Below are 72,089 nucleotides of genomic sequence, written 5' to 3' on the forward strand. Positions count from 1 at the left end.
CATATAAGGTATCACTGAACCTGGCTCTGATAAACCTTTCACACATAAGCAGAACAAACAGCACCACAACTACTAGATTTAAAGACATAATTTTACTTGCAACATAAACAGGACATGTTGGCAAGACAGATATGTATCTCAGAGAATTCCCATTCTCATGTCAAAGAAAGCATCTCATTGGCATTCTTCAAGTGCAATCTGGATGATTGGATGGGTAACTGTAAATTCACCCCTGGGGTTTCACCTGTGTCTCTCTTGGACAGGGGCAATAGGTGTTAATCATGAAAACAAGGGTAGAACTTGGCTATTCTTGTAAGGGCCCTAGAGCCATTAGCCTAGTAACTTCCTATAACCCTATGGGATAAGCTCCCCATCCATGTAAAACAAACTCCCTCCCTAATCCTATTTAAGTGTGACTTGGACCACTGGATGGGAAAACGAAAATTCAGCCTCAGTCTGGTGCCTATCTCTCTGACAGACAGAGGCAGTCAGTAACTTATGTCATAACCAACAATCACCCCATCTATAAATGTCTAAAACATATAACTTGTGGAACATATCTGAGTTGCATGGCTAGGCTTATAAAGGCCATAGTTATTATTAGCCTAGTATACACCTATGAACCAATAATGTCCACAGACCCAGAAATATATTTGCATCTAAAGTTTTTCAAATAACTTCTCATATCCTGGAAAATATATAAACTGAACAAGTTATGTTACAGTTCTTCAGTTCAGCCAGATGTGAGCCTTCATATTACAGTAAGACATTTTTTCTGAGGAACTGCTCACTAAGATGTTTATTAGAATAAGAAAAAAGTAAGCTTGTCTATTAAATTAACAGCTTAACATCACATAGCTATCAAGAGGTACAGCTTACAGTGATATGTCAACTATAGTTTTCTGTAACATCATATAAGGTTTCACTGAATGTTATACAATAGTTTGTAAGTCTCTTGGTTTTGGAAATAATGCACATATGGAAATTTTGCATACATTCATAAATATTTGCAAACATTTTATTTATTTATTTTACATTTGATATCCAGGTAATGTCAGAATGGGCCAGAAGCCCATTTTCAATGGAGACCAGGGGAGAAAAGCTCTAGAAACTTTGAGATAGAAAGAATAGTGTAAATAACAGTAAAAAATAACAATTACAGCAAAATGCAGTACAATGGTATTTGCAGTTTTACAAATTGTGCAAAGATTGGATATATTATAATTACACACAAGAAATGCATTTCAAGTTCAATAGAATAATAAAAAATTAAAAATGTTGAAGGAAATGTTGAAAAGACAGGGGAGAGAGCACTCAGAAATGAGGTGGATTATCAATATCTCCAATATAGAATATTACATATGAACAGTGACAATGCAGTCTTCTCTCTTCCATCATGAATTTTCATACCATGGCACTCAATGACATGACACTTTCTCAATTAAGAAAGTATTAATGTAAAAATGTAAAATAGCAGTAATTAATATCTCCACTGACAGGCATCCTAGATAAACAATCATAATGCCTTTTTCTTACTTACAATTTGCATTTTTAATATATAATTGGTAAATCACTTAATTAAGAAAGTCATCCCCTCAAAAAGTCAGAACACTTTAAGGAGACATGCATGTTAATGGATGTATGCAAAAAGGACACTATATGCTTACATATGTTCAAAGCTGGATCTTGATCAAATGGCCCTCTAGGCAAGTTAATGGCTGCCCCCACTGTCTCTCCTCAAACAAAATAAAAATCAAGGGGTGAAACAGTTCTTACTATTCTTGTGCATTCTGTTCCTGACTTTTTGGGGGGGTGTTGTTGCTTTTGTGAAGTAATTTTTGTATATAGTGTGAGTTTTTGCTTTAAAAAAAAAAAAAGAAAGTAGACAGGAGTATAAGGAGATGAGGAGCATGGCAAAGAGAGAGGTGGCGAAGGCTAAGGGTAAGGCATATGGAGAGTTGTATGAAATGTTGGACACTAGAGAGGGAGAAAAGGATCGGTACTGATTGGCTAGACAGAGGGACCAAGCTGGGAAAGATGTGCAGCAAGTAAGGCTGATAAAGGATAGTGAAGGAAAGGTACTCACAAGCAAGGAGAGTGTGTTGAGCAGATGGAAGGAGTACTTTGAGGGGCTGTTGAATGAAGAGAATGAGAGAGAGAGAAGGCTGGATGATGTGGGGATAGTGAATCAGGAAGTAAAACCGATTAGCAAGGAGGAAGTATGGACAGCTATGAAGAGGATGAAGAATGGAAAGGCTGTTGGTTTAGATTACATACCAGTTGAAGCATGGAGGTGCTTAGGAGAAAAGGCAGTGGAGTTTTTAACCAGATTGTTTAATGAAATCTTGGAAAGTCAGAGGATGCCTGAGGAGTGGAGAAAAAGTGTTTTGGTACCTATTTTTAAAAATAAGGGTGATGTGCAAAGCCCTAGCAACTACAGAGGGATACAACTGATCAGTCACAGCTTGAAGTTATGGGAAAGAGTGGTAGAAGCTAGGTTAAGAAGGGAGGTAATGATTAGTGATCAGCGGTATGGTTTCATGCTGGAAAGAACTACAGATGCGATGTTTGCTCTGATAGTGTTGATGGAAAAATATAGAGAAGGTCAGAAGGAGTTGCACTGTGCCTTTGTGGACTTGGAGAAAGCATATGATAGGGTGCCTAGAGAGGAGTTGTGGTATTGTATGAGGAAGTCAGGAATGGCAGAAAAGTATGTTAGAGTGGTACAGGATATGTATGCGGGTAGTGTGACAGTGGTGAAGTCTGCAGTGGGAGTGACAGATGCATTTAAGGTGGAGGTGGGATTACATCAGGGATCACCTCTGAGCCATTTCTTATTTGCAATGGTGATGGACATGTTGACAGATGAGATCAGACAGGAGGCCCCATGGACTATGATGTTTGCAGATGACATTGTGATCTGTAGTGAGAGTAGGGACCAGGTTGAGGAGACCCTGGAGAGGTGGAGATATGCTCTAGAGAGGAGAGGAATGAAGGTCAGCAGGACTAAGACAGGAATATGTGTGTGTGAATGAGAGGGAGGATAGAAAAATGGTGAGGATGCAGGGAGTATAGTTGGCAAAGGTGGATGAGTTTAAATACTTGGGATCAACAGTTCAGAGTAATGGTGAGTGTGGAAGAGAGGTGAAGAAGAGAGTACAGGCAGGGTGGAATGGGTGGAGAAGAGTGTCAGGAGTGATTTGTGACAGGCGGGTAACAGTAAGAGTGAAAGAGAAAGTCTACAAGAGGGTAGTGAGACCAGCTATGTTGTATGGGTTGGAGATGGTGGCATTGACAAAAAGGCAGGAGTCAGAGCTGGAAGTGGCAGAGTTAAAAATGTTAAGACTGGCACTGGGTGTGACAAGGATGGACAGGATTAGGAATCGGTATATTAGAGGTTTGGACATGTGCTGAGGAGGGGTGCTGGGTATATTGGGAAAAGGATGCTAAGGATGGAGCTGCCAGGTAAGAGGAAAAGAGGAAGGCCTAAGATAAGGTTTATGGATGTGGTAAGAGAGGACATACAGGTGATTGGTGTGACATAGCAATATGCAGAGGACAGGAAGAAATTGAAACAGATGATTTGCTGTGGCGACTCCTAATGGGTACAGCCGGAAGAGAAGAAGAAGTGTGAGTTTTTGCTTTATCTTCATAATCAGTATGTATTTAATAACAGTGTAGATATTCAGAAACATGTAGCACATAACAAAGCACAATATACAATAAGAAAGTGTATTTTATCCTTAAACAGATTACTAGAATGTCGACAGATATGCATCTTAAGTAATTGTTTTTGCACCTAAGTACAAAATATTTATTTGCAGTACTCATCAAGCCATATTAGTCACATTCTGTTACAGCACGACTGAATAAAAAACACCGGGCTGCATTATGTAGCACTTTGCTATACACTACTTGTTTTAGAACACTCCAATATATGTCTTGCTGCTATATGATGTCCATATGTCCATCCTTGGCTTGTTATGTTGCTCTTGAATTAACAATGCTTTTTTCATATTCATTTTCCTAGTTATAACTGCTATTATGAGATATAGAATAGTTATTCCAGGGAGAAAAATAATTTCTGTTGCAGTTTTTTGTAACTGAATTTAAAATTGAAATTAGTGTGCAATTTTCATATGTATAAATCTAAATTTTTAAAAGGTGAAAATATTTTTTTTGAGGGGAGAGTGTAGTAATTTAAATTCAGCGTGCAAATCTTTAAAAAGAAAAAAATCTGATTTTTTAATTTTAATATTCTGTTAAAACATGGGTGATGGTTTAATAAACTTCTTGTAGGAATAATGGAAGGCCTATATGGAGTGTACCATGGCAGTGTCTGTGGCTCCCCCTCAGCAGCACGTCTTGTATATTAATGAAGGCACCCTACTGAGAGAGAACCATGTAACACGGTTACAGAATCAGTGTAGGTGGTGTATTACAGTGTCCAGAGATGAGTAACACAACCCCTGCACCTTTAAAGTGCAGCATGGCACTTAAATATTAAAGTTAATTATGTTTTTTTTGTATGTGTGTGTTTGCATGGCACTGTGCAGCACTTAACAATGTGACAGACTTCTAAAAATAGAAACCGCATACTTTTAATTTTCATACAAAGGTCAAGTTTAAGCATAGCTGAGCAGGTTTGTGTGGCGCGGTGTTCTGCAGTGCTTAAACATAGCTGAAAGCTACATAGAAAAGTATAGCAGCTCTCCACATATCCACATAGCTGAGAGGTTAGAGTCACTTCCCTGTGTGCAGTAGATGCATGGTTCGGATACACAGACAGTCCATTCAGCTTTTATATTTGATAGTAATATGTTATGAATTTTTTTGTTTTTAGTGATGTATATATTGACATTTTTTAACTGGGTTAGTCCAGCTGGGCCAGAAGCCCATTATCAGTGTAGACACAAGGAGAAAAGATCCAGTTACACACAAGTTTACAATACTTAAAATACACACTCCAAGATAAAGAAATTAAAATGCATAAGGTCAGGAAATATAGAAGTACAATACAAACACGTAGTAATAAATTAGTAGTAACAAACAAAGAATTTAATTTTTGTTATTTTCTTTTTTTTTTTTTTTAAAATTTGGTTTGCCCTTAGCTAAGCTCTACAAAGCACTGCTAAGCCAAGGACCCTTTTTAGCACTTCTTAGCAATATGCAGCTCTGCTTAGCTAATTTCGGCACTGCTAAGCAAACCCTGTTTAAGCAGTCCTCAGATCAGCTAAGCTGGTTTGCACACCGCTAAGCATTACTAAGCATTGACAGTTTAAGTATTGCTTATCTGAGCTCAGTGGGTTTGTGTGGTGCTAAGTGAATCACCACATTTTTTAAAATGGCCCAGTGACAGCAAAGGCTGGGAAAACAGCCTTATTTAAGTTGTATAGGCAGGAATACAGCCAGAACCTGCTGGAGTTTGATCTTGGCAAAGACTATAACAGGAGTTGGAGAGGGTGTGTGCTTCCGGGCACAGCGGTGGGGCATTCAGGAGTCCAGGGTCATGGTTGAACTCCTTCAAAAAGAACATAACATCCAGCTGCTCCAGGGCCTGTACCAGGGGTTAGAATGCAAACTGGAGGCCTGGGACCGGCTGGCACATGACCTCACCAGTGCAACTGGTATCTCCCGCACAGGTGAGTAGGTGCATCACCATTTTGATGACCTGAAGTGTAAGAAGGGGGACCTCTTGGCCACTTGGATCCAAGACGCTAGATATGGGAATGTCCCACCAGTTTGTAAGTATTGTTAGCATTGTTTTACCAATAACTAATCTGCATGTGTGTTAGACAGATAAGCATAATGGTGTTTTTCTCTACTCACAGCTGCAGAAGAGAGAGCTTGCAACCTGGAGACCCAGGCAGGGTGCCTGGCCAGGTTGCACCATGAGTGTGGTGAGTGCAGATATATCTTGCAATCTATAGTAATATAAATAAGAAAGAGTACAGTAGTAACTGCCGGTACGTACAGTATGTTTTGTTTTTAGTGTACTGCAAAGAATGTGGTCATAAACCTGAACTGATATAAGTGAGTAATGTCAGGTACAGTTCAATATAGATCAAAGCATGTAACTTGCTAATGTTAAGGAAAGAAAGTTACTACTGCATTAATAATGTTAAGGAAATAAAAGTTTATACTGTATTAATCATATTATTGTAATAAAGTACAACTGCATTCATAATGTTAAGGAAAAAAATTCAACTGCATTCATAATTTTAAGGAAATAAAGTTCAACTGCATTCACAATGTAAGGAAATAAAATTCAACTGCATTCAGAATTGTTAAGGAAATAAAGTTACTACTGCATAAATTGTGGAATAAAAACTGTCTTGCAACACCTGCATTATCTAAAGTGTTCATCAATAAGGAATGCTAAATGTATACCAATCCCTGTTTCATGTCACCCCAGATAAAGCAGTGTTGTGCAAAATGTGTGTATTTTTGGGCTGTTGGTCAAGAAATTGAGTATTACAAATGCTGTGAAGTAAAAACAGGAATAATACCATGAAGAGACTGAAGGTTAGCTGATAAAGAGCTGTTTTGTTAAAGTGCAGATGTGGAGCTATCCTACAAGATATAATGCATTATGATATTTGTTCTGCACTAAGATCTGAGCCTAGAATAGTAACACATATAATAGTGTGTTTATCTCAGGATTGTCTTGTATTAACCATTGCATTTCAGCTATATGCACTTAGTTATGGTGCTGCAGACAAGTATGAAACTATAATAACTGTAGACTGCAAATATACCATCTGCAATGCAACTGTATATGGGTCAGGTAGGCAACCCAGCACTCCAATATGGTCTGTTCACATCACACATATTCCCCTTCACTAGGGGTAAATGTGTACACCTGCATTCCAAGTATTACTACACAGTTCATCTACTATATCTCTCATGCAGGAATCTCATGCATGTGTGTTCAAGTGCAACTGCAGTCTTGTATGACACTCCTACCTCTATTACCAGGTCACAGTTTGTTACCATGTGAGTTCTAGGCATATATTAGTCAATCAATGCTTAGCAGTGGCTCAGTAGCAGAGTGTGATAAATGCTAGGTATGATATACATTTTGTCACACACAGTCCAGGTTTCAAATCCAGGGACAAGTACTATTAAATATTAATAGAAACTTTTATGTATTGTTAACAGATGTTCTCCCCATAGGAATTACAGGTAAATAAATGGCTCTAGTAGCTGTTCAGATAGGTCACTAATTTGTGTGTCCTGATGTAGCAGAGTGTTAACAGCATTGCTCAGCAAGGTGATACGACTGCAGTAAATAAAAAGTCAATAAGTACAATACTAATACAAGTTATTAAAACAAATAAAACTGTTTAGTCTTGGTATGGCTGTATGTCTGGTGTGTCTGTAAATGTCTGCTGATAGTCTAAACCCATGCCTGCTAAGGACGGCATGATAAGCATAAACTCTCTGTACTGTGCACAATACATGTTTCTCAGGTGTCATGCTGTCACAGACTGTGATCACTGTTGCCAAATCCCTGGGACACAGATTTAACAGCCACTTCATGTTTCTTAATAGCACAGTCACACTACATCAGTCCACAGTACACCTTGGTAGTCACATATGTTCCCCTTGTAATAGTCCCCTGTAGTTGTGTACCTATAGGTGTTACAGCTTGGCCCATATTGCCCTATGGGGATAGCTTGAGAGGTACGTAGGTGCTTCAGAAGCTATAGGGCACATTCATACATAAATCAAGGGTAGACATGTAGAGTATATAAGAGTTCTGTTGCTAACAATACAGCCTATAATGGTAGCAATGGCATGTATTACTTTCTCCCCCCACACCTTATCTGCATCATAATTTATTCTTATACATCGGTTGTGGTTTACTTTTAACAAATGTTGTTCTCAAAACGTTATGTTGGGGCTTGTATTTTATTATTGTTATGTATTACAGTGGCTGCATACTACCATACCTTGTTGAATTATCTATGTTGTTGGCCTTATGCTGTAACTATTACCGGCATGCTGTTACAATACTTACTGTTATCCTAATTATTGTTGTGTTCTATATGCTATGCAATGTTACATTATTGGGTTATGTGACTTGTTCTGGCATGCTGTTACATCTAACCACATGTTCTCTTCATTACTAATCTATACACTTTGAAAAACCTCAACACTATAGCTCAACTGGGTAGGCCGGTTCCTGGTGATCTGCCTACCCTACCTCAGCTGGCTGTGGCACCGGGTCCCAGCATGTTTATGGCCCAAACTGAAGTTCCCCCCTCTGCTGGTCCTACACCGCCTATGGGCGGAAACACCTCAGGGGATGAGGCACGTCCCCACCCATTGGAGCGGATGTGGAGACAGAGTGGTCACCCATCGACAACTACCAGGGATGGTACACAGGATCATCCAGCATGGATTGAGGGCAGACTGGCCAACCTGGAGGGACAGGCTGGCCCTGGTGCCCAACCCCCAGCACAGCCACCTTCAGGGCCACGAAGGATCAGTGGTGACTGCCAATGGGTGGAGAGCTCAGTCGCACTGCTGCCATCTGGAGACACATGGCTCTCCAATTCCACAACACCTTCCCTCTCCAAGGTGTTTACTCCCTCATGTGTCATACACCACCTCTGTCTGCTGTCTTGTCTATTTGCAAATGCTACCTGTCCTGCCCAACTTATCTCCCCACATGTACCAATATCCCTTCCCCAACATTCCACTCTCTCCTTAAAAAAAAAGGAGGCATCTGTCCCCACAAAAAAATCTCCCCAAACATAGCTCTCCATTATACTCCATGTACACTGCCCACAATCAATCATTGCAGCAATTAATCAACACAGTAATGCCATTCACACCCCTTCCTCTGGAATGTGAGGCTCCAAACTCCAAATTGTCCACAACCTGCACAGCTGTTGCTGTACAAGAAATGGTGAGTTATGGTCCTTTCCTACACCCATCCTGCGCATCCCTACCTGCATTTCACACTGTTTCCCCCCATTTCACCACTTTCCTATCACCCCTTTTTTCTTTCCTTTTTTTTGGAAATAGCATGGATTTAAGCAGAGCTAAGTGTCACACCTCATCACATCATGGCATATCGCACAAACCCGCTGATTTTGGACACCTACAGGGAAGATATCCCGCAGAAAGTTTGCAGTGCTGTCTGTCACTGGGTCAAACACATGTTGCTGAACTGTCCTCATACACTTGTAGTACCATTCACCTATTTGTCAGATGCTGCCTATATGCCATGGTACTGGGACATCATCCACAGGGGACACACCACAGTAGATGGCAGTGATGGGTGTAGAGACATGACAACACAGTCCATAACAGCACACAGGGCCATAACCGCTGTACCTAGGATCATAGGAGGTTGCTAGGCTATTGGCTCTAAGGCCCTCATAAGCCTAGCCCAGAGTTAAGGCCATGCCTATTTAAGTCAGCACCTGATACCCCAGTCCAATAGGGGCACAGGTGGTATCCCAAGGCTGTATGACTTGTTTACCATCCAGTTATCCAGGTTCATTTAAAAAGGGGTAAAGAGGTACTCTGCCTGATGGGGACAGGGTGTCCATTCTACAGCTGGGTGAATGTGTGGGACACACATCTGACCTGTTGATGTCACAAACCAAGTTGAGGGCATGTGTGTGGGTTACTTTACTGGAGCTTGAGTTGCAGATGTTCAGAGGTTCCATCAATGTGGAGTCTGTGATCACCTTGTATGCCACACAGAGGTCACCTCAGAGGAGTCTGTATGAAACTGGGTACAAGAATGGCCTTTTAGCCTATCTGTGTATGGTACATGTTTGAGGCCCTGGTATTCCCTGGTGAGGAATCTCTGTGACCTCCCCAGCTGCTGCATGTGCTTTGTGTGGTACATGATGAAAGGGGCATTATACTCTATAATGGGTCTTATTAGGGAGTGATACAGGGATGTTATGTCCCCCATGTCTCTAGATGAGATACCCTTACGTATGAGGTGGGCCATGTAGAAGGCTTTCCTTACAAAGGAAGTGACATGGTGGTCAGATGTCATGGTCCCATCAACCTGTCTGCCCAAATCCCTCATGACTAATTGTATGCTTAGGACGTTGTTAGTAATGTGATAATTTGTGGTGATGTTACTCTTCCCAAAGGAGATGATTCTACATTTTGTGGTATGCAGCCTGAAGCCATGTGTCTGGCACCACTCATGTATCTGTGTGAGACTCTATTGGTGGATATCCACATCACTAGTGGATTTGGTGACAGCACCAGCATCCAGTCTTCTGCAAACATGGTCGCCCATAGCCCACTGGTTGTGCCCTGCACCTCAGAAGAGTATATCATACATAGCAGGGGCCCCAAGACAGAACACTGGGTTACACCACTAGTTATGGGTCTACCACTTGAAGTGGCTTCCCCTGTATTGAGTAGGTGGGTTCTGTCAGTGTGCCACTGTGCTGCCCATCTGGTAACATATGGACTGATGCCTACTTGAGAGCATATATGTATTATGGCCAAGAGGGGAATACTGTGAAAGACTTTTCCCAGGTCAAGGTAGGCAGTGTGCACTGTTTTTCCCTTGTCCATGGCTTTGGTGACTCTGTCAAAGAACTCAACCAAATGTAACAGACATGATCCCCCCCTTGACTAAGCCAAACTGTGTGTGATCGAGTGTGTAGAGGTCACCAATGTCCTTGTTAATGAGGTTCATGATAATCTGTTCAATAGCCTTGCAGATCAAGCTAGCTAGGCTGACAAGTTTATAATGTGCCAAATTGGTGGACGCTCTACCTTAGTGTACAGGGATGACAGTGGGTGTTCTCCACTTGACTGGTACAAAAGTGGTATTCAGGCTTTGGTTGAATACAGTGCCTAATGGTGCTGTAGGGTCATGCATGAGGTCATGTAGGATGCATCATGCAATGTGACCGGGTCCCATGGAGGCTGTATTCCATGACTTTGAGATGCCAGTGATGACCTGTTTCCTAGATATAAGGAGAAAGGGCAGGTAGTGGGGATGTCCTGATGTACTGATGGGGGGCAGTGGGTGAAGCTTTCACTGACTCTGTTAGGCAGCAAGTTTGGTATATCAACAGCAGTTGTATATCTAGTGTCCCTGACCACCACATCTGAGCCGGTTTGGGTGCTTCCTATGAGGTTGCAAACATATGTGAAGATGGAGATATGACTGTCTGTAGTGGATGTTGCCAATATGGGCTCGGAGTTTGCTTTCCACAATTTCAGCAGTGCTGTTATTTACTTGTACAGGCTAAGGAGACACAGCTTCACATTAGGCACCTGCTCCTTCTTGGTCTTGGACAGCAATATTTCACTCCTTTTATAGAGTGTATTTATTGCAGATGTCCACCACACAGGATTACTTATCCTTGCAGAGGATGGTGTAGTCCTGTCAGGTATACCTGACTCCATACATGTATACAAAGGCGCGTATAGTTCTTTGGTGTATTTGTGAATATTGGTCACAGTTCCTACAGAGGGGGAGGGGGCTGTGAAGCTATTTATACCATCATTCAGGAAGCTGTAATCAACTTTGGAGATGCTTATATGTCTGACCCAAGCTAAATGGGTATTGTGGGTGATGGTGATTGCAAACATGACTACTTTATAGTTGGTTTTACCATGGAGGATGATACTTTAGGGATGCTGCAGTGGTTACCCATGTTGTCTATTATCAACTCCCAGAGATCTTTATCTCATGTGCTGGTAGCAACTGGCAGTTCCAATGTGTTTGCATTGCCAAATTCCATGAATCTCTGGGCATTAGTGTGCTGGCATGAGTTGTTCTTCCTGTTTATGTTTGGACACTTAAAGTCACCCATGATCAGAGTACAGAGTCGAATCCTGATTGAGTTGAATAGGTCCATATAGGCAGAATGGGCTTCCTGGTCACATGGGGCTGGTAGCTAACTATGATGTGAATAAGGGTCTTGGCAATGGTTAACTGCACCTGGAGTGTCTCCTGTGCATCTTACTGTTTGCCCAGCCTGGAAGTGTGTATGTCTGTTCTATATAGTGAAACCCCACGTCCCTTGGCTTTACTGCCCACACCTTGGGGTTTGATTGTATGATAGGATGGGTGATCATGTAAGACTGGCACGCTCTCTGCAGCTTTGAACCATGTGTCTGTCATTGCACAGATGTAAGCATTCTCCAGAGTTAACACTGATTGCAATGGGTGCAGATTCATGCTCAGACTCCTAATGTTTAGCAGCATGGCCTTCAATTTGTGATTTGTTGACAGTTTCATGTTAGTGTTAATGTCACCACTTTCCCTAATAAAGGCACTATGATGGTGACAAGATCCATGGCCAAAATCCTGAAAGCCAGGTGAGACAGACGGAGGCCATCTCTTGCAAAGCATCATGGTCTGTTGATCATATCATCTCAGGCTGTCAGATACTGGAGCCCCCTGGAATGGCACCAGAAACCAAGCCAATTGTTAAGGTCAATCATTTTCTGATTGTATTGCGGCATAATTCTGGGTGACAGCAGACTGCTGCTTAAGGCTATGGACATACCTGCCCGGGACACATACTCAGTGGGCTCAATGATGTGTCACATCATAAGGTCCAAGGAGATATGTCTCAGGTCAGGCATGCCAAAATGGACTATGACAGACTCATAACAGTAACTGTTGTTGAGAGACAACAGTGCGTATGTGATATGGCAGATTCTGGCACCTGACATACAAGTAACAGTAACCTTCTCCATATACAGCCTGGTGAGATTCACATCTGTGTGTCTCACAATGGAGTCTGCTATGACTAATATGTTAGATTTATAGTGACCCCTTAGTAGCTGTGGGACACAGGTGTATGGCTATGCATGGTATGTGGTCTGCAGGACTGTGGATTTTGCATGTGTTTTTGCCTCGAGGTCTCCTTTGTTTGGGGATGTTTATGTTGAAGACCCCAGCGTATGTGGGTACGTGTTGTGTAGGTGTGGGTGGTGTACTGATTGTGTTGACAACCTTCTCAGTGCCAAATAAGTGGGCTTGAGAGGGAGTGAGCATGGGCTGTAGGGCCCTAATGTCATTGCATCTCTAACAAATGTTGTTCTTTGGTGGTGTTTGTAGATGGTTGTCTGTGTACATGAGGCAGTTGCTACACTGTGTCAGGATGCCCATATCAACCAGACTGCCAGGGGAAACTGTAGGACATTGTCCAGCCATATTTCTCAGAATCTGAGGGAGGAAGGCCAGGGAGACCAAAGGGGTGGCCCTACAGCCTAGGTGCTTAAAAGAAACTTAGGAGGCTTACACTACCGCATACAATCTAGACAGACTATAAACAAGCAGTAATAGGTGCAACAGAAAAGATGCAGTAGAACACCTTAGAGAACATGCAGCAAGTAGCATGAAACAGCAGGATGAGGAGAGAAATGCATGATGTATTGCCACTATGTTGCTGATAGCCACATACATACTGTGGTGAGAGATGGCTGGGTATGATGAGGGAGTTAGCAGGAATATTGCTGGCAAATTTGGATGTGCAGGGTGTGTACATAATGAAGAGCAATGTATGTGGTCCTGTGACATATTCCCCTTTTCTTGTCTTTCAGGTGTGATGTACAGATGGAGGAACCCACCGTTTTCTGCAGCCAAGAATGAAGTCATAGTTGAAGGCCTCAGACTGCATCTTGATATCCTGCTGTCAAGGAGTTGCCATATATAAGAACAGTGTGCTGCACTGTGGGCAGACCTTGTTGCATCAGTAAATCACATCGGAGTACAGGACAGAAACTATGAGCAGGTCTGACACCGGGCCACCAATATGATAAATGCTGCACAGCAAAGGGCCACAGCTGTGGCAAGGGACCCTGCTGGCATGGCTGAACGACCTGGAACACAACAACCAGTCTCGGCCACAGAGGGGTTCCTTGCAAACCTGGGTTCAGCCACCAGCTCTCAAGCATCCATCACTCCATACATTGTGGTGGTGGGTGGCGCAGCTTCCACTGCAGAGGAGTGTCCAGGTAAGCCTCATGTGGTCATCACTTTAATACTGTAGTAGTCATAGTGGCAGCCCCTGCATACCTGTATACGGCTGTCAGGTCAATCTGCATTTGGGGGGGGTTGTAATGCACCTGTGTGGACACATACTCAGAATGTCAGCAATGTGGGCGTATCACAGCTTGTTACTGTACATGTTGGTATACCCACATATTATCCTGTACCAGTGCCACATTTCTGTTTGCTGACAATACCTCTCCCCCACAATTCCATAGGTACATGTGGTGTGGCTGGAGTCCAACATCCTGTAGCTGGTGGGTGTGAAACTATTTTGTTATAGCTCATCTATACCATAGGAATGTTAAGGGCTGCCAGTTTGTCATGGACACAACTGTTCAGCTTAGCCATAATACAATACTTGTATGTTCAGGTGTGGAGGGGCTCACTGCAGTACATTGAATTGGTAATCACAGTCACAGATTTGCAGGAGCTGTAACATATTTGCACATATTTCTGTGAAGGTGTATGCAGTCTACTATACAGGGGGCAATAGTATGGTGGAGACGGGAGCACTGTTTTTTAGGTGAAGGTCCAGCACATATACTGACATGTTGCTTATCTCACAGATGTACAGTACTGGCAACATTAACTGGGTGTAGCTGCACTGCATGTTGTTAAGGGCCTGTCTTGTTAGTGTCTGTTGTGGTATGCTTGTGTGTTGCACATGAGATCAGTAATAAGGTGTGGTATGTATCATGAGGTTGTGGCATCTCACCGTGTGTGTGTGTGTGTGTGTGTGTGTGTGTGTGTGTGTGTGTGTGTGTGTGTGTGTGTGTGTGTGGATCAACAGACATAATAGTGCATGTATTAATGTAGTCATGTTGTCTTCTTCCTCACAGGTGACCATGTTGGTTGGAGTGTGTCCCCCTCATAACCTGATATCAGTGTGTTATCGGACTCTGATGATGATGGTGGGCATAGTGAGGCACAGGTGGGGTTGTTAGGGGCTGAATCTGTCCCATGGGTTGACATCCCACTTCCTCCCCCAATGTCCCGGCACACAGTCAGTATGCCCACACATATCCAGTCCCCTGTGGCCACAGATATTGGATAATCAGAGGGTTGTGGCATTGAGCAGGAGAGTGTGGCGACTATGGAATCTATGACTGTAGACAATAGCCGTAACCAGAGAGCTGGTAAGGTCCCACACATGCAGATTGACAGGGGTGCTCGAAGGAGGACTGCTGCCCATCCACCACCTGTCACAGGTGTCATCATGAGTCACTCAATGCATGTTTCTGTCCAACATGAAGGCAAAGGCACATTCTGAACACAACACCAGATGGATGTTCAGGATCATTGATGCATCACTGTCTGACATCCATGACTCCATCCACAACACTGGTGATGCCATACATCATTTCGCTGATGTAGTGGACAGATGGTGAGGTGAGACATTGTCAATCCTTAACCACGCATTGTCTGTGCTGGAACATGTGATGGGAGTAGGGCATCGGACACATGGATGTAGGTCAGCACCACCATCAGCAGAGAGTCCACGTGGCTATGCACAGTCATGCTCCTGCAGTGGCAGTACCACCAGCACTACAGAAGGGAGGGTGCTGTCCACACCATGACATGGCAGGCCATGGGCACATGGTCCTGGGCAGTCCCATGAGGGAGATGGTCCCAGCAGGCACCAGTCACTGTCAGCGAGTAGTACTACATTTGACCCTGAGCATGGTGCTGCCAGTGCCAATTCTGACAGAGCCAGTTCCTGTGTTTATGGCCGGAGAGTGTGAACTGTACATTCTGCCATGTATGGTCCAGAGCTGTCCAACATCATCTCTTGTAGGGCTAATACATGGCCTGGCTGTGTACACGCGCACACTCACATATCACTGTCACATGCAGGTTACCAACAGATACACACAGCTCCTCTCCTTGCCTCAGCTGAGCAGCACCCCTACACACACACACACACACACACACACACACACACACACACACACACACGCACACACACGCACACACACACAATGTCAACTGTGTGACACAGCCTAGGCCTTTGGCAACCCCACACCACAGCCTGTGCATGTAATGATACCTGTGCCACATTCCTGTCATCCATACCATGAATGCAGGAATGTGCAAATATGTGTCTGATGCACAGTGTGACTATAGTACATTTAATGATAACTTGCAGTGCAGTAGTGTTATGCCCTGTAAGGTGCTGTCTGCTGGCATGTGTCATGAGTACACATCAAATTGTATGTACATTTGTTCCATGACGCTACATTGGTGGTAGTATTGCTGACTGACTGCTGGCTCCCACACATTTTTTGGTTTCTGTTCCAGAGGTCTGTGTGTCTATGCCATGGAGAGCTGGTGCCAATACAGCAGTGCAGGATGGCATGGTGGCAACACACAAATGTGACTTTGCCAAGATATGGCTGTATTTGTGCATGTTTACCTAGGTGTGTATGTGTAGAACAGTGTGTCAGGGACAATGGGGGCAGACAGCGTAATCTTGCATGCATACCACATGATGCTATATGCTACTCTTGATACATGTCACCTGGGAATTCGGAGGATCATAGGTTCATAGGATCATAGGAGGTTACTAGAGTAATGGACCTTGAACACTTACAAGGCTAGACATTATTTTATCCCCAAGAAGAAACATCAGTCAGCACCTGTTGCCCCTGTCAATGAGGGACTCAGATGGGACTCTGGGACAGAATGGTGGTTTCCCATCTACTCATCATGGTTGCGCTTGAAGAGGGTCATTGTGGTACTCTGACATGTATGGAAAGTGTATTCCTGAGACAGGGCAGCCTCTGGGAGACAAACCTGTCTCACCAGCAGGTTGTGTTGATGTTGCATATCAGATTCAGGCCTGTTGCACAGGTAATACGTGCCGAGTTAGACTTATGGATATGGGCAGTTGTAGTAGGGCAGGGTCCATCATTGCATTGTAGGCATGACACAGCCAACCTCTGAGCAACCTGTCCAATACCAAGTGGAGCAATAATAATTTGAGCCTGTCTGCATGGGACAAGTGTTAGAGGCCATGGATTACTTTTCTGATGTATTTCCATGGCCTTTCCATTTGGTGCAGATGTCTAGATAGGTACATACCAAACAGGGCATTGTAGTAAAATATTGGTGTATGAAATGAGGAGTATAGATAGGTAATGACCACCTTTTTTCTGTATGCAATCCCTTTACCTATGAGATGAACCACATACAAGGCTTTTCTGATCACTGATGCTACATGATGCTTGAATGTGAAATTGTTTACAACCTGAGTTCCCAGGAGTCTCAACACATGTTGTGTATTTAGGGTGTTACCACTGATGTGGTAAACAGCAGGGCTGTGTCTTTGCTGACTGGTATGATGATACATTTTTTGTGTTTAGCTTGAGTCCAGGACCTTGGCACCAGCCCATAGTTGATGTAAGACCCTCTTGCAGTATGCTAACAAGATATAGAGAGTCAATGACAGGCAGCACCAAACATACAGTCATCCACACATTTGGTCAGTACCTACAAATGTAGGTAGTGGCAGGTAGCATTCATGCCTGGATACATTGTGGGTTATTTAGGGGTAGCAGCTACTCACAGGGCCTCAAAATGTATAGATATTGCACACACACACACACACATAGGCAAGACAGACTACAGTTGCCACCTTATCAAACACTCAATGTGGGACACTTTTTTTGTAGTAATGTGAGAGACAGTGGGAGAACAAACTATACCCACAGTGAGTGCAATGGACAGAACCTCAATTTTTTTAAAATATAACAGCTTATTTTTGTAGCACTTGCATTGATTATGCTATTTCTCATAACATTTAGGTATTTGTGATGTAAAATAACTGTTTTATGCAACTATGACAATAATGTAGGAAATGTTTATTGTGCTACACTCTTGGGGATTTTGTATTGTTTTACTTATTTTTACAGGCTGCACCTGGCCAAAATGGACTGCAACTTTTACAGTGAGACAGATGGTAACCCTAACACACTCACACTACTGCAAAGGGATATATGCACGCACACACACACACACACACACACACACACACACACACACACACACACACACACACACACACACACACACACACACACACACACACACACACACACACACACACACACACACACACACACACACACACACACACACACATGCTGCCCTTGTTGGAGTAGAACCCCTACCTGTCTAGTCATACATACTACAGCACTACATATGTATCACATGTATCACGGAGCTTATGTGTTTTTGGAGTGTCTGCACACTACTATTCAGGTGGATGACATCTGCAGGCATTGTAAGGGTTGCCAATGGGGGGGGGTTAACAGGTTTGCATAGGCCCTTAAAATTGTATAACCATCAGACACAGGCAAGAGAGCTACACGGCTGCAAGGGAATATGCTTACACACACACATACATTCACAGAGTTGCCAATTTTTAGAGTAGAACCCCTACCTATCTAGTTATATATATTATAGTGCTACGTACTTATCACATGCGCCATGGAGCTAATGTGTTTAGACAGTGTCTAACTGTGCTTCTAAGGTGGATGACATCAGTAGGCCTTGAAAAGGTTGCCAATGGGGGGTTAACAGGCCCTTAAAATTGTATAACCATCTCACACACACAAGACAGCTACACTGCTGCAAGTGGATATGTTTACACACACACATACACTCACAGAGTTGCTGATTTTGAGAGTAGAACCTCTACCTATCTAGTTATATATACTATAGTGCTACATACTTATCACATGTGCCGCAGAGCTAATGTGCTTAGACACTGTCTAACTGTGCTTCTAAGGTGGATGACATCAGTAGGCCCTGAAACAGTTGTCAATGGGGGGATAACAGGCCCTTAAAATTGTATAACCATCACACACACGCAAGACAGCCACACTGCTGCAAGTTGATATGCTTACACACACACACATACACTGACAGAGTTGCCAGTTGTGAGAGTAGAACCCCTACCTATCTAGTTATATGCACTATAGCACTACAAACTTATTGCATGTGCCACAGAGCTATTGTGTCTAAAGTACGTTTCACTGTGCTTCTAAGGTTGATGACATCAGCAGGCCCTATAAAGTATGGCAATGTGGGGGTTAACAAGCCTTAAAATGCATTAGCATTGCACACACATAGGCAAGACAGGCACACTGCTGTAAGAGGATATACTTACACACATGCAGACAGTCTCCCAGAGTTGCTGTTGTTGGTATTAGAACCCCACCTATCTAGATGTATATACTATAGTGCTACATACTTGTCACATGCATCACTAAGCTTATGTGTTTGCAGAGTGTCTCAGTGTGTTTCTAAAGTGGATGACATCAGCAGGCCCTGTAAAGTAAGCCAATGTGGGGGTTAACAGGTAGGCACAGGACTTAAAATGTATTAGCATTGTGAACACGTAGGCATGACAAACACACTGCTGCAAGAGGATATACTTACGCATGCACACACAGTCACAGAGTTGCCATTGTTGGGATTATAACCACTACCTATCTAGTTGTATAGAGTATAGTACTACATACATATTGCATGCACCACGGAGCATATGTGTTTGGAAAGTGTCTGCCACTGCTTTGGGGTGGATGACATTAGCAGCTGTTGACAGGGAGGTCACTGTTATGGAAGATACTAATCACAGGGCCATAAAATGATTGACCATAGCACCGACATAGGCCTTGTTGGGCATGTGTATGCTGCTTTATGTGGGATACCTACACACTCACTCACACACACACACACACACACACACACACACACACACACACACACACACACACACACACACACACACACACACACACACAGTGGCTGATGTGAGATTAGAACCCCTACCTACCTACCTACAAAACAATCGGTGTTCAAGTGGCTGCAGCACTCAGCACTACATCACTCTATATCTTTCTGTCTATATATATATGTATATATATATATATATATATATATATATATATATATATATATATATATATATGTATATATTATATAAAGCTCTACAGATACATATATATCTTATATGTGCCACATACTGAAAGGTAAGGGTAATCATGCCTGATGGGGAGACAGTTAGGTATACATAGCTGTCTGTATGCACAGTTATATATTGACATCTCAGTTCTATAGGCAGATGAGGCTACAGACATGGACTGAAATTAGCTAAGTGTAGGAGCATGCCCCATGTGACTGTCAGTACTTACAAGGGTTCCAGTCTAGGATTTTGTGTGGTACAGCCAGTTGGCTGATGCAGCTGATTACACAGTCCAGCACCTCCCTGATATAATGCCCAAGGTATTCCCCAGCTGTATGCTGGCCATAATATCTAACTTATACCTAGGGTATGTACAGATTGTATTAGACTGAACAGGGTTTTTCATCATATGTCTGGTATGTTTTACATAACAATGTGATTTCCTGGTACATCAGTGGCAGATCATTATAAATTGACATGAGGAACTGCTGACAGACATTTGAGTTACTGACTCCATACACAGCAGGGAACCCAAGCTACTGCAGGACCTGTTCTACTCTGCATTTTCTACATTTGTCTGGCCAGTAGTTCATTCTTCTTATGTGTGGCCCTTTGTCCCACTCCTGTTCCTGGCTTTGTCCACAGTTGCAGCTCTATGTAGCTGTAGGTATGCTGTGACTGGGGTACAAGATGTAACACCACACACAGGGTTACAGACTTCACACTTCTGACTGTACCTGTTTTGTAGGATGTCCAGCATTCTGCCCCATATGTATGGTCTGGTCCTCAGACATTTTGTGTTGTATTGGTATTATAATGCTACATGGGGCCCATACCGCTCAACCTCTTACAGCAAGAAATCTGGACAAATGCATATATAACAGTAAGACACAGGCCCAAAAATAGAGACAATTTTGTAAAATTGCTCTTACAAACTTAGACAGTTGGTAGAATAACATGTTTCATATTAGCATGAATTGCCTGAAGGGTATGAAGTCTGCATCTCAAATGTCTGTGTTATTTTCTAATGTCAGCCTTTATTGATTTACTACTAGTTTGCCAGAAAACTGCAATCTTATGAAAAATGGACCAGAAATATGAGGCAAAACTGTGGATATTCTGTGAAAATCTGTACATTTGAGAGGTATGATAGTGCCCACTGACTTGTTGTAAGTACTGACACAGTTATGTGACAGCCTTGACATCCTGCAGCTACTTTGACTTGTTACAACCTGCTGTTCTACTAGCCACCATTTAGGATACTCAGAGCTCTGTACTGTCCGTATCTGTCGTCTCCTGTCCTTCCATTGTCTCTGGCTTTGTCCAGCTTTCCCCAAGTACTTATTATTAATGCCCACCCCTCCAGGCATGTCTAAAGGTCAGTTCTCTGCGCTTTCTCCTATTAACTTGGTGAGCTTGGGCATCCTGCAGAAATGTCGCAACTGCCTCATGTACAATGACAACCCTCTCCTCTTGCCTCCCAACACTCAGACATGTGAGAGATGCACTGATATATCCAAACTGGAAACCACACACTCTCCAGCCAAGACCAGAATAGCTAATAAAGAGGAAAAGGTCAATACGTGCACCACACCACATGGAACACATAGTCCTCCAGAACACACACCAGCACTGCCTTCACATAAAAACACAAACCACACACCCACCTTCGCAGAGGCCCTCAATAAAAATCTACCCAAACAGCAGAGACCTCCAAGGCAGAAATGCACTCGACCACCACAACACAACACTAATCACGAGACACATAACTCTCCTAAACAGTGTGCCATTCAACCAACCCCTAAAGCAAAATAGCATCCCCAACACACTAGTCATAGGTGACTCAATAGCAAGGAACACTGACGTCCCACTCACTAGGTTGAATAAGGAGAAAGTAACAGTCATCTGCCTGTCGGGTGCCAGGATCTGCCACATAACGCATGCACTCAGGTCCCTCAACAACAGGTACAAATATGACTCTGTCATTGTACATGTGGGTGTGAATGACCTGAGACACACCTCCCTGGACTACATGAAAAGAGACATGGAGGAGTTCTCAGATTATGTAGTCCAGGGGGGTATGACCCTAGCCCTGAGCAGCCTCCTGCCATCACCCAGAGCAGAAAATGATTGATTTCAACAATTGGCTATGTTTCTGGTGTCATTCTAAGGGGATCCAGTATCTGTCTGCCTGGGATGACATGATTGACAGACCTCGATGCTTTGCCAAAGATGGCCTGCATCTGTTACCCCTGGGCTTCTGGATACTAGCCAAGGCTCTTACCACCCCTATAGTGCCCTTTTTATGCAGTGTTCCAAAGACCAAATCACCACCATAACAGCTACAAAATATGAGGGTCATGCTGCTCAACACTAGAAGTCTTAATTTCAAAATGCACTCGCTCGAAGCACTCCTTAAAATGGAGAACATCGACATTTGTGCTGTAAAAGTGACGTGGTTCAAGGCAGCAGAAAGCACTCCTGCACTACAAGGTTATAACTCATTTCACATCTTTCAGCCCCAGATCTTGGACCGAAGCTCCAAAGGCGGTGGTGTTTCCATATTCATAAAGGATGCGCACACCTCCAGACTGGTAGCTCAACATAACGCATCAGAGATACATCAGGTGCAGCTAACATTGGGTAAGACAGTGATTCAGGTTGTTGCCTGCTATAGGCCCCCAACCATAACCCAAGACTCACACTCCACATTCATAAGGACCTTGGAGAAAATTAGGGTCCAACCTAACACTCATACTGGGTGACTTCAACTACCCCTCCATTAACTGGGAACACTACCCATGCACCAATACACTTGCCCAACGTTTCCTGGAATTCATTAATTCCAATGCCCTGGACCAGCTCATTCTTACCCCCACTAGAGGTAGCCACATCCTTGACCTGGTTATTACTAACATGGGTGACCGTTGCTCTATACCAATAGTCAACTCCTCCCTGGTTAGATCGTAACACAAACTAATCACATTGTAAATCCACATCCTCCTCCCCCCCCCCCACACACAAAGGTAACCACCATGAAAAACATCTCCAAAGCTAATTTTGGGCTCCTAAAACCAGAGGGGGCTAACTTCACAGCACCCATGCAATTGGAGAACAGCTGCATGACCACCAAATCATACACTAATGCCCTGTACAAACACATACACAAATGCATGGATCTCACCATACCCAATAGAACCAAGATGCTCTCCTCCAAAAAAATGAAGCCGATCTGGTGGTTCCCTGCCATAAACAAACTCTACAACAGAAGGAGGAAACTGATGTGAAATAAGGTGAAGTCCCAAGACTGGAAAAACTTCCTTATCAGCCTCAACAAAAAGTTGAGATCCCTCATCAAGTCCTCTAAAGCTAGCTATGAAAACAGAATTGCAGCAGATAGTAAAGACAACCGTAAGGCCTTCTATAGTTATGTAAAGAATCTCCACGGCAATACCCAGATTTTCTCAGAGCTGTTGCAGAATGGCACCTCCTATACCAAGCCAACAGATATTGCCAATATACTGGAAAACAGATTCAGCGCCAACTTTATCCCTCCCTCCAAAGGACCAATTACAGTACCAGTAGATTGCCAGGCACCCAGTATTACTGATGCACAGATTAAAATAGCACTGTCCAAGGCCAAGAATACAGCTTCTGTGGGACCTGACAATATCCCTGGCTGTGTTCTACATGGACTACAAAATGAACTGGCATCTCACCTGTGTGCCCTGTTCAATCACAGCCTCACCTTAGGCTTTGTTTGTACTGAATGGCCCACTGTTACAGTCATCCCTCTCCACAAAGAAGGAGCGACTAGGAACTATCACCCCATTAGCCTGACAAGTCTAATATGCAAAGGTATGGAACGCATCATCATGGATCTAATAAACAAGGATATAGGGAATCTCCAAACTCTTGATCCCACACACTTTGGTTTTGTGAAGGGTAGATCATGCTTGCTTAACCTTGTCAACTTCTTTGAGTCAGTCACCAGAGCTGTTGATGAAGGCAAGGTGGTTCATACAGCCTATCTTGATCTGGCCAAGGGCTTTGATACCATTCCCCACTCAGGAATCATAGAGAAACTCACTAAGCTAGGCATCAACCCCTATGTCACTAGATGAGCTGCAAAATGGCTCACAAATAATACCCACAGTTTGAAAGTTGCTAACTCCAAGTCAGACTGTCGACCAGTCACAAGTAGATCCCACAGGGTTCTGTCCTGGGTTCTCTCATGTTTGGTATCTACTTCTCTGAAGTCCAGGCCAATACGAAGGGACTCTGGCTGACAAAGTTCGCAGATGATTGCAAGTTGGGAGTAATTATTAACTCCCCAAGTGATGTTGACATCCTACAGGAAGGCCTCAGTGAGGCCAACAACTGGTGTCAGTACCATGGCCTTGAGCTCAATGCCAAAAAATGTATCATCATCCCCTTTGGGAAAAACCTGGTTCCCATGAATTACTACATCAATGGTAGTCCACTGAACACAAAAGGTGTTATGAGAGATCTGGGAAGACAGATTGACAGCAACCTCTATTTTGACCACCACATTGCCCCTGTGGTCAGAAAGTCCTTCTGTGTGGCACATCTCATTACTAAGGATTTTGCATCTGAGAAGAAAGAGGTCATTGTCTCTCTCTACTCTTCCCTCATTAGACCAATCATCGAGTACAATGGCCCATTTGGCATGTACCTCACTAGACACCTGCAACAACTGGAGAGGTCGCAAAAGTACCTCACAAAGAGGATCCTAGGCCTTAAACACTTGTCCTATATGGACAGACTCAAAAACTCTAACTATTCTCTGTCTCATATCGCCTACTTAGAGGCGATCTCTGCTTGACTTACAAAACCATATCTGACCCAGCTCTGTTAGAAATGCTACTTCTAAAGAAATCCCAATCCCTCCATACATCACATTCCAGAGACCTCAACCTCATTACCACAATCAACAGAACAAGCTGGAGGAACAGATTCATAATCCAGAGACTGCCCATGCTATGGAATAGACTTCCCATACATGTCCAGAGGAGTGACTCACTGGGCCTCTTCAACAGAAATCTTGATGAGTGGATGGGAAATAGAAAATTCACCCCAGGGATCCCTCCACTGGCTCTACTCAACAGAGGCACTAAGAACTAAGGTAGGGTGGCATGATGCCAGGATAATCCTATGGGCTAGGCTTGCAAAGGCTCAAGGGCTATTAGCTTACTACACACCTATGAACCTATGAACAAATAGTGACATATTGACAGTCTGTGGAACTCCTACTATAGATGTAGCTGACATGCAAAATAGTAGGTGCAGCCAGTCTCAAACTATGAGCACCATCAACCATAGTAATATACTTAGCCCACTAAGCCACAGCAGCCACCAGACAGTGTAGTTTAATTCCTGACAACTATCAACCACAGACATACATAGCATATTGACCCCTGCAGATTGTGGAAATGGATTGTGTGGTCTGCTGCTATTGCCTTGCAAACATAATGTTACTGCAGTTGTATGGGAACACAAGTATGTTAGGGGTAGGGGTCTCTAGCATTGACAGTCATGCATCTGTCCTATGACCCCACAGTTTGTCATTTTCCTCACATAGTGCAGTGGGTGTTGCTGCCTTGAGGCCTGCTGCATATTATGGGGTGGCCAGTATTGGGGAGGGAGCTCCTGTTGTCCCACATAGCTGTCAGTTGTCTGCAAGCTGGTCCTACATATGCTACCATAGTCTAGTACCCCATACATTTGTTGTAAAGAAGAGTGACTTAGTTTGTGTCTGCAGCAGTTGAGATCACAGTGCTTCAGGGATGACTCTGTCAGATGCACCCAGTACACAGTCAATACTTGGTAAGGAACAGGATGTGTGGTGTGGCTGGCATCCTTTTTACCGTGAGTGTGAGTCAGAGTGTGGTGTCAGTCCCTAGGTCCCTAGAATGTCAGTGCATATGCTATACAGTGCCTGTTTGCCAAGGCCAGACCATACTGGGCATGCCTACATCTGCCTACAGGCACAGGCTCAGGGTGTTCCTCTTCCGAGTCCCCCTGTGGCTGTGGGGACCTTGGCACTGGTGGGGGTTGTTTGTCCCTTCCCTGTGATGTTTCTGCCACAGCTGTTTCTGCAGGATCATATTCTGTAGCATGGCACATACTGTGAACATGTGGCTGGAAAGTACTGCATGGTTCCACCAGATATATTGAGGCAGTGGAACCATGACTTGAGCAGCCCAAACACATGCTCTATGATGTTCCTAGTTTGTGCATGTGCCTCATTATGGTGTTCTTTGGTAGGTGTGTGTGAATTTCTGATGGGTGTCATCATCCATGGCTCCAGGGCATAGCCAATATCCCCCAGTAGATGTCTGTATGGGATGTCCCCCAGCAAACATTTGGTACAGTTGTGATGCATGCCAGATGTGGGCATAGTGATAGCTGCCAGGGCTGCCAGCACATACATTCATGATAATGCCCTGGGCATTGCATATGACCTGGCAGTTGATGGAGTGATACCCACTGTAGTTGACGTAGACTCTACCCTCCTCACCAGGTGGTTCTTTGATGTGCACATGACTGCAGTCTATGGCACCCAGAACCTCAGGGTAGTGTGCCACATGGTGGAAGAGATGCATATTGCTGGCCCTCTCTTCAGGAGTGTGGGGTAAATATATGTGCTCACTGGCATGTGCTTTCATGGCATGTAGGAAATGGTGGAATACCCTGGATGCAGATGCCTGTGAGACCCCCATTTTGTCCCCAGTATGTCTTTGAAAAGTACCTGTAGTTAGTATTCTAAGGGTTACACATACCTTTTCTTTTCCACTGAGATGGGTTCTGCTCAGTTGGCTCTGGTCTGAGATGAGGGTGGCAAAGCTGAGTAAGTTCTTGTAGTATGTCCCTGCCCACCCTGTAGTGCTCTACTATCTCCAGCTCATGTAGCCCATAAAAGATTACCCTGGGCCTGAACACTCTTCTCCTTCTCAATCTAGTCCTGTTGTCAGCATCAGCACCAGCACTGACCTCAGCCTCCAGCACATACAAATGTAGAAGAACAGCAGCAGCTTCTATCATTTTGTCAGTTAAAATTCCCAAGTGTATACTCAAATGGTGCAGAGTATGTGGGGAAAATCAGATTGAAGGGTATATGCATACTTTATAGTGGTGTGTTGCAAATGCAGCCTGTGTCATTGGCTGACTGTGATGCATTCCACCTTGCAGGTCTATCATTACAGGTTTTGAATGCCCACTGTCAGTGAAACAGGGCTTGTAAGTCATTTATATTTGATTGGCTTCCCTAGGCTATTTCCTTACATTTCTTTTTTTTTTAATTTCTTTCACTGCTATGCACTGGGGCTCACCGTGCAAATCTGCGGCACTAGTGTAAACAGTGCTCGGCAGATAAGACATTCACCCCCATGCACAGGCATGCTCGGCATAGCTTAAACCACCTAAAACACATGCCCCACAGCTAAACAAAGTTTAGCAGCACTGGACACACACACACCCCTGCTTAGCTGTGCTTAGCTGTGTGCAAAATTCTGCCGCTGAGTGCCAATCCACTTAAACATAGTATGACGTACCCTCTTTTGTTGTCAGCTACCTGTTCTACTAACACCAACACAATTCTGGCCCTACACAGGTTTTATCTGTGGACACAGCTAACCCATTTTTGCTACTCGGTAACCCCAGCTCATTTGCATACAGATCCTTGCATATTCACTGCATACTTCACTACTCCAGAACCTGCCCCCTTAGCAACCACTGACACCTGCCATTGTACACTATGCATGCAGGCCACTATAATGCATTATTTTTGCAAATGTCTTATTTTCAGTTTTTCAACATTTTAATATTTTTTTCCATAAAGGCATGTTTGCGCATTGCTGTGTGTCGCACAAACGTAATATGTGTATTTTTAAAAAATTAAATATTGGCCATTTCCAGCTCTACATTACAATATCCAGCCTTCTTTTTGAGCTTTTACAGCCCTTGTTTAATTTTTTTCATTTCTGTACATGGTTACTTTCTGTGTACATTTCTGAAACCAGCACGGCACCTACACGGGTACCGTGCAGCTTATTGGATCAAAAATCACCATTATTTGCATGGATTTCACCTGCTTATGAGGTGATTTGCATTCCACGGACACCTTAGTGTCCGCACCCTCGTGCACGACCCTCTGCTGTGTTTACTGGATTGCTCAGCTGCCAGTTTCCGTATTGGTGCTGTGCCACTATGTCTACATGAGAAATCACTCTGTGTAGGCTTTATTGAATCCCCCTTACGTCTACTAATGTGCTCATGTGCTATTTGCTTACAACATATTTGCACAATACCACTCGCTGAAAAAGGCAAGTGCTCTAACTCTGACTAACTTGATCTTACTTAAAGATCATGTACAAAGTGACAAAATCAAAGTAGCTTTTTAAGCAAGATCTTTTCCAAAAAATGTCCTCCAGAACCATAACCTACTTCACCCCCATTGATTACACTGCAGGAAGTTTTGATTCCTTGGTGATGTGCTGACATCATTTAGAGGTCAGCAGAGTGCATTTCCTAGTCAGTGACAGGTGGAAAGGCCTATATAGAGAAAGAAGATTACTTGCATTTTTGTCCAATTGTCAATTTTAAGGTTAAGTTACATGGTGTTGGTCAATCGGTCGTCAAACACCCATTCATTCTACATTCCTTTTATGTAAAAACAATTGTGAAGGCTGCTTCTGTTTCATGTCATACATGCATATTAAATGTAACACGAAGTACATAACTCTTAATTGTTTCTGAATTTGCCTAATGTCACTGAATCTTACCTTTCATCTGTCCATGATTGTTGTAGAGCATTCCTGATTTTGTCTCATATTTTTAACCTGTCCATCCCTCAAAAAACTTTTGATTTTCTAATAAATCACTGAGGATTACAACGGGACACTAATGCTAGATATTAGATTTTCATAGTTTATAGTTCATTTTGTCCAGAAAATGCACGCTGATGCAAAACCTGTTCCATTAATCAATGGACATACTGTACTCAACCAATTTGCAGCATTAATATGATATTCTTGCTTGCAAAAAGAATAGAGAAAAAAGACCCGTTCTACAAATACAGAATGTGTAGGAAAGATCCAACATTGCATCATCAAAGTGATGATGCAAAGACAGGAAGTACTGTCCTCATAAGTCCATGGAGAACCAAAGTTTGTGAGCAAGAAATAACAATAAAATGAAACAGAAAATCGCATAAACTGGATTTGCAGAAGAAGGAAAGAGACTGCATGTAAGTGCAAAAAATAGCTGCATATGATCTTTAACTGTTTAGCAATCTAAACACCTGACCATCCTATACTACGTATCCCTACCAGGACTGTAACTGCAACCCTAAAACTCCTACATATCCATAAAACGAAAGCTCTCCCCCTCGATTACTGCCTAATCCTAAAACTTCAATGTACCCCTCCCTAAATCTAAATTCCCTGATTCCTCCCGAACCCTTTCAGCATATTTCCCTAAACCTAAATTCCCTAATCACTGCCTAACCCTAACCCTAAACTCCCTTCCCAATCCATAACCCTAAAGCTCCTCTCTTAATCCCTAGCTTAAAACTCCTCTCGGCTTCCAAATACTAAAATCCCCCTCCCACTACCTTTCTACAGCTATAGCACTTGTTTATTTAACATTTGTTGACCACGAAAGTCCAACTAGGACAGAGCCTATTTTCAGCAGAGGCCTGGGGAGAAATGCTCCAGATGCATGTCATTGGAATGTGGGAGGAAACCAGATTTATCTGGTGGAAACTCACTGGAATGCAGGGAGGGCATGCAGACTCACACAGAAGTTGCCCCAGCCAAGAATCAAACCGGAGAATCTCTTGCTGTGAGGCAACACTGTTGCACCACTGCACCACCCAGTTACCTTGTTCAAACTCAAAGAATGTGTCTGGATAAAGCGTGACAACTGCTTGTCTTAACTTATATTTATGTTTGAGCGAGCAGGACAGCCTATATCAGCTACAAGATGCTTGAGTCCCTGCCTTCAAGACAGTGGTCTTCAAGCACTTAGGACTCAAGAACTTGTAGCAGAAATAATAAAACATTTGTAAAACTAATTTGCTTTTCACTGTCTGAAGGCTTCGATTTATGTCTTGTGTAGTATATAGATTCATAAACTTTTAGATGATTGCTAGGATAATGATCCCAGAGGGCCTTTTTAAGCATACCCATGCTTCCCAAATGTATCTGTCAAGTTCTGATACCCTAGGGTTATTTCAATGGGTATATGCAGGTTTACGCAAGAGTGGGCAAGCATTTACCAGCTTCTTCTGTTTAATAGGGAAATAAGTGCTAAACCAGGGGTAAATTTCTGATTCCCCATACACTGATCCAAGTTAGATTTGAATTGGGTTATGGAACAATGTTCCAGAGAAGAGGCAGTCTCTCAGAATTCTACCTCTCCCCCAACATAACCTGTTTATATTGCAGATGAGGTTTAAGTCACTAGATCAGGAGATTTTGATCCTATTTGTTTTGTAGATGTGCAACAGGTTCATCAGAGTGGGATAAGATGATGCTTTGTAGGCCAGGAATAGAACCCCTCTCAGAAGTCTGCAGGAGCCTGAATACAGTGACAGGGCTGTCAGGTAGTCTACTTAGAACATGTTGTTTACACCCTATATTCATTTTGTGAGAAACCTCTATAGACACTTCAGTAATTGCATATGTCTAGTCAAGTACATACTAAAGGGGGCTTATACTCAGTAATTTGTCTGTGAGGGCTTAGTTCAGGAATATTGGCATTAGTTAAGGGAATATTGACATCCTTGGACCTAGATGCCATAACCTTGCTTATAAGTTGTGCAACATAACAGGATTTTCCTGTTAACATAGACACATGATGGTCACAGGCCAGGTTATTGTCTACATGCATTCCCAAATCTGTGACCACTGGGACTACTCGTAGGTGTGCATTATCAATGTGATAGTTTGCAGAAGTGGCTGCTTTCCCAAAGGTTGCTATTATACATTTGATTATATTCTTGACTTCAGAGATATACTGTAGATGCTAGTGACTGGCCTTTTTGTGGAGTTAGAGTCCACTATCCTAACTTCTTCGTTCCTATCTTTGAGCCAGCTGGCTATCTAGCTGGTGACATAGGGATTTATACCTAATATTGTTAGTTTGTCTACAATGCCTAAGTGGGGTATTGTGTTGAATGCTTTGACCAGGTCAGGGTAGCAGTATGCACCTTTATTATCCCCATCCATTGCTTTGGTGATATTGTTAAAGAAGTCCACCATGTTAAGTAGGCATAACCTGCCCTTGACAAAATGAAACTGGGTGGGATCCAGTGCTTGAAGGTTTCTTATGTTACTGTTTTTTTGCATGATAATTATCCCCATGGCTTTGTTTATGAGACTAGACAGACGTGTGTGTCTGTAGTTACCCATATCAATAGATGGCCTGCCCTTGTACAGAGGGAGGTAAGTTGCAGACATTCATTCTATTGGCATGAAGCCTGTCTGGAGGCTACAGTTAACAGTGATTCTAGTGGCTCTGATAGGTTATGTTTCATGTTACTAAGGAGGCATCCTGGGATATTTTCATGGCCCCTCAATGCAGTGTTCTTGGCCTTGGGGTACATTGTGGAACTGTTACGGGATTATAGGTTCATAGGTGTATAATGAGCAAGTAATCTAGAAAACCACTATTGCCCTAAACACTGCTGTTTACCTACTCCCCATGTTCTTATGGGACTGAGAAACTAAATCCATTGTGAATTATTGTTATTTACATGTTTGAGGCAGATTTAAAGATAGTTAGGGAACAATTTTGTTTGACATGACGTGTCAGCTTTTTTTAAAGGTAAGGTATCCCTTGAAAGAAATATCTATGCTTCCAACAGGTCCTGCTTATATTACCGAGTATGTTTTACAGGCATTTATATTTTTCCAGTTTTAAGAACACATAGGAAGTCATTTAGAAAGAGGCATTTGCAGCTATCTAGGCCAGGCAGAAACTGTCATGTACAATTTATAAGAGACAGAAGACAGTGACAGAAGTTTTAGGTGTACTGTATAGTTTAATGAGTTCATACCTGTGATTTTTTTTTTGTGAGGTAACATAGTATTTTTTTCTAGCTGGGCCACATGGCTAAATGATACATACTAAAAGGGTAATCTTTTTATTATGGGTCTGGTAATGGAAGAGTAGTGCAAGACAACAATAACTTCCTTGGACTTGTTGGATATGCTGTTAGTAAATAACTGGGCTAGGTAGAAAGATTTTCCTAATGAGAGATACATGGTAGTAAAAGCATAGTTCACTGTCAACAAACTCAGCTAGGTTTCTAATGATAATATGTATTATTAGAAGGTGCCATTTCTGTGATAGGTGTGATAAGTGTGGGAATATTCTTGTTTACCAACAGTAAAATACTATATATTTTTGTACTAAACTTTAGTCCATGGTCTGACACCACAAACTTGTATGAATAAGGCCCTCTTGGAGGATATGGGTTTCATCTGGAATGATAATGACAGCCCTGAGTTTCTAATCATCAGCAAACCTGTTCAGTTTTAATGTCTGTGAAGCATATGCCGAAGAATGGTGGTACCAGAATAGAGCCCTAACAGACATCACTGGTAATGAGTCCTGAGAGGCAGATCTGGTAATGAGCCCTGAGACACAGATCTGGTGATGAGCTCTGAGAGACGTCACTAGTAAGAAGCTCTGAAAGACAGATCTGGTGATGAGTCTTTTTGAGGAAAATGTGCCCTCTGCCCTGAATGAGTGTGTTCTGTCTTTCAGCTAGTTTGCTATCTAACTTACAGGACCATTTATATTTTTAACTAGGTCATTCTATCACTAATGCCAAAGTGTAGGATAATATCAAAAGCTTTGGCTGGGTCAAGGTGAATATGTTTACCAATTTGCTTTCATCAAATGCTTTTGTGACTCTTTCAAAAAATTCAGCCAGGATAAATAGGCAGGATCTGACCTTCAGAAAGCCAAATAGGTCTGAGTCAAGGGACTGTAATCTTACACATACACCTATTTATGATTTTTTTAATTATCAGTACCTTTCAAATGAGGCTAATTGGTCTACAGTTTTCAGGGGGAGTGTTTGGACCACCCTTGTTCAGGAATAGTTTTTTCATGTATATAACCAGTAGAGGAGCGCAGATGGAATAAGTATACAAGGAAGTATCTGAGGCAGCATTTCCTACTAACAATAAAACATTCATGGCATTTTATCTGGGCACAAAGAGCTAATCATTTTAGTTTTGGAGAGGGACTTTAGCACTTGTTTTGAGGTACTAACAAGGGGAAAGTGCTGGCTGGATATTGTGGGGGAATCATAGGGAGGACAGATGGAGAAGTTTGAACTTAATTTGTCCAGCAGAATGCTTGCAATATCCTAAGGGTTTGAGAGGCAGTGATGCCATTTGATATCAAATCAGTACAGTGCTGTTTTTTATTTCTGAAGTTTCTGACATAAGTTTTTGGCATAATTAAACAAAGCTTTATAGTTATTGTTGGATATGGTAGCAACATTTATTTCAATCTTGATCTTTTGACTTAATTCTTTATGTACCCTCCTAGGTTCACTTTTGGAGTGAGAGGATTTGAGTTTGCCTCATGTGAAAATGTTTATTTCTTTTATAGCAAAGTTTGATGAAGATGGTTTTCCATCAAAGTGGCCTTTTCTCTGAACTTGTTATTGCATTTGTGATAAATATAGATGGGAACGTCAATGCAGAAGTCAAGGTGGAAATCATAATCTGTGGCATAAGAGGCCATTTTAGCAATGGGGCATCCTGGGTTAAGGAGCTTTTAAACATCTTTAGATCAGACAAATGTTAGCCCTGTAGAATTTTCTGAAGACAGTGGGATTTGTAGGCATCCTGGGCATGGATCATAAAGAGAAATATATGGCACTGTGGTCAGATTTGATCAAAGAGGAAATGACTTCAGGTGTGGTGCATTATGGGATCATATTTATAAGAACCTGATGTAGTAGTTTTGCTATGATAACTGGGGAGGGCACAAATTGGTTGAGAGAGTTAGCACTAATAAGATTTAGGAATCATTATGCATATTTGCAATTTATGATATATGCTGGCCAGTTTATGTGTCGATAGCTGAATCCCCCAGAACAATTATTTTAGGGTTAATAGTTAGAAATTCTTAATTTACTGAGGTTATTAGTGGTGTATTTTAGCAAATTTATGGACAAATAGCTGAAATCACCCAGAAAAATTATGTTAGATTCAATAGTTAGGAATTGTAATTTGTTGTGGTAGGTGTCATGAACAGCAGGCATCATGAAGCATAGCTCACAACTTCTTTCCTCAAAAATCAAGGACAAAGCTAAAAGTAAAGTACTTTGAAAATTAATATAAAAGCATGCTGTGCATCAACATGTATTTTATGAAAAATAACAAATATGAAACTGTAATGTCTGGCACTATTATCAGACTATAATCCTCAGTGATTTACCAGAAAATTAAACAAAGGGCAAAACTAGAGGTCAAAATCAATGGCATTCTGCAAAATTAGAGACAGGTAAAAGCTTTACGGAGGGGGTTCTATAACTGACAATAACATGGTAGATGGACTTTCTTTTAGTTATCAGAACATGAACGAATTCTAGGTTGTTGTCATCCTGTATTAGATGAGAGGTAATGAGAATTTGAATAAAAACTGCCCCCCCCCCCCGCCAGAGGAGATATGGCTACCCACAACAGTGAGGTCTAAAGAAGAGGAAGACATTAGAACAAGGTAGAAACTAAGTGTTTTCACTAGACTGAAATCAATTTTGTTTTAATTAAACAGATGATCATGTTGTCAAATGTTAGGACAGCCATGAGGGCATGTAACAGTTTTAGCTACTCCCATTGAGCAATGCCTTGATAATATAGGCCTTGTCTGAAACTGCTAGTTTGGTAGGTGTAGGATACTGATCTAGTTTCAGAAAGGCAAAGAGGAGCATAAACATTTGTTCCAGTACAAGGAAACCCTAGGGAGTCAGGTGAAGACCATCGTATTGAAACTGGTTGGACTGTCAAACAGTTACCCTCCAAGTGGATGAAGTGCAATTCTTCAAGCAGCAATTATCTGAGGTTGAAGATGCCAGGGATCACATTGTTGAATTATGTCATCCATAGGAAGTCACTTCCCTTTATTAGGAGATCAATCCCTTCTTTGAGTTGGCACAACCGTGGAGTTGATATATACATTTGGGGATATGGGAGGCTTGCCACACATTGGGAGGTGCAGAGGGAGTTTTCTCCTGAAAAAAAAAATATTTTGATGGTTTGTGCTTCTGGGATTAGGTTTTTGGATTTTGATCATTGGCAGTTTTTATATTCAGCAACCCATCCTGTTAATGTTGTGTTCTTAAACACCATTGTCTTTCAAGTTGCCCCTTATGTTAATTTGACCATATATCTCCTTCCCTCTCTCCTTTCACTGGCTGATGTGAGTAAGCACAAAATTATCATTCTGTGAAATCACTCTCCTTCAACTCTTTAAATTTGTTGGCCACTGTATTCCATAGTACCAGAATACGAAAGAGCCCACCCTCTTTCAATCTATCTTGCTCTTTTAAAAATAGTGACTCTCCACTTAGACAGCTAAAACATAAGTAACCATTTTCATATCTAACTGCTTAGTGCACACTGCAGTGTTTAGGATAAACCATTTTTTTCATCTTACCTTTAAACATCTATTGCAAGACCACCAGTTATAGGAGATCCCACATTCTGACTCTCAGTAGTCATCTTAAGCTCAGTGCTTATATTTTCTCCTGGTGAGAGGAGTATGGGGACATTATTTCCTGGAGACTGCTGATCACTAGAAAGCCTAATAACTGCTTTATAGGTGTCAGTTTGGAATCTGTGCTTATATTCTGACCCTGGTGAGAGAAGGAGGAGAGTGCATTGATTCCTGACTGCTTCTGGTTGGAGAGTGAGTGTCTGTGTTTAACATTCTTAATTGGTCTGGTTGTTATTCAAGTCATCTAACAGGAAAAGGCTACAAGGCTACAGACCCTTGCATCATCTGGGACAACACTGTGGATCACCAAACAGGCTGTTGCCTGCTTCTCATCTTGAGATTGGTGCTAACATTTTGCTTCTGATGATAGAATAAGCAAAAGAGTATTGTATCCCAACAGAGTGAAGCTGTGGTGAGACCAGCACTAGTAGTAGCCAGGCAATAGCCATTTTTGTGACTCCCCTTTACATCATTTTTGACAAGCTAATTCTTTGTTTTCAGTAAGTGCAGCTTGATTTGTTTCTAACTTCAGAATATCTGCCTTAATACTTCATCCTTAAATTTTCAGGATCTATGTATTAGTTTCTCCTCAAGTGTTTGGCAGTGCTCAGTACAGATTCAGATACCTTAAGTGACATTTTTCCTGTAATAGCACAATTGAAATTTCTCCATTACATAGTTGCACATAGGACAACTAGTTTCAAGTGACAAGCATTGTCCCCATAGTTGCAAACCGGATACTCCTGGCAGTGATTGATATTTTCACTCCAACTATCTAATCTATACAAAAGGGTCTGTGGCCATGGATATGAACTTTCCTACTGTCTCCATTACTGCCTTGTTGGAGTTGGGCATCCTGAGGCAGTGTAGAAATTGCCTCATGTTTACTGACAACCAGTTAATTCTCAAACAAACTGATATGGTGTGTGAGAGAAGTATTTACACAATGTCACTGGAGGCAAAGCTCTCACATAAAAGTACTCCTAATGTTAATAAGGTTGACAGTAGTACACATGCTGCACCCATTACACACAATTCAAAGCAGACATATAGACCCACATATACTGAGGCACTCACATGTAACCTTCCTAAATCACAAAGAACTCCTAGACAAAGTACACATAACAAATATCCTCAGCAGCCCCAAATGAGCTCTTTCAAAACAACACCAATATCAACACATAGAGCTACATCTCATGGAGCCTCTACCGTGCAGTGCCACTAAGCTAGGGTAAACTATTACCTGCGCCAGAAAGTCTGCTCTTCAGTTTTTCCCTTAGATCTTGATAGTTCTCTTTTCTCTTGCATTTAATTAGCTTATTCACCTAGCACTTCATATGAGTTCTTGTAGCAATTATTGTAGCACACATAACAGCTAACAGCACTAAACGTCCTATAAGGAAACATCTCCAGTACTTATTAATAATGACCATCTTGCCTGGCATATCTAAAGGTCAGTTTCTTATGCTTTCTCCAATTAACCTGGTAACCTTGGGCATTCTGAGGCAGTGTAGCAACTGCCTCATGTACACAGACAACCCTCTACTCTTACCCTCCAATACTCAGACTTGTGAGAGATGCACTTATATATCCAAACTGGAAGCCATGTACTTTCCAGCCAAGACCGGAATAGCTGGTCAAGAAGAGAAGGTCAACATCTGCACCACACCACATGGAACACATAGCCCTCCTGAACAGCCACCATCACAGCTCTCACATAAAAATGCAAGCCACACACCCACCTTCACGGAGGCTGTCAAAATAAATCTACCCAAACAACAGGGCCCTCCAAATCAGAAACACACTTGACCATCACAACACAGTACAAATAACAAGATACATAGCTCAGCTACACAGTGTGCCCCTCAACCTAAGCCCCTAAAGCAAAACAGCTTGCCCAATACACTAATCATAGGTCACTCAATAGTGAAGCACCCTGATGTTCCATTCACTAAGTTGAATAAGGAGAAGGCAACAGTCAGCTGTCTATCAGGTGCTCGAATCCGACACATAACAAATGTACTCAGGTCAATCCACAACAAGTACAAGTATGACTCTGTTATTGTCCATGTGGGTGTGAAAGACCTGAGACGCACCTCCCTGGACTACATGAAAATAGACATGGAGGAGCTCTCCAATTATCTGGCCCAGGCAGGTATGACCCTAGCCCTGAACAGCATCCTATCATTGCCCAGAATGATACCACAGTACAAGCAGAAAATGATTGGCTTCAATAGTTGGCTACGTTTCTGGTGTCATTCTAAGGGGATCCAGTATCTGTCTACTTGGGATGACATGACTGACAGACCTCGATGCTTTCCCAGAGATGGCCTGCATCTGTCACCCATGGGTTTCTGGATACTGGCTAATCTCTTGCCACCCTCTAGTGCCTTTTTTAGGTGGTGTTCCAAAGACCAAATTACCACCGTAACAGCTATAAATAAATGCAATCTGAGGGTCATGCTGCTCAACGCTAAAAGTCTAAATCTCAAGATGCACTCACTCAGAGCACTCCTCAAAATGGAGAACATCGACATTTGTGCTGTAACGGAGACTTGGTTTAAAGCAGCAGAAAGCACCCCTGTGCTACCAGGCTATAACTCATTCCACACCTTTTGGCCCCAGAACATGGACTGAAGCTCTAAAGCCAGTGGCGTCTCCATATTCATAAAGGATATGCACACCTCCAGACTAGTAGCCCAGCATAACACATCAGAGATACTTCAGGTACAACTAACAGTGGGTAAGATGGTGATTTAGGTCGTAGCCTGCTATAGGTCCCCTACCATGTCCGAAGACTCTCACTCCATTTTCCTAAGCACTCTGGAAAGTATTAGGGTCCAACCCAATACTGTCATACTAGGTGACTTCAGGTACCCCTCCATCAACTGGGAAAACTACTCATGCACCAATACATTTGTCCAATGCTTCCTGGAATTCATTAATTCCAATGCCCTGGACCAGCTTATTCTTACCCCCACTAGAGGAAGCAACATCCTTGACCTGGTTATTACTAACATGGGCAACCATTGCTCTACATCAATAGTCAATTGCTCCCTGGTTAGATCCGACCACAAACTAATTACCATGGAAATCCAGATCTCACCCACACCCCCAGTAAAAGTAACCACCATGATAAACTTTTCCAAAGCTCACTTGGGGCTCCTAAAAACAGAGGTGGCTAACTTCACAGCACCCATGCAAATGAAAAATAGGTGCATGACTGCCGAATCATACACCAATGCACTGTACGAACACATACATAAATGCATGGAAGTAGCCATACCCAACAGAACCAAAATGCTCTCCTCCAAAAAAAGGAACCCAATCTGGTGGTCCCCTGCCATTAACAAACTCTACAACAGAAGGAAGAAACTGTTGCAGAAAAAGGTGAAGTCTCAAGATTAGAAAAACTCCCTTATTAGCCTCAAAAAGTTGAGATCCCTCATCAAAACCTCTAAAGCAAGCTATGAGGGCAGAATTGTGGCAGACACTAAAAACAACCACAAAACCTTATATAGTTATATCAAGAATCTCCACGGCAATACCCACATTTGCTCTGAGTTAATGCACAATGGTACCTCCTATACTGAACCAACAGATATTGCCAACATACTGGCTGACAGATTCAGTGTCAAGTTTACCCCGCTCTCCCCCACTAAAGGACCAATCACAATACCGGAAGAATTCCAGGCACCCAGCATTACTGCAGCACAGTTTAAAGCTGCATTGTCTAAGGCCAAGAATACAGCTTCCATGGGACCCATCAATATCCCTGGCTGTGTTCTACATGAACTACAAAGTGAACTGGCACCACACCAGTGTGCCCTGTTCAATCACAGCCTCACCTCAGGCTTTGTCCCTACAGAATGGTGCACTGCTACAGTCATCCCTCTCCATAAAGGGGGAGCAACTACAGACCCTGGGAATTATTGCCTCATTAGCCTGATGAGTCTGATATGTAAGTCTATGGAGCACATCATCATGGACCTAATTAACAAGGATATAGGGAATCTCCAAACTCTGGAACCCACGCAGTTTGATTTTGTGAAGGGTAGAGCATGCCTGCTCAACCTGGTTGACTTCTTTGAGTCAGTCACCAGAGCTGTGGATGAGGGCAAGGCAATTCTTACAGCCTACCTCGATCTGGTCAAGGCCTTTGATACCATTCCCCACTCAGGAGTTATTGACAGACTCACCAAACTAGGCATCAACCCCTATATCACTAGGTGGGTTGCAAATTGGCTCACAGATAGAACCCGCCGTGTGAAAGTAGCAGACTCCAAATCAGACTACTGACCAGTCATGAGTGGAGTCCCACAGAGATCAGTCCTGGTTCCCTCCTGTTTGGCATCTACTTCTTAGAAGTCCCGGCCAACATGGATGGACTCTGACCAAGTTCACTGATGATTGCAAGCTGGATGCCATTATTAACTCTCCAAGTGATGTAGACATCCTACAGAAAGGCCTCAGTGAGGCCTTCGACTGGTGTCGAAACCATGGCCTTCAGCTTAATGCCAAAAAATGCATCGTCATTCCCATGGGGAAAATTCAGTTCCCACTAATTACCACATCGATGGTAGCCCACTGAACACTGAAGGCATTATAAGAGATCTGGGGACACAGGTTGACAGCAACCTCTCCTTCAACCACCACATTGCCACTGTGGTCAGAAAGTCCTTCTATGTGGCACATCTCATTACCAAGGGTTTTGCATCCAGGAAGAAAGAGGTCATTGTCTCTCTCTACTCTTCCCTCATTAAACCAATTATCAAGTATAATGTCCCATTTGGCATGTACAGTGGATATAAAAAGTTTACACACCCCTGCTAAAATGCCAGTTTTTGCAATATAAAAAAATGAGACCACAATAAATCATTTCAAAACTTTTCCCACCTTTAATGTGACCTATAACCTGTACAATTCAATTGAAAAACAAACAAATCTATTAGGGGAAAAAATATAAAAAATAAAAAATATACAATAGGCTGGTTGCATAAGTGTGCACACCATTAAACTAATACTTTGTTGAAGCACCTTTTGATTTAATTACAGCATTCAGTCTTCTTGGGTGCACACTTGCCAAAAATTAAAGAAACTCTGATTAACCTCAAATAAAGTTCAGCTGTCTTAGTAGGATTTTCTTGACATTTACTCAGTTGCCTGCTACAGCAAACACCATGGTTTACAGAGAGCTTACAAAGCATCAAAGGGATCTCAGTGTTGAAAGGTATTAGTCAGGAGAAGGGTAAAAAAAAAATTCCACAGCATTGGATAGAACATGGAACACAGTGAAGACAGTCATCAAAAAGTGGAGAAAATACAGGACAACAGTGACTTTGCAAAGAACTGGACATCCCACCAAAACTGATGAAAAGACAAGACAAAAACTGGTCAGGGAGGCTGGCAAGAGACCTACATCAACACTGAAGGAGCTATAGGAATTTCTGGCAAGTACTGGTTGTGTACTACATGTTACAACAAACTCCTGTATTCTTCATATGTCTGGTCTATTGGCTAGGGTTGCAAGACGGAAGCCTTTTCTTACATAGAAAAACATCCAGGCCCAGCTAAATTTGTAAAACAATACATCAAGTCTCCCAAAAGCATGTGGGAAGTGTGTTATTGTCTGATGAGACCAAGGTTGAACTTTCTGGCCACAATTCCAAAAGGTACATTTGGCGCAAAAACAACACTTCGCATTACCAAAAGCACACCATCCCCATGGTGAAGCATGGTGGTGGCAAGATCATGCTTTGGGTTTATACTGAGGCATTATCCTGGATGAAGGTGGAATGCTGCTTAAGGATAGGAATATACCTGCCTGGGACAAATAATCTGAGTGCTCAGTCATGTCTCTATTCATATAGTACAGTGAGGTATGTTTCCAATCATTCACTGCAACATGAACTATGACAGTCATAACAGTACTTGTTGAGAGACTTGAGTGCATGCATGATCTGATGGGCCCTGGCATCTGACAGACAGCTGACCGTGAACTCCTTTTCCAGCCTGACAAGGGGAACATCTGTGTGTCTCACTATGGAGTCATTTATGAGCAAGACATTTGGTTTTCAGGTGTTTTGCCTTAGGGGCTTATTGGATGAGACACTGTTGTGTGCATTATTATGTGTAGTGTATTTTGTTGAGTCTGCAGTGTGTGCCGTAGGTTTCTGCTTTGGAGGTCTCTGATCTTTAAACAGGCTTGTAGTGAGTACCTCTACTTATGTGGGTTTATGTGTTGTGAACTTATGTGAAAGAGGTGAAGTGTGTGTGCTGACAGCATATTTGATATCTGGTTTATTGTTATGTGAGCAAATAGATTCCATGTTTATAATACAGATACAGCTCTCACATGTTGTATTAGTTTGTTTTAGTAATAACTGGTTTTCAGTATACATGAGGCAACTGCTACATTGCCTCATGATGTCCATATCAATTAGGCTGTCTGGAGACATGGTGGGAAAGTGTTCATCCATTATGCAAGATCTATACTATAGAAACTAGTGGGGAATGGGCTAAATGAACCAGGTTTTGCTGTACGACTAACAAACATTGTCTCTTTTATGGAGGGCTAGGGACAGAAAAATGTGTCAGTGTTTCACAATGCACAACTGAGTTGCTCGTAGGGCAGCAGTGCAAGCTCTGAGCAGCACTGGTAAACTGAGTGCAAATCCGGCCAAACACAACAATGGAATACAAGCAAAGTTAAACAATTTTAAACAATTAAACAATGGGAAAGGCCAAGACTGAGCCTTATTCCAACAATCCCCAACTCAGATGGGTCCTTGGCTCCACACTTCTGCCACAAGGGTGCAGGGGGGGATTCTTAATGTAAGAGGGCTGGTTTTAGTGCTCAGATTATCTCAAATAGTGGAGATTCAGCAAGCCTGAATCAAGCTTATGCTATAAAATGCAGAAATACTAGAAATTCAATGTGCAGACAATCACAATCACAACAGCAGAAGAAACAGTTTAAATAAAGCAGCAATACTCCAACAATAATGTAGACAACAAACTTTCCTAGTGTGAAATAAGTGATTTAGAACCCAAGTGCTTAAATCAGATCTAAGACACTTTCCGAATAACAGACACAATAAGCCTACAACCAGCAATTTCCAGCTTAGCGGGGTGTAGGGTATCCTCTCCTGCCATAAGAGTCTATACCACAAGCCTTCCTAATGTAAAATAACTAGTTTGGAGGCCAAGTGCTTAAATCATAAAAAGGCACTTAGAACAACAGGGACAAAATGAGTGACATGGGAGGTGACACCTGCACCAGGTGGAGGAGGGACTGCAGACCCTCCGAGCACCCCTATCAACCCTATTGCATGGGACCTCACCGACACTTTAGCTACAGCCAGACTGTTGGGCACTGAGGCCTTTGTAGCCACAATTTCCTGTTCAATGTCCCTGCCCTCCACCTGTCCTATATCTGTGGGCTCAGTGGAAAGGGGAGGCATAGGCCTTCTGGCTGTGTCTGTGGAAAAATAAGGGGGTGGTTGGATGTTAACCTCTGTGTCAGATTCCACCCCTGCATCCCCTGACTGTGCTTCAGTTTTGCCACCACTATCATCAGTGTGTGATGAAACACTGACATCAAGTGACACAGGGCCCTAACTCTCACTGTTATGATCACCTGAAATAAAAATGGAGAAACACAGGCATACATTAATACCTGCACTATTATGGTGCAATATATGCTAAACAACTAACAGTGCTGCCACTATTACAGACAGTACAGCAATACACACAATGGGCCTAAAATGACACATTATGATATTTTTATAAATTGATCTGCAGTAATGAAATAACTTACTTAGCTTACCAACTACAGGAGGCATACGTCACTGGTTCTTGATGGTCCTGAAATAAGTTAAGCAAGAGGTAAGGGCAACATCATCACATTTAATGGTAAGACAGGGGTATTAACATGTACTCCTATATATCTGCATGAAGTTTACATTCAATAAGAACGTGCCTGAGAACTCCAAACTGAGTTTATCACTGTACCAATCTTCAATACTCCCACCAAAATAAGATGTGGCAAAGAACTAACTTTTACTTTAATTGTTTTACTATGTAACAGTATTCAACTGGTCATATAACAAAGTCTACCTGGAAGCTCTTCCTGCGACTGAAAAGGAGTGGCACTCACATAAATGACATGTTGTGGGACACTCTGCTGTGAGCTGTCCTGTTGTAGAAGATTTGCCAGGATTTCCTCATTGGGGGTGAGAGGTGTTTCTGCAGCCGGCCCACCCGCATTTACCCTCTGGACTCAGGCAACAGCAGCTGCATGCTGCAGTGCACAGGTGATCATGTTAGTGGGCCTGTGGTGTACCGACTCATAATTCTGGCTGTGGTCATCCACGGAATTTATGTTGGTAATGATCTGCTGCCATATTCTCAGCCTCTCTAGCATATTGGGATTCCCAGTAGAAAAGCCCCATGATGACAGAGCACATCAACAATTTTAGTAGTCTTGGCCTCACTGGGGTGGGGGGTCTGTGCCTCAATGACATTTTCTGTCCTAAAAGAGAACAGAATGTTAATATACATATGTATCACATAACTACAAAGTAACTGTTTCCAGATAAAACAGTAAAGGTAGCTAGTCAGAATTACCCACTGGAAAAACATAAAACAGTCTACAGATGTGAAATACTAACAACAGGCAGGATGCAAAACAAGGAGAGTAGCAAGAGTAACATATCCTTGTATGTGCCATGGCAGAAACTCAAATGTGCTCCCTCCCAAACTAACAGTCCATTCTTGTTTGTGACATAGCAGTAACATTTCTTTGTTCCCCCACCCACACAAGAATGGGCACATGAACCATTTTGCTAACAAAATACATTTGAAATTCTAAACATGCATTCAAAGGACCTGTCCCTGAAACATTTGTATATAAGTATCACATGGCTTACTATTTGCATGTATTGTCAATCATCTGTATCTCTGAAATGGCTTAATAAACATGGCCATGCCATCAGTACACTTCTGACTAATGCATACAGATAACAGTGTAAAAGGCATTGCTTCACATTATTCATTAATGCATTCTAGCATATGCATTATGTAAGTAGCAAAATGACAACATACCTGCTGGAGTTCATACTTCTCCATAAAGACAACTTTGGAAATATTTTGCTTTTCTGAACATGTAGCAAGTATCCTCACCTTCAGTTTGGCTATATACACATTTGGCTTTTTATAATGGAATAGATTATTAATGGATTGCATCTGTCTAGGCTTTGTTTCAGAGATACTAATTGCAGCATAAATGACTGAATTGCATGTTAATCAAACAATCTGCTGGAGCTATTCAACATGTTATGAAGCAACCATATAGACTCCATGCTGTTTTTTTCCTGTGGATTTCAGAAGTAGTGGAGTACAGGCATAGGAAGTCCGCACAGACAGAATGTTAGGAGCTGCAGCTGCTTAACTCTATTTGTATGTGCTACAGGTTGAAGCCAATGCTGCTGCTGCTGCCACCAATAGGCCTAGGTTGAGACAGAAAGGAGTTTTAAGGCCACCTTTAACTTATCACAACATACACAACATGGACATTGCAGTGTGGTACAGGGTGGACAGGGACACACTACAGAAACCCTGTGACCTATACCAGCCTCAACTCAGAGCCACAGTTTTTACCTCCCCATATATTGGCTGTATACTGCTTGTAGCAGAGTCAGCCCTGAGCTAACACTGTGGCAACTGCTCCATTTACAAGGTTAGTCCTGAACATATACTGTATTATATAACTATACTTATGGCATGTCCTTGTATTTCATCACTTGGTACAGTAAGCAACTACAAGGTGGGAGATTTGCACAAAAAGTAATATAATGTGACAGCAGAGAGTTATTTGACTTGTATGTGTCCATTAGCAAGTAGTAGGCCTCAGGCCTCAAATATCACACATTGATACCTCTCCAAAGTAATGATGATCACTTCTTGCCCACAGTTTAGCACCATAAGTTTGTAATGAGAAATCATAGCAGAGAAAAGTCAGAAAATAATGAGAGACATACCAGTTTCTGGTTCACCACTCTCACAAGATGAAATAGGCAGGATGCAAAACATGGAGAGTAACAAGAGCAATACATTCTTGATTCTACCATAACAGTAGCTCAGCCTGTCCACCCCCTCAAAAGAATATTATACACTTACATATGCCATGACACAAACCCACCTTTGCTCCACACCAGCAAAACAGCAGTCTATGCTTGTTTGTGCCATCCAACCTACCATTAATTTGATAACAACTGCATATCACAGTGTTCCCAGTTAATATCCTCATACATTTTAAAGTAAATGATATAGACTGGCTTACACGCTGCGTGTGAGTTAAATGGTATAGACTGGCTTACACACTGCATGTCTCTGAGTACTGGTCAGATAAGTGAAGAATGACCAAGAAACATATATACATAGGACACCTGTATATTTTCAAGGAATTATCATAGCAGGTTGTGTGATCACTAAGTGCACTACATCCAAATATATTAAATAAAATACATTTACAAATAACAGATCATGCTTTGATATCAGTGTGCATTCAATTGCACTTGGCTGCATGAGATATTACGTCATGTATTTGCTGCAAAGCTGTTTGTGGGTCAAAGATGGATAAGTCGCTCCTCCTGTTTTCTGACAGTGCATTGCAGTGAGAGTTGGAATTCAGACCTATGTGGTCATATCTCACGTGTACTTACATTTCTACTGTGTATGTCATAGGCTGATTTTCCGTATTTCAACTAATTCTCTATTTTATATATATACATATACATCGATATATATATATATATATATATATATATCTATATATATATAGATATATATATATATATATATATATATATATATATATATATATATATATATATATATATATATATATATATATTATATATATATATATATATATACATATATATATATATATATATATGGGTCTTCTTCTGTTTGAAGAAAGTACGCTTCATCGACGAAGGACGAGCCCACTTCTGTGAAAGTGCACTACATCGAAAGTGCACTATGGCGAAAGCCGATTCGCCAAATTGCATTACATTGGGATAAGGGAATATATCATTTTCCCCACTGTAGTGTGATCTCAGAGTTAATATATTTAAGTGGGGGGTGTGGGGGTGCAGCTCCACACATGGAGGGTGCAGGGGGGCTCGCCCCCTGCATAAATGTGATTTAGTGTTTTTTTTTTTATTTTTTGTGTTTGGTTTTGTTTTTCATTACTTTGTGTTGTGCAAAAGTGCATTTTCGATAAAGTGCACTTTTGCGTAAGTGAGTTCAAGGGTTTGCATTTCGATGAAACATAATTTCGATGGATCAACATAGATCCATATATATATATATATATATATATATATATATATATATATATATATATATATTGTTTTTTTTTTTTTTGAGGGCCACTTTTTACACAACAGCTTTGGCTATGCACATTTTATTTGCACTTAAAGTGGCAGTGCACAAACCAGACAAATGGGTATCCAGGTAGTAGACAGGACCCAGACAGCCACAAACATATACCTGATGCATTCAATTAATACTATTGGCCATCACACAGACACATTTCCTGGCAGCATACACTTTCATGCTGTGTGTTTGTGTGATGGTGATGGTAAGCACTGTGCAACACTTTCAAAGGTTATGAAACCAGAAAGTGAACACGCTTAGTAAGCACAATACCTGCAATTGGCAGGAAAACATCATTCTGTATTGATCTCCATCTGTGATAGTCATGGCAGTTGTTCCTGGAGAGTTTTTGAGATTCCATGCTCAAAGATGGGATGTCCAGGAGTCCAAAGTGTTTGTTGAACTCCTAATGAATGAACATGGGCTCAGGCTTTTGCCTAGGGACTATTGTGGCTTGGATTACAAGGTAGAGGAATGGAATAATCTGGACCATGCTCTGACCAGTACTACTGGTATCCCCCGCATTGATAAACAATGTAGGAATCACTACAGAGACCTCAGGATGAGAAAGAGGGATACCCTTGACTGTTGGATCAAGGAATGTAGGACTGTGGACACCGCACTGATGTGTAAGTATCACTTACAGAGACTACTTCTAAGAGTTAAAAGCTGGATATTGTCAAGATTGGTATGCTTAATGGTATTCTTTTCTGTTCTGTTTTTTCCACAGCTGTCAAACACTGAGAACTGAATGTGAGAACCCATGCTGCTAGACTGGCGTGGATGTGAGACTCATGTGGTATGTATGCATCCCAACCGAAGGGTTGTTTTAGCATTAAATGTTGTGACACATTTATTAGTTAATTATACACTCATATCAAATTGAGCATTCATTTCTCAACTACAACAGTTCAGTATTACAGAGTAGTCATAGGTTGTGCCTTCAAAAATACACAATTCCCAAATATACAATACTGTTACATTTTCATTGATATTGCAATGTAACTTCAGAGCTCTAAATCAGTGTCACCACTGGCCTGCTGTAAACTGTAATCAGTACAACTGGAACATGCATAGGTTCAACGCATGCACAGATAAAGGATTGTTTGCTGCAGTCTATAGTATATTGTACATCTGTTAGGTGCTTGGTAGTCTTAACAGTAAACAAGGAATTTGTCAAGAGTCAGTAGTCTTAAAAGCAAAGGTAACAGAACAGAGTTGAATAATTGTATCAATGCTTTCTATGCTACATATGAAGTTACTAATGTTCTCCCTTTTTTTCTCTCACTCAAACCATGTTCTCTTTTTTTTTGTTTGTTTAATTTTTTTATTGTTTTCCCCACAGCACAGCAGGGAAGGCCTGTGACACAGGATCCATCTACCCCCACTCCACCAGCTACAGCACTACTGACCAGCACATCTGCTGTGGAACCTGGTAGCACCCCCTCTGCTACCCCTGCACTACCTGATCACTCAGGTAGTTCTGCCCCACAGGATAGGCCAGGGTCCCTCCAGGAGCAGTGGCAGAGGTGGTGACTTTATCACCCTGTGTCAGACTACCAAGTTCATAACAGAGGCACAGTATAGTATAGATTGCAGCCACCAGTCCTTGATGTGTGCATATATTGCATATATGTGATTTCCAGTTATACTGATTACAGTTTACAGAAGGCCATTTGTGCCACTGCTATAGAGGTATGAAGTTACATTCCAATAATTATGAAAACCTAATAGTACTGCATATTTGGGAAGTGTAGTTTTTGAACCCACAAATTATGACTACTCAAAAATACTGTACTGTTCTTTTGTCCTGCAGACTACTGCATACATACTTTCCTTTTACAGTTTAGAAATGCATGCTCACTTTTATTTTAGAATATGGCACCATTGCTTTGTGCAACAGACTAAGGCATGCATAGTTTATTTTACAGTTGGGATATGCATGCTCAGGTTGATACAACTGCATTAAATACCAACTAAGCAGTCCTTAACTTTTAACGCTACTAAATTACTATACAAATTATTATTATTATTATTAAAATACTATTTAGACAGTGCTTTTCTGATGCATACATATGTCCAATGCACTTTTCCACTATGGCGCCCAGTTTGCAGTGTCTGCAAACTTTGTCAGCCAGTCTCCCCCTCCCATGTTGTTGAGAAGAAGTAAGAAGATGCAATAGGATACAAAGACTGAATGACTGGCTGACCCACACCACTTAATTCCGGTTTTTGAGCCTGATAGCACCAAAGCTGGTAGTTTTTCTACAATACCCGTATTGGGTATTGTGTCGAAAGCAAGGTGTTTCAAGAAGTCGACCAAGTTCAAAAGGCATGATTGCCTTGACGGACGAAGCCAAACTGTCCAATGTCTGTCAGTCCTCCCTATATCTTTGTTTTTTTATGAGCTCCCCTATCCCGTCCTCCAGCTTGCTTGACAGACTTGTAAGCTAATTACTATGGGAACCAGGGCAAGTGGTTTAGGGAGCCTTTGTGGGAGTGGGACTACCACAGTTGCCGTACACCACTCCTTGGGCACGATCCTGGTGGTAAAGCTGAGATTAAACAGCTCTCCTGTGCGGTACAGCAATTTAATTCCTCGTATGGTGCACCACAAATGACACTATCCAGTCCCATTGATGCTGTGTTTTTAGCTTTAGAGAGAGCAGCTTTCACCGCTGCATTTGAGATGTCTGGGAGATTAGGGGGGGGGAGGTGAAGTTTGCACTGAACCTGTCTGCCACATGCTTCTCGCATCCTTACCAAATGGGCTGCATGGCACCTGACATTCAATGCTCGCTCTGCAGCAGCTGTAGAAAGAACAGAACAGAGCACCATTATGAAAACCAGTCTTAACTACATTCAGCTTTTAACTCTAATAATTACTCACTGAAATTGATACTTACACATCTGTGGGATGTCCCCTGCATGAAATTCCCTGATCCAATGGTCAAGGGTATCACGCTTCCTTCTCCAGAGGTCATTGAAGTGATATCTGCATTGCTCACAGGATACCTGTAGCACTGGTTAAAGCCCTGGCAATACTGTTATAGGCTTCAGACTTGTATTCAGAGCCTGAATAGTCCTGCTGCAGCAAATGGGGCCCATGCTCCTTAACTAGGAGTCCAACAAAGACTTTAGAATCCTGACACCCCATCTCTGCACACAAAAGTGGACACCCTCACCAACAACTCTTCACATGTCTGCCATAGCTCAAGCTCAATGTATAATGAGCATTTCCCACCAACTGCATTTTATATGCAAACGTTTTCCCAGCTATTGCACGTCTAATGCTTACTGAGAGTGTGCACATTTTGGTTTTACAACATCTGAAAATGTTGCGCATCGATTACCATTGCTCAAACATGGTAGGCAAGGGTGCGCACCTGCGGGTGCCATGTTTGCACGATGTTAAGCAATGAGCAGCAGTGACAAGCAATGCAACTTCAAGATTATTAGGTATACAGACACTTGTGTAAATTTGGTAGTCAAATGTACCATGTCTACATTTCTCCTAAGGTGGTTGAGAAAACAGTTCGGTATGTTGCACTTCATTGTTATAATCTGCAATCTCACAACAGTAAAACAAAATTTGCACACTTTGTACTAGAACCCCAGACCATGTGGACTCCACACCTATGATTCACACTTGCTGCCATGGGATTAGTGACATGATATGCTCTATCTTAGTAGTTATTGTAAAGTCCTCACTTTTAATCGTAGTGCAAATTCTGCTTACTGTGTTTGAGTGATAATGAATGTTATTAATTGAATGCATATTGTTTATGTCTGTGGCTGTCTGGGTCCTGTCTACAACCTGGGTGATCCATTCCTCCAGTTTGCATGCTGCTGGGCTTCATGCAAACCAGGTCAGCAAAGCTAAACATTTTTATGCCAAGAGGAAGATCATGCAAACACTAGACTAAAAAAATGGGAGATTGACCAGATTTTTGTAGAATGTTCAGATGTTTGCATCATATTTTTGGGCAGTTCCTTGTAAAATGTGTGCTTTACTGGGAAATCACTGAAGACTGAAGTCAATACAGAATAACATACATTACAGTTTCATACTTCATATCCTTCAGAACAAGCTTGCTAACACAAACCCTATTATTCTACCTACTTTCAACAGTTATCAGACCAATATATAGTAAATCTGTCCCTATTTTGGCCCTTTGTCCCCCATTAGTTTAATGTATGTCTGGATTTCTTGCACTGAATGATTGGGTGGTATGATCCACATTCTCAGTAAACAGGTTGCGCGGTCAGCAACAATGGTGTGAGCCACAAAACCTTGCTTACTCACACCACGCATCATTAATATTCATGGCGCAATGCCAGGTGATGCTGCGCAATGAGCAGTATCATGTATTCGAAAACACTTGGTGTAGGCTCTGCGTGGAACCTACAAGGAATTTTTTGAATCCCGCAGGTAACCTTACAAGGAAGCTATACAAATGAGCTGACTTTGTAGAGGACATATACTTTAACTACATGGCAGTATTTGCATACAGTGTTAAAAAAACAGATGTGATTTGCTGCAGAGCTGTGCAGTCTTAATTATAGCTGGGAAGACTAGTACAGCACTGTGGCATGCAGAATTTTGCCAACAGTTTGTTTTTCCTTTATTTGAAATTTTAGTTCTATATTTTTAATAAATGGAGACACCAACTTGGACTTAAATGACAGAAATGTGGTTCTACTGTAGACACAGGAGGCCAAAGAAACAACATGGTCAGCAGGTGATTGTTCAAATGTATTTTTTTACCTTTTTAAATATAACTATACTTTTTATTTTAAATCACTTTCAGACTAGGTCACACAGTAAGTTGCAGATATGGCTTAGTTTGTTATATATGAACATACCCATCACAGGAGTTAATGAAACTCTCCTGCTCAGACAAGTATGCTATTCTAGGCTAAACAGCTGCTCAGACTTTCTGCCAAATATGTTTGTGTAGAAAGCAATGTTAAGCAGTACACAGATGACAGTGAAGTTTATCAAAACAGTGCTGGCAATTTTTTCTTCTCTTACAGCAACAACAGCAAAAATGTTCTAAAGGAATAAATCAGGCAGAAGAAAACACCATCACTGAATAACAGTATTTGCAATTAAACAGCACAATGATGGCAACAGATCTCAAAACTATATAAGGCTTGAATCAAGCAGATGCCCAAAACAGCAGCAGTTTTCCTTCTTTAAGAAGCAAAACGTAAAAAGCATTCTAAATGAATAAAACCCTGGCACAGGGGTTAACTCCACTTCCTGAAGAAATAAAATAAAATGCCTAACTTAAGTGACATCTGTTTATTGACAGAAGACATGAAATGTAAAGTAACAAAATGGAGTGCAAAAAAGCAAAATAATAAAATTAAGCTTTTGTGCACTTCTACAGATTTAAAACAGTGCTAAACAATGTTAAGTTTATATGGCCATTGCTGAATCAGAATCTGATTAATATACTTTTATATTTCTATTATACTTAATAAATTAGTCTGCAAAACTTAATAGTAATGTAATCTTTTAAATTTTAGTATTTATCTGCTTTCAGCAATACTTGTCAAATATGCTCCCTGAATTAAAATGTAGTATCCAAGCCACCACCTCAAAAACTGTAATACACTTCTAAAATTTGAAATCATCATCATCATCATAGGTTCATAGGTGTGTACTAGGCTAATGGCCCTGGAGCCTTTACAAGCCTAGCCCATAGGATTACCCTGGCATTGTGCAACCCACCCTTAGTTCCTAGTACCTCTGTCGAGTAGAGCCACTGGAGTGATCCCCAGGGTGAATTATCTATTTCCCATACACTCATCAAGATTTAGTGAGGTGCTCTGCTTGACATGTATGGGAAGTCTATTCCATAGTATGAGCAGTCTCTGGGTTATGAACCTGTCCCTCCAGCATGTTCTGTTGATTGTGGTAATGAGGTTGAGGTCTCTGGAGCATGTGGTGCTAAGGGATTGGGATTTCTTCAGATGTATCATTTCTAACAGAGCTGGGTCAGACATCGCTTTGTAAGTCAAGCAGAGATCGCCTCAAAGTAGGCGATATTAGACAGAGAATAGTTGGAGTTTTTTGGGTCTGTCCATATAGGACAAGTGTTTAAGGCCTAGGATCCTCTTTGTGAGGTACTTTTGCAGCCTCTTCAGTTGTTGCAGGTGTCTAGTGAGGTACATGACAAATGGGGTATTGTACTCAATGATTGGCCTAATGAGGGAAGAGTAGAGGGAGACAATGACCTCTTTCTTCCCAGATGCAAAACCCTTAGTAATGAGATGTGCCACATAGAAGGACTTGCTGACCACAGTGGCAATGTGGTGGTCAAAAGAGAGGTTACCGTCAACCTGTGTTCCCAGATCTCTTATAATGCCTTCTGTGTTCAGTGGACTACCATCAATGTGGTAATTCAAGGGAATTGGGTTTTTCCCCCGGGGATGAAGACACATTTTTTGGCATTGAGCTTAAGGCCATGGTTCTGACAACAGTCGTTGGTCTCACTGAGGTCTTTCTGTAGGATGTCAGCATCACCTGGGAAATTAATAATAGCTCCAGTAAAAACCAAGAAACTCATACCAGTGAAGCAATAAAGCCATGGGATATTCCAACGCAGTTAAAAGAAAACACAGTTTATTGCCACAAACTAGGAAAATAAATACATAAATGTATTCAGCACTTCATTTTTGTTTGACTTACTTCATCAGATGTGGGCCTACATCAAACCAACTCAATAAATAATGTAAAAAAGTGACATCATAAGGCAATTAACCAATAATTAATTTAAAACATTAATGTTTAAAATTATAACATAAATATTAAAATAGCATAAATATTGCATCCAAGATATAATATTCTAAAATATAGGTAGGAATGTGTGTGGAATTACTATACATTAGATAAAATTTAAAAACATAAATAATTTAAAATTAATTTGTATATATTGTGTTGAACAGATATATAAAACAACACAGTAGAATGTAACATACTTATGTTTCAATGGCAAGTGGATTAGACAATTGAATTTCTACAGTTAGCTGCCCTTAATTTTAAAAGTGGAGCAAGTGACACATATTCATTTAACCCTGGCCTTTTATAGGCTTCAAGAGTAACTTGCCACCACAGTTCTCTATATTCAGTAGATTCCTCCCACATGCCCCCTCTTTTGTCCTTGTTGATTTTTTTCAATTACATAAAACCTGAAAATTGCTTCTTTACATTCCAGGGTGTGTTTATACAAAGCATTATTGTCTTTCCTAGTCTGTATGTCAAATGTGTGCTCATAAATCCTCTTCTTAAGCTTTTGTTCAGTTTTCCCTACATAGAACACCTGGCACACTTGGCATAAAGCTAGGTAAACCAAACCACTAGTTTTATAGCTGTGATAATTTTTACTCTTTAAGATTTTATTTCTACTTTCCAAAAAAATACTGTCTTTATTTATTACAAATTCACACTGCGAACATCTACCACACTTGGATGTTCCACATCTCCTGTTGTTGTTGCCTTCCTTGGCATAATTATTTCTTTTGGAAATAATCTTTCAAATTTCTTCCATTACTATAAACCACTTTTACATTTTCCTTACTAATCATTTCCAAATCAGTAAGGGCGAGGAATTTATTCCATTCCTTGTAAAAATATTTTTCACCATACTCGAGCCACCATTATATTCAAGTACTAGATCCTTATTAAAACTTTCTGTCTTGTGACTGTCTTTCAATAGTGTTACGTCAAAATCTTGACCTAAAATGGGTCTGTACCCCCCCCCCCTCTCATTAATAACCTCCACTCCTACTTTCATCAGAAGGCTATCTGGTTAATCTCTTTCTTTAAACATCTGTTTGAGGAAGACCAGTTCATCTAAATAATCTTGATCTTTTGAAGTCATACAGCAAGATCTAATGAACTGGCCTTTTACTATATTTTCCTTATAATGGAAAGGATGGACACTATTGAAGTGTAGGAATGAATTACAATATGTGGTTTCCTATAAATTCTAGAATAATAGACATTATTTTCATTATAGATTTCAACATCTAGATATTGCAACTTATCAGGGGAGTAATTGAAGGTAAATTTTAAAACATCAGTACTCATATTTAAAAATCTAATAAAGCCAAGCAAATCCTGTTCTAACACAGTCCACAAGATACATATGTCATCAAGGAATTTTTTATAAAGATTCCAACAGCGTTTATACTGAGAACATGACATACTTTTCCAACAATTTGGCTAAAACCAAATTTGCATATGTAGGTGCACATATTGTGCCCATCACCACCCCTTTTATTTGATGGAAAAATCCTCCATTAAAATAAATATAGTTATACCTTAAAACTAATTCAACCAACTGTAAAATTAAAGAACATTCATCATTTGTCAAAGTCCCATCCTCATAAATAATTTCTTCTAATAATTTTAACCCTTGTTGGTGAGGTATACAAGAAAATAAATCTATAATATCAATAGTCAAAAACCCATGGTTCACATCAAATAATTCCTGTCTGAGGCTTCTTAACAGGTCCCACAAATCCCTTAGGATAGTTTGTCTCTTTAGCCACAAAGGTTTAAGTTTGGTGTCAACCAGTTTTTGAACCATCAGCTGAAACTATTAACCTTAATGGTGGATCCTTCTCATTCTTGTGTATTTATGGGATGCCAAAAATGGTAGGAATCTTTGGCTTCTCAACTTTTAAGAATGTTAATGTTTTCTGATCAATAAGGCAAGCCTTCAATTGCCAGATCTTCCAAGGCCATATCTATCCTACTATAGGAAATGTTGATCTCTTTCCTAGACACACATACACATTTGTCAATGTCCCTTAACATTTCATTCATCTTGGCCTCATAGGTCAATGTGTCCATTAGAACAGACCCCCCCCCACCCTTGTCAGGTTTCATTACTCTTATTGTTGGATCATTCCTTAGTGCCTGCATAACATTCCTATCCTCTAAGGCCATGTTCTGTCTATATTTGACTTTGACATAACTATTCCTTATTTCCTTTTCTATCACATTTTCCAAATTTTTGATTTGAGGGTGGAGTGGAGGATTAAATATGCTTTTCCTTGTTAAAATGAGTTGTTGTATTTTTTAAACTGATTAAAAAATACTTGAAAATTAACTTTCCTCATGAACATTTTTATGTCCATTAATATTTTTGCCAAGTTTCTCCTTCTGTTTGGAATAAAGTTAATACCCTTTGATAAAAGGGAAAAGTGTTCCTTTCTTAAAACCACATTACTAGAATTATATATAGTAAAACCAGCTCTTGTGTATTTAAAAGGGTTTAGAACATCATGTCTAATAATGTCAATGTCTAAGTCGGGGTGGGTAGGTTTATCATTTATTAAAACCTCCCCCTTCTTCCCATCCCCCGAAAGTGTGAATTTTGATACTGATATTGTTCCTCTCTATTTCTGATCCTTTCGGATCTTCATAGGGGTGGATACTCTGTTACATCATTTAAATCAGTAACTTCTTCATCTATTCGGGCATGTTCACCATATTTCATATTGTTGTTGTTATTATTCATAGCTCCTCTTTCTTCTTTATCCCCCCACTTCCAGTACCTAATACTATTCTTGGGTGGTGGATAACTTGCATCATTCTTATAGTCATTCAGATCCCTTTCTAATTTTTTAATTTTTCTTTTAACTAATTCATCACACTGCCCGTCAATTACATTAGTAATATTGTCATATTTTTCCCTTTCTGCAGGGATGGTAAAAATTAAATCTTCCTTTAAACTTTCATTCAACATCTCAATGTCCCTTAATAATTCATCTTTCAATCTCAGATTTTCATTTATAATGCATTTAAGACTTTCAAGCCTACATCTATTAAAAACATCTACCAAGTTTTTGTGGAATGTGCTAACCGCAATAACATTATTAGGATATTTATGCAGTCTCAATCATTTAGGCACAATGCGTTCACTATTACATGCTTTTAAGAAGTAAGTGAAATGAAAATGAAGTGCTGAATACATTTATGTCTTTATTTTCCTAGTTTGTGGCAATAAACTGTTTTCTTTTAACTGCATTGGAATATCCTGTGGCTTTATTGCTTCGCTGGTACGAGTTTCTTGGTTTTTACTGGAGCAGTTTTTCACTCAGTTTTCCTGCATTTGGATTTATTAGTTAATAATAGCTCCCAACTTGCAATCATCTGCGAACTTTGTCAGTCAGAGTCCCTTCGTGTTGGCCTGGACTTCAGAGAAGTAGATACCAAACAAGAGAGGACCCAGGCCGAACCCTGTGGGACTCCACTTGCAACTGGTCAACAGTCTGACTTGGAGTCAGCTACTTTCACACTGCGGGTTCTATCTGTGAGCCAGTTTGCAACCCACCTAGTGATATAGGGGAATGGTATCAAAGGCCTTGGTCAGATCAAGGTAGGCTGTATGAACCACCTTACCTTCATTCACATCCTTCTCATTCTTGTGTATTTTTGGGATGCCAAAAATGGTAGGAATCTCTGGCTTCTCAACTTTTAAGAATGTTAAGGTTTTCTAATCAATAAGGCCTTCAATTGCCAGATCTTCCAAGGCCATGTCTATCCTACTATAGGAAATATTGATCTCATTCCTAGACACACATAGTATTCTTGTGTATTTTTGGGATGCCAAAAATGGTAGGAATCTTGTGTATTTTTGGGATGCACACAGGTGAGGTGTCAGTTCACTCTGTAGTTCATGTGGAACACAGCCAGGGATACTGTCAGGTCCCATAGAAGCAGTATTCTTGGCCTTGGACAGTGCTGTTTTAACCTGTGCAGCAGTAATACTGGGTGCCTGGTAATCTATTGGTATTGTGATTGGTCCTTTGGGGGGGTGAGAGGGGTAAAGTTAGCACTGAATCTGTCTGCCAGTATATTTGAAATATCGGTTGGCTCGGTATAGGAGGTACCATTGTGCAGTAGCTCAGAGCAAACCTGGGTATTGCCATGGATATTCTTTACATAACTATGGAAGGCCTTGTAGTTGTCTTTAGTATCTGCTGCAATTCTGTTTTCATAATTAGCTTTAGAGGATTTGATGAGGGATCGCAACCTTTTGTTGAGGCTGATAAGGGAGTTTTTCCAGTCTTAGGACTTCACCTTATTCCGCATCAGTTTCCTCCTTCTGTTGTAGAGTTTGTTTATGGCAGGGGACCACCAGATTGGCTTCCTTTTTTTTGAGGAGAGCATCTTAGTTCTATTGGGTATGGTGAGATCCATGCGTTTGTGTACTTGTTTGTACAGTGCATTGGTGTATGATTTGGTGGTCATGCAACTATTCTCCATTTTTATGGGTACCGTGAAGTTAGCCACCTCTGTTTTTAGGAGCCCAAAGTTAGCTTTGGAGAAGTTTTTCTTGGTGGTTACCTTTGTTGGGGGGATGGGAGGGATGTGGATTTCCAAGGTGATTAGCTTGTGATTGGATCTAACTAGGGAGGAGTTGACTATTGGTGTAGAGCAACGGTCACCCATGTTAGTAATGACCAGGTCAAGGATGTTGCTACCTCTAGTGGGGGTAAGAATGAGCTGGTCCAGAGCATTGGAATTAATTAATTCCAGAAAGCATTGAGCAAGTGTATTGGTACATGAGTATTTTTCCCAGTTAATGGAGGGGTAGTTGAAGTCACCCAGTATGAGAGTGTTAGGTTGGACCCTAATATTCTCCAGGGTTCTTAGGAATGTGGATTGTGAATTTTGGGACATGGTTGGAGACCTATAGCAGGCTATGACCTGAATCGCTGTCTTACCCAATGTTAGCTGCACCTGAATTATCTCAGATGCATTATGTTGGGCTTCCAGTCTGGAGGTGTATGCATCCTTTATGAATATGGAAACACCACCACCTTTGGAGCTTCGGTCCAAGTTCTGGGGCTGAAAGGTGTGGAATGAATTGTAACCTGGTAGTGCAGGGGTGCTTTCTGCTGCCTTGAACCATGTCTCTGTTACAGCACAAATGTCAATGTTCTCCATTTTAAGGAGTACTTTGAGCGAGTGCATTTTGAGATTTAGACTTCTAGCGTTGAGCAGCATGACCCTCAAATTGCATTTGTCTGTAGCTGTTACAGTGGTAATTTGGTCTATGGAATACTGCCTAAAAAAGGCCCTATAGGGATGGCAAGAGTCTTGGCCAGTATCCAGAAGCCCAGGGGTGACAGATGCAGGCCATCTCTGGCAAAGCATTGAGGTCTGTCAATCATGTCATCCCAGGTAGACAGATACTGGATCCCCTTAAAATGACACCAGAAACTTAGCCAGTTGTTGAAATCAATCATTGTTTGCTTGCACTGTGGTATCATTCTGGGTGATGTTAAGATGCTGCTCAGGGCCAGGGTCTTACCCACCTGGGCTACATAATCCAAGAGCTCCTCCATGTCTCTTTTCATGTAGTCCAGGGAGGTACATCTCAGGTCATTCACACCCACATGTACAATAACAGAGTCATATTTGTACCTGTTGTTGAGGAACCTGAGTGCATGCGTTATGTGGCAGATACTGGTGCCTGACAGGCAGCCGACCATTACTTTCTCCATATTCAAACTAGTGAGTGGGACATCAGTGTGCCTCACTACTGAGTCACCTATGACTAGTGTGTTGGGCATGCTGTTTTGCCTCAGGGGCTTTGGTTGAGTGGCACACTGTTTAGGACAGTTATGTCTCTTGTGATTAGTGTTGTGTTGTGGTGGTCGAGTGCATTTCTGCCTTGGAGGTCTCTGCTGTTTGGTTAAATTTTTATTGAGAGCCTTCATGAAGGTGGGTGCGTGGTTTGTGTTTTTATGTGAAGGCAATGTTGGTATGTGTTCTAAAGGGCTATGTGTTCCATGCGGTGAGGTGCAAGTGTTGACCTTCTCCTCTTGACCAGCTATTCCAGTCTTGGCTGGAGAGTGCGTGGCTTCCAATCTGGATATATAAGTGCATCTCTCACAAGTGTTGGGGGTAAGAGGAGAGGGTTGTCAGTGTACATGAGGCAGTTGCTACATTGCCTCAGGATGCCCAAATTCACCAGGTTAATAGGAGGAAGCACAGGGAACTAACCTTTAGACATGCCTGGAGGGGTGGGCAATAATAAGTGCTGGATCTGTTTCCTTGTAGAACTTTAGTGCTGGTAGCACATTTGTGTATTATAATAATTGCTACAAGAAGTCTGGTAAAGTGCTAAACTAATAAGCTAGTAAAAGTGCAGGAGAGGAGAGAACTAGCAGATCTAAGGGAAAAATTGAAGAGCAGACTTTGGCACTGCTCAGAAGCTTACAAACAGTCCTGGATACAGCAAATCTGTATCTGGACTAGACTAGTTACAGGAAAGGTGGGAAACAAGAGCAGATGTGGACTTTTAAACCAGAAAGTTGAAAGAGATGGAAAAACTGCCCAAATGGTCAATAAACTACAATTTCTGAGCCAAAACCCACTCCTCCTGTGGTAGATAGGTTACCTAGTACTTACCACTCCCACTGATAAGCTAGAAGGCTTCCCTCAAACACAGAAACTCTTTTTTCCCATTTTTCTACTTAGAGTCATGGTGTTGTGTGAGTGGTTGCCATCTCTCTCACTTCAGTGCCACTCTCCTATCTTCTTTGACAGTCATGTTGGACTACCACAGATCTTCTCTCATGCAGTCCTTCCATCTCTTTATTGGATGTCCTCATTACTTTTGGACTTCTGCCTGTCTCTTCCAAATGCTCATCACCAAATCATTGTCTGCTTTCCTGAACATTTGCCCAAACCACTGTAATATACTCTCTTTGAACTTCTCTGCAAATGGAGCTACTTCACTTCTGCTCTGATATACTATTGTTTTGTCTATCTCACAATGTGCATCCTACCACCCATTTCAAGCACTTCGTCTCTATCTCATCTACTTTCCTGAACTGCTCTGCCTTCCCTGATCAGGGTACTGAAACTACAGGTCACACCACCATCTTGTGTCTCTTACTTTTCAGCTTCTTTGGCATTCTCTTGTAACGCACCACCCAAGACACTCTGTGCCAGTCTGATTCTAAATTTAAACTTCTCATTTGGATGTCTTTCTCAACCATCCCTCCCAGATTTTGGAATTCAAAAGATTTTTCTCTCCAATATAATTAAAGCAGCTTACCCATTCCAATATTTTCTCTTCTGTCTCAATTTTCTGCTTCTTCTTATTTCCAGAATTTGCTGCCATAACTATTGTTTTGACTGTACTCAATTTCATCCCACATGCCTTCAGTTTTGCATTCCATTCCTCTATCACTTGCTGAAGTTCTTGTTCAGATTCTGTTTGTAATACCACATCATCTGCATACAGCAGCTTTATTGATCTGTCCACACTAACCTGTTTGCTATTATACTATATCCCCAGTATGAACAGCAGTGGGCTCAGAGCTGAACTCTGATGCACACTCAGTCCCACTCATAAGCCTTCTGCAAGCCCAAAAACTGTTAACTCCTGTGTCATTGGGACCTTTATATAGCCTGCACTAATTCTACCAATGTTTCTGGAACTGTGATCCATTGCAAGAGTGCTCCACTCAGCTTTCTTGGGACCTTGTCATTTCCTTTCTCCAAATCTAGGATTTCCCATTAGGACTCTTTCCTCATCTCTAGCTCCTACTCAGCTATATGTCATACTGCAAACAATGGGTAGAATGTGCTGCATCCTAAACTGAATCCAAACTGCTCATCTCCCATCTTAGATTTCTACTACTCTGTGTACTCATTTATCAGTCACCCTCCCCAGCACTTTCATGATGTGTGACATGAGTTTGATATCTCTATACTTCCCACAGTTATGAATGCCACCTTTGTTCTTGCACACTGATACTGTAATGCTAATACTCCAGTCATCTGGGCTACGTCTTTCACTCCAGATTGCTATGTGTACCATCAGGAGCTATTTCTCCCCTAATTCACCCTACATCTTGATCGTATCTGTTGTGATGTCATCTGAGCCTACTGCATTCCCTGACATCATTTTCCTTAGTGCTGTTCATATTTCTTCTAGGGTGGTCTCTTCTCCTTTTTCATCATCGTAGGCTGTGTCTGGTGTAGTACAGCTTCTATAGGATGTCTTCATTCAGAAGCTGCTTGAAGTAATCCTTCCGTCTGCCTTTGTTGTCCCAAGGTTTGCTGAACATCGTGTTGCTGGCATCCCTTACAAAGAGCGTGTGGTTACTATTTTCTTTATTTTTCTGTTTTTGTCATGCAATCTAGTAGAGTTTTTTTTTTTTTTAGTGCCATCTGCTGAGACGTCTTCCAGAAGCTGGTAGAGTGACTCTGATGCCTTGCCCTTTTTTTGTGACTGCACTGTTAGCCTCTTTTTTAGACATTCAGTGCTCCCCTATAGTTGCTTGAGGTGAAATTGCTGGAGTGTCTGCAGCACAAATGGAGATGAAACACGTACTGCTGAAAGCTATTTTCCACTTTGTATATGTGTGCTGGCAATGGTTCACTTGTTCTGGGAGATTTTCTTCTTTGTATAGGGGTGACCATGGAGTTGATATAGATAAGTTTGGACTTGCCCTCTACACTGAAGGGTACAGAAGTGTTGGCAAACAACAGTTAAAGTTGATTTTGTCATCTTCCTGTGTTTCAGTGATTTTAGCCATGCTTTCAGCTTGTTGGCATTCAGAGAGTTGGGTTTTCACAGTATAACCACCATGCAGCATTCCTTCTTAGCCCAATCTATCTTTTCTGTCTCCCACTTTATTTCTGCACTCTTTTCTTTGGATATCTTCCTGAACTTCAGTATTCCACCACCAGCTTTATTTATGTAAGTTGTTTCCATGCCAGGCTCAGTTGCATATATGGTCTAAACTGCTCACACATTCCGTTCTGAGATGATGACATTTTTCTTCAACTCACCTTATTTCCGTTTCCTCCTAAGGTGCTAGAGCCCTGAGTGTTTCCTTGAACTCTTATGCTTTTGCTCCACTCAACTTCCAGGTCAAGGCTAAGGTTAGGGATAGCATCCATGTACTATGTTAGTAATGGGTGCTACCCCTAACCCTAATGCTGTCCTTTTCCCTAACCCTAATCCAATACCTTAACTTAAAAAAACCTTCCCATAATACTGCCACAAAACAAAAAATGCTCAGACCCACAAACACATAAACACACGCTAACAACACTACATGTATCGTATTACCTAACCCTGACCCTAACCCTAAAATACACATACTACCACACAGAAATACCACAGCTATGCCCTCACCTATGCCAAACTCCAACCCTAACCCTCAAACACATCCATCAAACTCCACTCAGCTGTCTGAATGAAATATACTCTTGACATTTTGACCATTCAGCTTTCCATAAATTCAGTATAAAGTACCACCCCTAGCACCCATAAATCAAACAGACTTTTGACGAAATGCAGAGAACATATATATATATATATATATATATATATATATATATATATATATATATATATATTTGTAGATAGATCTAGATATATTGATATATAGGTGGCATTCATAATATGAACATGTCAAAATATTGAAAACTCAAAATAATGAAACCTTTTTATTGCAGGTGGGCAAGACTCCATGCATCTTCCAAATGCCCTAGACTCCCTGCTATTTATATATATATATACCAGCTTCAGGATCCAATTTTCCTTTTCAATATTTTGAGTTTTTATGATTCTTGACTTTCAGTCTTTTGTCGTTTTATATACATATGCATTACAGCTAGTGCGGTTTGGCTTTATTGGCCAGAATGTAGCCATAAAAACTTAAAAAGTAAAAAAAAGTCATGGACATTAAGAAGTCACATAGCTGAAACACTTGACATACTTAAGGGATCATTTGCATATATCCTATGGGCCTCCACTATATGAAGTTTAATGTATCAAGCAGTGAAAACTGCAGGTTGGCTGGATTTAATTTTCAGTTTTTACTAAATGATTTGCTGGTGTGTTCTTTTTACCCTTTGGTTTGGATGTTAGTTTGGAAATTTTGCAGGCACCTTAATCATTATGGGCATGAAGCTATGTTTAAATACCCAGTGTTGTTGAACTATAGGTAAGCTATCCACTTATGTTGTGATAATGAGGTCAATAAAAAGGCTGAAATATTCATGTCAGCAGTTAGTGGGGTTTTAATTTAATGGCTTGAACAGAACCATAAAGATTTAAAGAATAAAAAAGTCATGGATTTCAGAAGCCATCTAGAAGAAGCACTTAATATCTTCAAGGGATATTTTGTATATATCCCATAAGCACTACTACAGGAAATTTAAGGTACTATGCAGTGAAAACTCTAGCTTGGTTAGGTTTTATTTGCAGTTTTTACTGAATGATTTGTCTGTGTGTCCTTTTTACTCTTTGGTTTATATATATATAAGCAACAGAATAATTACCACAGTCACCATGGCCACGGTAACAAATTATATGACATAAGTAAAATGGAAGATTTTCTTTATTGGGATAAGCACTTTCGGATCTCCTGATCATTCATCAGATCCATATAAAACAAGTCAATTAAAAACTTTTAAATAGTGAAACATACGGTCAATTCAGTGACACACCCTCTCTATCAAAATTTCACACATGCCTCCTAAGCCTTCTCCCTTTCAGAGCAGATTTAATTGGTGAGTAGGCATTGAGACCTGGAGCTTTGTATGCCTGCAACCAACATATCCAGCAAATTTCTGCTTTCTCTACAAGATTATTAACACCATCCCCTCTCTTATTACCTATATCTGTATTACCCTAAAATAAAAAGAATGTCTTCGTTCTCTTTAATATGCTTAAAAAGTTTTTTTTATATCCTGCTGCCTAATGTCATTCAAATGTTTGGACACCCTCTCCTTTAGCTGTCTCGTGGTTTTACCCACATAAAAGGAGTCACAGATGCCACAGGTAGCCATATACACTATATTCCTACTGGTACAATCTGCATACACATTAAAATAAGACTCTTTCTTCTGTTGTGTATGTAAATTTACAACAAGTACATCTGTGACATGAGTGGGTGCCTTTTTTTGTAAAACTACAGAGTGACAGTTCACATATTTATCACATAGAATCTGCTTAAGATTATGGTTGTTTCTAAAGGCAAGGCAAGGTACCTCCCCTACAATCCCTTTCATTTTCTCATCAAGCATCAGAATCTTCCAGTTGTTCCTAATCATATTAGAAATCCCCTTAATGTCACTAGAGTATATAAGGACCATTCTAAGATCCTTACCATCCTCTCTGTGTGAAAACTCTTCCATATAATTCTCCCTATATAAATACAGTTTCCCTATGTCCTCTCTTAAATCCTGTACTTGTCTCTGTGCAGTGGTCACTTCACCTTGCTTGTACCCTCTCCTCAAAAAATTGTTGAGACCTGATTTATTTTATATGGATCTGATGAAGGATCAGGAGATCTGAAAGTGCTTATCCAAATAAAGAAATCTTCCATTTTATTGGTGTTGTATACTTTGTTACCCTGGTTGTGGTGACTGTGGTAATGTTGCTTGGATATTTTGTGTTACACAGTTCTTCAGTGGGAGGCTTCCTATTTTTGTCTTAAATATATATATGTATATATATATATATATATATATATATATATATATATATACATATATATTTATATATGGGCAAAAAATGAAGCAGCAGTTAACATGCAGATTCCTCTGATTTAAAGCCTCAGCAAACAGTCCATACAACCCGTGAATCGTAATAGCAGCTAGTAGAAATACAAGTAAGCAGTCCAAAAACGTAATAAAATGCAAAATGTCTTTATTAGTGCACTCAGTAGGTAGGTTAGCGCTTTCACAACTTAGCTTTATCAGACCATATAACTGAGTATAATCCCAACTTCCATTTAAAAGGGTGGGCAGCAAATCACAAGGTGACACATCATAAACACTCATACTCAAATACAAATCTATAAAACATTCGTTATAAAACACTTATATAAAAAACTTATAATAAGAACAAATCACAGAAATAAATATATTATAGACATATATGAATACGCTAATTTGCAGACAATCAATTATCTTAACTACACTACAAAATTATAAATGCAGCAATAGTCTATCAAAGTCAGAAACCTTACCCTGATAAAATTCAATTCAGACTTTCCTGTGTGATATAACTAAGAATATATATAAAATTAATTAAATATCTAAATCATTTTGTTTATTCTCACCTAACCCTAAATCTCCTAGTTTGAAGAAAGGGCTTAAGAGAAACCCTTTCATTCAAACCTTTACCCGAATCAGCATGGAGCCTAATAATCCACTTAGCCTCCCTTTCTTCTGTTTGATAGCTAATATTACCTCCTCTTGCACTATTTTTAATTATTTCTAAGACCATAAATTCAAAAATATGTTCCTGCCCACTTGACATAACATGTTTAGCCAAGGCATTAGTCAATCCTTCTCCAAGAGGACATGGCAGAAGGATTGACCCCAGTTGTTGAACTTAATTATAGACCTGAGGTTACACAGACTGATCCCGAGCTGAATAGCAGGAAAGAACTGTGTCAACATAAACAAGATAATTTGCTGAAAACCGGAGGTATTAATGCATATGAAAGATTTAATAATATGGTAGCTACTACTACAAATCCTCTGCTATCATATCAAACTAATATGGCAAGCCAGGTAATTTGGCCGTAGACACTGAATACAAAGATCTGAAGAGGGCGGTAGAGAAGTTGGAAACAGATTTCATCACTTTAAAGCACCTACAATTGCAGAGGCAGCACTTTGAAGCTTGTATTTCCAAACAGATTGTACTGAGGGGTCTGCGTGTGCTTAAAATGCCAACATAAGGAACTCAATACCCATAACTGTTGGCGAGATGGCAGATACTAAATTTGGAGGTGAGTGCGAAATATATGGCCTTATTGATAGATTTTTACATACCTGAGGAGGATGGCCTCAGGGAATCTATCCGTAAGCAGCAGGCTGATCTGTATAAACAGTTTAACCGCATCAATGTCAATGCTTCTATGGAGGCCATGATGGATAGTGTATCTGTTTATGAAAGAAGACTCTTATTGCAAAAGAAAGCTAAAATAGAGACACGAGGGATTTTAAGCTTGGCAATGTTTTCACTTGGCCTAGAGCTGATGGCCTCAATGTTACACAAAGTGATACAGGTCCAAAAAATAATGCTTCTATGAAGCAGTCTAGAATCATTAATGTGGCCATTAGTAGAGGTCACAGTATTTCAACAGAGTTGAATACCACAGCTGATAGGCAACCTAATTTGGCGAATACAAATGTGAAAGCGTTTGTGAAAGAACAGACGGAGACTGGCCTGGTTAAGAGTAATTGCTTGGTCTTACAGTCCGATGAGATACAATTGCTTGACTCCCCTGTAACTAATGAGACCTTTACAGTAGAAGTTCGCCCTTGTGAGGCGAATGGGACAGAGGTAATAAATGCGCAAGAAACCGACAAGAATATTCATTTTTCTTGGTTTCCACTTCCTTTTACTGTACAGGAAAGAGGTATGAAGCGAGCATGCTCAGTGAGTCGAGGGAGACAAAAACGCAAGTTCTCCCTGGAAAGAACGAATGGGCATACACTAAAGAAGATGCGGAGCAATGCAGGGACAACTTAATATGGAATATTTCCAACAGGATTTTAGATAAGCATGAAAGCTCAGTCCTTAATAAAGGACTAGGTTTTATTCCTACATGCATGAGTCGTTTAACTGATGTAATAGTTGATCTTAAAACTTTTCTTAGAAATGTTCATTTGAAATTAGAAATGGGTAATGCTGATTTTATACAGCACCACAGCTTTAAGAGATCGAGTATGTATATGCCCATGAGTCATCCTTTGGTACATGCGTTTGATAAATTAGTAGAGGAAGACTTGTATAAATATTTTAATTGTGGTTATCAAACTCAACCTATGAGAAATAATTTGAGTTATGAAGAACATGCAGCACTTATTAGATTGCAAAATGATAGTAGCATTAGCATAAGTCCTGCTGATAAAGCTGGCCCAATTGTTGTTATGGATACCATTGACTACAGGAGTTCCATGTACAAGATGTTGGAAGATAAGAAGTTTTATAAACAAGTAGATCGTGAGTTTATCAATATGAAAGTGAATTATGTGAAGAACATGTTAGATGATATAACTAAGTCTGGTATTATAACAAGTGATTTGTTTCAGTATTTTTATGTTGAGAGTCCTGTTCTGCCTACTATACATGGGCTGCCTAAAGTACATAATAATGGTATGAACCCTCCCATGAGACCTATAGTATCTGGGAGGGGATGGTGTACTGAGCCTATTTCCTTATATGTAGAGAAATATTTACGGCCTATCATAGATGATAATGATTTCATTTTGAAAGATACACAACAATTCTTGAAAGAACTTTTTATTTTTTTGTGAAAATGGTGATTTGAATGACAGAGAACTTATACTTGTAACATTGGATGTACAATCTTTATTCACCATTATTCCCAACGAGGAAGGTGTTGTGGCAGTGAGATGCTATTTAAAAAAGCACAGTGATTATGATGACAAATTTATTGATTTGTTATGTTTGTTTTTGGAAACCATTCTTGAGAGTAATTTATTTTTGTTTAATGTTACACCATATGTACAGCTTGATGGCGTAGCTATGGGCACCTCTTGTGCCAATAGCTACGCCAACATGTTTTTAGCTATGTGGGAAGAGACAGAAATGTTTATAATGGAACAATATAAGAGGAATGTACTTTTTTATAAGCGTTTCGTGGACGATATCTTTTTTGTTTGGAATGGTGCTAGGGAAGAATTGAATAGGTTTGTATTTGATGTCAATCAAGTCACAAGTTATTTGAAATTTTCTATGAACGCTTCTTCTAGCAAAATAGCTTTCTTAGATGTGTTTGTAGAGAGGTCTATAGATGGCTCTTTCACTACGGGGGTTTTTAGGAAGCCATGTCATAAAAATGTGTTACTACATAGGAAGAGTATGCATCCCAACCATATATTTCATAACGTAGTAAAGGGACAAGGGATGAGAGTCTCAAGGTTAAATAACACAGAAGAGGGGTATATGAAAGAGATGGTTGATTTGAGACATAGGTTGAAAAAGCATGGCTATAGACCTACTGAGGATGATGAAGGTCTTTCTGATATTGATATTATGAGAGAGGGTAGAGCTAAACCCTATTTTTCCAATCAAACATATAAGATGAAGAAGGATGCAGTAAAGGATAATATGGTTAGAATTCCTATGTTTTATACCAGAGATAAGGATTATATTACCAAGATTTTTAAGAAGCATTGGGCTGTGCTGATGACAGATCCCCATATTGTTGAATATAGAGGAGATAGACCCAAGTTTAGATTTAGAAATAGAAATAATATTAAGAGGTTGCTCTGTTATACACAAGATAAAGAAGTAATAGTAAGCAGAACAGGAACTACACCATGTGGTGAATGTAATTATTGTCCATATGTTAGGGATGGGAATAAATTTACACATCCTGATACACAAAGAGAATTTAGTTTTAATTGCATAGCTACATGTGGTACAGAACATGTTGTTTACCTTGCTGTCTGCATTGCCTGTCAGTCTTTCTATGTAGGAAAGACGGACAGACAATTCAGACATAGAATAAGGGAACATTTATATAATATTAGAATGGCCACATTGACTAATGCCTTGGCTAAACATGTTATGTCAAGTGGGCAGGAACATATTTTTGAATTTATGGTCTTAGAAGTAATTAAAAATAGTGCAAGAGAAGGTAATATTAGCTATCAAACAGAAGAAAGGGAGGCTAAGTGGATTATTAGGCTCCATGCTGATTCGGGAAAAGGTTTGAATGAAAGGGTTTCTCTTAAGCCCTTTCTTTGAACTAGGAGATTTAGGGTTAGGTGAGAATAAACAAAAATGATTTAGATATTTAATTAATTTTATATATATTCTTAGTTATATCACACAGGAAAGTCTGAATTGAGTTTTATCAGGGTAAGGTTTCTGACTTTGATAGACTATTACTGCATTTATAATTTTGTAGCGTAGTTAAGATAATTAATTGTCTGGAAATTAGCGTATTCATATATGTCTATAATATATTTATTTCTGTGATTTGTTCTTATTATAAGTTTTTTATATAAGTGTTTTATAACAAATGTTTTATAGATTTGTATTTGAGTATGAGTGTTTATGATGTGTCACCTTGTGATTTGCTGCCCACCCTTTTAAATGGAAGTTGGGATTATACTCAGTTATATGCTCTGACGAAGCTAAGTTGTGAAAGCGCTAACCTACCTACTGAGTGCACTAATAAAGACATTTCGCATTTTATTACATTTCTGGACTGCTTACTCGTATTTCTACTACGTGCTATTATGATTCATGGGTTGTATGGACTGTTTGCTGAGGCTTTAAATCAGAGGAATCTGCATGTTAGTTTCTGCTTCATTTTTTGCCCTTGTGTTTTTCTCGTTTTTCACAAGCACAGCTTTTACCTCTTGGAGCATAGCCCACTTTTTTATCTATATTACATATATATATATATATATATATATATATATATATATATATATATATATATGTATATGTATATGTATATATATGTATATATATATATATATATATATATATATATATATATATATATAGATAGATAGATATATGTATATATATATATATATATATATATATATATATATATATATATATATATATATATATATATATATATATATATATATATATATATATGGGTCCACTACAGAATCCCGAAAGCTCATAATCCCGAAGCCCAAAATCCTGAGACCAAAATCCCGAAAATTCAAAATCCTGAAAGCCCAAAATCCTGAAACTCAAAATCCTGAAACTCAAAATCCTGAAAACACAAATAATGCTAATATGTCAATATAAAGACACTAATATCTACCAACTGACCCTGACCCTAACTAACAGTAACCCTAAGGTCCATCACTATCGCACACTCACCTGACCAGCCCTAACCTAGCTCACTTAATCCCAACCCCAATATTTGTCACTATTGCATACATGCCTAACCTGCCTAACCCTAACTCACTTAAACCGCCCCTAACCCTAACATAAAACCAACCGCACACTTACCTGAACCCAACGCATGACCTAACACCACAGGGGGGCTAACAATAGCAAAGCCACAATGACGTCAGTATGTCCATTTTGTGTTTTCAAGATTTTGAGTTTCAGGATTTTGGGCTTTCGGGATTTTGAATTTTCGGGATTTTGGTCTCAGGATTTTGGGCTTCGGGATTATGAGCTTTCAGGATTCTGTAGTGGACCCATATGTATATATGCACACATACATTCACACACATATACAGTCATTGTTTTATTTGATTTTTTTTAATTTTTATTTTAATGATTTTTTTCACAAATAATTTGACTTCTGACTCATAGACTTGGGGTTGTATAGTGTTATTATGGAACATAGACACACACACAGGCACACATATCTATCTATCTATCTATATATATATATATATATATATATATATGTGTGTGTGTGTGTGTGTGTGTGTGTGTGTGTGTGTGTGTGTGTGTGTGTGTGTGTGTGTGTGTGTGTGTATATATATCTCTCTCTCTCTATATATATATATATATATATATATATATATATAAATATATATATTGTTAATCGCTATGTAATCCAATGTGACTACTGTCTGTTTACTTCACTGTGGAGCTTTTCTCCCCGGGCCTCTGTTGAAAATGGACCCACGTCCAGTCGGACACTCCCGGTCAAAAAATTTAAATAAAATAAATAAATAAATATATATATATATATATATATATATATATATATATATTTATGCACACAAACAAAAAACCACCAATAAACAGCAAAAATAAGTCAAATTGTAAACTCTAAGGCAAGTCGAGGAGCAGGAGTCAAGAAGTAAAAAATATAATCCAAGAAAATTTATTGTACAAATGGTGAGTGCTTTCACAA

Source organism: Protopterus annectens, chromosome 1.part2 (assembly GCF_019279795.1).
Source record: "Protopterus annectens isolate FY-2018-M chromosome 1.part2, PAN1.0, whole genome shotgun sequence".
Classification (NCBI taxonomy): Eukaryota; Metazoa; Chordata; order Ceratodontiformes; family Protopteridae; genus Protopterus; species Protopterus annectens.